The 70,353-nt window shown below is 49.3% G+C and overlaps 2 protein-coding genes across 2 annotated transcripts; one reads left to right on the forward strand and one right to left on the reverse strand.

Annotated features, from left to right (window-relative positions):
• Positions 1-18,663: 18,663 nt before the first annotated feature.
• On the forward strand, positions 18,664-43,424 carry LOC141970801 (AF4/FMR2 family member 1-like). The gene is made up of 17 exons (XM_074927685.1): positions 18,664-18,807; positions 23,350-23,517; positions 23,698-23,753; positions 23,852-23,906; positions 24,018-24,061; positions 25,477-25,627; positions 28,254-28,760; positions 31,145-31,236; positions 34,445-34,691; positions 35,679-35,770; positions 36,806-36,869; positions 37,715-37,851; positions 39,055-39,126; positions 39,726-39,819; positions 39,922-39,965; positions 40,999-41,228; positions 43,303-43,424. The coding sequence occupies exons 1-17, from the start codon at positions 18,664-18,666 to the stop codon at positions 43,422-43,424; spliced, it is 2,319 nt and encodes a 772-aa protein (XP_074783786.1).
• Positions 43,425-47,320: 3,896 nt separating this feature from the next.
• LOC141970802 (electroneutral sodium bicarbonate exchanger 1-like) lies at positions 47,321-58,253 on the reverse strand. Its single transcript, XM_074927686.1, has 22 exons — positions 58,127-58,253; positions 57,548-57,683; positions 57,174-57,334; positions 56,615-56,800; positions 56,418-56,506; positions 56,143-56,297; positions 55,706-55,793; positions 55,094-55,240; positions 54,823-54,914; positions 54,180-54,354; positions 53,913-54,046; positions 52,971-53,216; positions 52,764-52,869; positions 52,208-52,366; positions 51,470-51,583; positions 50,950-51,111; positions 50,140-50,391; positions 49,325-49,393; positions 48,649-48,822; positions 48,415-48,546; positions 47,886-47,983; positions 47,321-47,375 (listed from the first exon to the last, which is right to left on the reverse strand). Exons 1-22 carry the CDS (start codon positions 58,236-58,238, stop codon positions 47,321-47,323), a joined length of 3,042 nt encoding a protein of 1,013 aa, XP_074783787.1. The 5' UTR covers positions 58,239-58,253.
• Between the last annotated feature and the right edge of the window lie 12,100 nt (positions 58,254-70,353).

Here is a 70,353-nt window from a genome sequence, read left to right on the forward strand (position 1 = left end):
ATCATTCTTTCTGTCTGTTTTCTAGCTTTTAACCCTTTGATATTATCCAGCTAGAGTTAAGTTCTTTAAGAGCCTTCAGTTTCTTCAAGGGGCATGTTTTTTCCGCCACTTCTAAAAGCATTCCTTACTCTGCTGTTCAACCACACTGCTGCTCTCTGCAAAGTATTTTAGCTGTGGCTTAGATAGGTGCTAAAACATTTACTCTGAACTGCTCACACGAGGTCTTTAAAGAGTCTCCAAGCCTCCCGCAAGCCTTGTACCCTCTGCTCCTCCTGCTCATTCCCTGTTAGCAAGCTTTCTCCACTTCAGAAAGAAAACCCCACCAACAGTGTAGTCTTAAAGGATTTGTTGGCTGTTTCATTACTGGAAAGCATTGAATTTGAGTACATTTGCTCTCTACACCTGAATGGCTGTTTCCTACTTACCTCTTGACCTAGGTCCTGTACACAGCTTCCAACCAGCAGAGTTACATGTCCCTCGGGGGCCCGGCCATCCAGCCAGTTTTTTACCCGGCGAAGCGCGTGCCCATCCCGGCCGCAACCAGTCAGATTCGCCAGGAGAATGCTGTGGGAAATGGTGTCAAAGGCTTTAATACCTCATTGCTTCCCTACCAGCCCACCCCCAGGACTCCCCTAATTCCCATTAGCCCCCACCAGGACCCACCCAGGATGCCAGTATCTCCCCCAAGATCCCCCCCAGGACCCCATTAGCCCACTCCAGACCCTTTGGCACACCATTAGTGCACCCCCAGACTCCAAGATCTCCCCTAGAAACACCCCCCGCCCCCAAGACCCCATCTGACCCTCCCACGGACCCTAAGAACACCCCAAATCCCCCATCCCCCGAGTACCAATACCCTCCCCCAGACCCCAACATCTCCCTCAAGATCCCCCCCGCAGACCACAATAACCTTCCCCAACCCCACCAGGACCTCAGCACACACCCACCCCACCCCCCTCCATCACCCCAATAACCCCTGCAACTCCCACAAAACACCAACTGCACCCCCCAATACCCACCCGCTCCCCAATCCCCCCCCTCACGGCACAGGCAGGAGTGTGGGCAGGTGCCAGGGGCAACGATGCACTGGAGCCCCCCCGGGGGTCCCTCTGCTAACGGGCCGCCTCGTGGGGACCCCACAGCTCCCGGCAGCGGGGGGGAGCCTGCGGGGGGGAGCCTGCGGGGACCGGTGGGTGAAATTCAGGCTGCAGTATCCCAATCCGACAGGCAGGACAGCACATCCAGGAGATGTACCAGAGCACCAGTCCCCACAAAGAGGGACTAAGGGGACCTGCTCATGAGGAAACAGATGTTAAATGGGAAGCAACCCAACACATTTTTATTCATGGTATCACAAAACTTCCATTAAAAGTCTGTAGTTTAGAGCAGGACTAAGAAGAAGAAGTCCCAGAAACTTTCACTGGAAATTATTCCCTTACGTTTTCTATTTAGAAGATTTAGGTAAAACATTCCTTGAGCTACAAGATTTTGCCAAATGGAAGCTCCCAGAGAGGGGAGTTACAGCTACAACTGTTTCAGATCATTTTCCTAACATGCTGGTATAGCTGAGGAGCCAGTCCTAGATCCTTCCGGAAAGGAAAACAAAGCGATAGGTTTCCAGTAACTAGAGAAATTCAGACAATGCATAGTGAAGATCAGTTCTCAGCATAAGATGGACAGGAAAAAAAAGGACTACTGCAGCCTAATAGCAAACACACAGCACAGTAGTGATGTGTTCCCCATGAGTGTGCCATCAGCTGAAGGACAAGAGGTCTAATCTCCTCTTCTCATGTGTGCACACATAATTCATACACTACTTGGTGCCTCCTGTCTCAGCACAGTCTCACTGTCCCCAGAGTACCAGCGTCCAGGCTGCAGCTCCCTCCCACTCACAGCACGTCCTTTATTCTGCGCAGAGCTCTGTTCGTCGCTATGCAAACCGAGTCCACGGCTAGGATGTGTCAGGTGATAGAATGCATTTGGATGGGGTTGTCTCTACATGACAATTCATAATTGAGTTTGGCCATTTGGGTTTATTTCAGCTCCACTCAGCAGTTTTGTTGCTCTTCTAAGTGTCCTCAGGTCCAATGGTCCAATGTAGATTTAAATGAAAAAGATTTACATTATCCAAGTCCTACAGATCAATCGAATTTTCTCCATGGTGATTTCTGGCTCTTCTGTAGCTATACCTGTCTGACAAAGATATTGTCAGACAGGTATAACTACTATATATATACTATATATGTAAAAATATACATATTTTTACAAGATTACATCCTTCTTTTGGTGGAGTGGCCTCGACCATCCTCTGGTTCAGAGCACAAATCATTCTTTTCAGCTTCTTTGTCAGTTTTTAGCTTAATGTATAAAGAGTTTTGACAGCCCCTGCACACTTGCCATTACAGTAGGCTGCCCATGAATCTATTCAATGACTCTGTGCATCTAGTGAATTTTGCTGACATTTTCCCCCTCTTGCTTTAGATGATTGGCACCACAGTGATTTTGGAAATGCACACAAGTGGAGCTGATTTTCACACTTGACTGGAAAATTTACATTCTTAACGTTGGGATTTTTTGTTTCATTTACTTTATCTTTTAATATTTCACAACTAACATGGAAAATTTCCTCTGAAGAGCTTTGATCTGGAAGACAGAGTAAATAAGAAGAGACACCTACAAAACACTGCAAGAATAGCCTCCAGAGATGAGCTGCTGAATGAAGAATAAGAAAAGGTCTGATTAATGCTGGGCTCTGCAATCAGGGAGACCGGTCCCTTGAAGACTAAATTATTAAGGGTCCTTTAGCATACAAGGATATTAAATTATTTTACAAAATCTTGTCCTACATTTGAATGCCTTGTATGGCCAGCCTTTTACAGAACTGTTGCAATGGAAAAAGAAATGTGACCTTTGTCTGAGATCTTCTGTGTCCAGCAGCTCAGCTGGAACACAAGCCCTAAGCAGGCTGCCTGATGCCCAGAAATCCCGTACAAAGCATCACTGTTCATACCCACATCAACTGCCTGCTGGATGCCTGGTGCATCCAGGACACATCTGATTCACTGAGCTCTGCCTGTGCTGATTGCCTTCAAGATTTTCCACATGAAATGTGGGAGCATTGCTTTGATCATTTAATATATGAGCACACAGACAAGCTACCAGGGGTGAGAGTGCACAGGTACTTTGAGAATAGTAGCTGTAAAGCAGAAATATCCCGTCTGCATTTGCTTCCAAAACAGGCATCTTCTTCCATTAATCCTGTTGCTTCAATTGTCCCACTTTTACCCCTTCTGTCCTGAGGGGTAAGCAAGTGTACATGGGCAGGAGGCCTCCAGCTCCCCTCGTGTTAGCTGTCGGAATGCTGGGATGCGTAGTTGAGATGGATTTTGTGGGATCCTTCTGTCATCAGCAGAGATCAGCATTTCCAGAAGGGTAAGTCATTCCCACCTAACATGTGCCTCACTCCCTCTTTCTATTAACTGTCACTACTCATCTGGACAACACACCCAACATTTAAAGAGGTAAAGTTTGGTAAGACATGTCCTACTCTGGCTCTGGACTAATGAATACTGTCATGCCATGACGCTGCTCACTGCATGTCATTTAGCACATATTATATTCCCACTTCCCCAGCAGTGAAACAGAAAATAATTCTTCTTCCCCCTCTATCTTTTTTCACAGCCTGTCAGTCTATTCTCAAGATTGCTGGAGCTGAGGTGGTCTAGTAGTCATCCTTGCCGCATACGAACCACATTTAGGACATCATACTATCGTCTGAGTTGAACTTCATAGGAAACAGTAATAGAAAAAAGGTTTACTATAATGACAAAATGATACATGGAAGAATAAAGCATGACATTGTTCTAAGTCTCCTGGCCAGGCAGATTTTATCTACAATGATTGGTTTTTGTGCAGTAATTAAATATGGAAGGAGATTGTTTCACTCCTCTCCTTCCTGTCTTAATTCCCTTCTTCACTCAGTATTAGGTCATCGATCCATTTCTCATAAGCAGGTATCTTCTCGTAAGAAAGAACAAGAAGGTGTAACACCCACCCCAAGACCTCTGCTATACCTTGTAGCCAGCACTGGCTATGGACCTCATGCTGACAGTACTGCCAGCCTGGATTGGGGCCAATATCTTCCATTTTGCTCCCAGGGAGAGTGGAATTGGGTAAGAGCAAACGGAATCTGACAAACTGTGTTCTTAATTAATTTACATCCAATTAGGATCGATTAATTAATTGCTGACTAAAGTGTTAAGCCATGTAACTACGTATCAAAATAAATAATCTGATGCACTAAATGAGGTGGCTGGCTACAAAGCGGTGACACACCACTATTCCACGTAGCCTTGCTCCCTGCAGAGCCTGGGCTGAGGTAAGTCAAAGCAGGGAAATTCCTCCAGTCGCAGACAGACTGGTTTTCACTTACCCAGCACACCCCTAGTACAGCTCACAGCAGGTATCCAACACCTCTCTGTCCATCCCACCGCCCCTTCCCCAAAGAGGGAACACTCTGAAGGGCAGGATCAAATCCTTCCCCTTGAGCCAGTGCGTCAAACGCCAGCTGGGGATCCCACTGCTCCGAGACGGGGCTGCCCTGATTAACCACAGTGCTCCTCCCAGCACCCACACCCTCCTCTCCTGAGAGACACAAGTTGTTCTGTAGAGGCTGGGGTTGACATGTAAGCACACTCAGGTCAAGGGGCACTGCCCTGATCCACCCCTTGACAGCAGAGTGGGACACAGACCCAAGTCTTTGAGACCCCCCATCCGATGCTCTACACACTACCCTTTGTTGCCACCACCAGCATTAAGTGAATACCTAATGTCTTGGAAGGGATCAGAGGATATTCAGGTGACCATCAGATCCTGTGACAACTACCTGACCCGAGCCAAACCTGATTCTGGTATTACTGACTTTACTCTTTGCTCTTTCGAGATGCACGGAGGCTTTTTCCCACTGGAGACAGAGGCAGTTTGTATGTATAACATTATTCACGCTGATAGACAGAAGAGCTTATCCTTTTTTCTTTTTTTTTTTTTTTTTGTGGTCACAAACACATAGCTAAATTTAACATGCTGGGGACATATGATGGACAGAAGGCCTGTCTCACACAGACAGCTGAGGTCAATGAGGTATCAGTCTGAGGCAGAGGTATAAGGATAATGCAACGCAATGTAGGCACGTACACAAACAGGACAACAGAAACAGAAATAACAGGAAAAAAGCCTCCTTCTAGGAGGAGGAAAGTAGGAAAGGAAGTATCATCTTAGGATGGCTTCCCCGTCTAGCTTTAGTGCTTTGCTCTTCAGTTCTCTGGTGGATACCCATTGTTTGACTGAGCAAATTTAGTGTGACACTCACAGAGAAGCCGTTCATAAAAATTGGGGAGATTTTTGTCAAATTGTATAAATAAATCAGCCAAAGTGACACTGCGTAGGAGACAGAACCATCTGAAGAAGAACATATTTCTTACAAGGTCTAGATTTCACCTGAAATTCAAATGCCAATTGGAAGTGGTATTGAGTGTAACGAACTTTGGAAGATGTTAAATGAAAAAGCACAGGCAGGATAAAGAGTCCGAAAGTGCCTGTGTTGTCAATAAGGCAACGGGAAAAGCCAAGAGCTGTGAGATGCACCAGGACAGGACTGGGTGCAGAGTGGTTAAAAGGTTCTTTTTAATATCCCAAAAATACAGGTTTGAGTCATACTTCAAGTGTCTGCTAAAAGATGACCCCAGCTAACTTATTTTACAGTGTTGGAAACTAAAACTGATCAGGTTTGACAGAGCCATAGTATTCCTCTGCGGCTAGTGGCTAAACAACCAAGTTGCCTTAACACTGCTAGGTGGGAGGGTGGTTTCTGATCTTGGGTGAAACTGTGAGGTTACAGGCACAGCTCCTGAGAGGAGGTGGCAAAAGAACAAGGTTGTGCTTTGTTCCCACAGAGACCATTTCTCGTGCCTGCCCTTTTTTTGCAAGGATGGATTCCAGTGAGCTGGACAAAGTGAGACCAAATGTCTCCAACCTCTGAGTCCCTTCAGCTCCGGGGCCCTACAGTGATGGCAACGTTAGATCCCCTTTGCAAACAGCAGATAGTTCACACCACACGTGATGATATCCTGGGAGTCAGGAGACCAGATTGTTTTAGTCTCTAAGCCACATCGACGGAGTCTTTCCACCCAGCCACACTAGTCCCAGTTTCCCCCAGAGGCGATGCAAATGATCTCATCTGTTGCCCGCTCTGAGATCTGGGGAAGGAACTCTTCACTTCACAGGCACAGGATGAGTGCGAGGCTGTGCTCTGCTCCTCCCAAACTCAACAAACAGCTCCAACCCTGCCCGTGCGTTTTACTCAGCAGGGAGTTTCACCATACAGGAATCTTGCCTAGCCTGAATGCCTAACCTGGTTCTTTCTGTGGATATCCAGTTCTATAAAAGGGGAAAAATATAGCTTGAAAATGTATTTATATCTAAGTGTTCTGAAGAGCTCTGTTGTAGCTGTGAGGAATTTGCGTAGGCCCAGCTCTCCTGACAGTACTCGGTGATCATCTAATATCCCTGTTATCATCTTAATACCTCCCTAATACTTGTTTAAACAGATCTAAGTACTCGTAGATCTCATAAAGAAGAGGATGTTGTCCCTGTTCCACCTGGGTAAATAAACACTTGACGCAGAGGAGAAAGGAGTGCAGTGAGATCCCCCGTAGCTCCGTCTGAATTAACTACAGGGAGTGTCTGAGTACATTTTTTTATTGTGCTTCAGGTGCTGCTCTACCTCTGTTTAACCTCATTTCCTTCTTTCATTGTCTGGGTGCCTTATGCTTTGTCTGCATTCACTCAGTCAGCATCCCGGCTTGGGCCGTGCAATTTAGCTTCAGAAAGTCTCCAGAGTGCCTGCTCTGAGGCGCTCCTTGTTAGTTCATTTTCTTCCTGATTCATAGTTGGAGTATCGCTGCTGAAAACTCCATCGTGTAGTCCATGTCTCTCCAGGCCAGATTTCCAAAGCTATTCAGGCACCCAGCAGGAGCAGAACAAGCACTGGGCTTCCCAGAAGTGCAGGCAAAGCTGAATGCTGCCACCCCAAGGCTGAAGACATTCCTGGTCCCAAAGGGACAAAACTGTAACAGGGAAGAAAAAAGGTGAAGGGATGCAAAAGTGTCTCTCAACCCTCACCTCCTTGATAGCACAAGGCTACAGAAACTTTCCTTCCAAATCCCAGGGGGCACAGCAGAGGCAAGTCCAGCCTGAGGCTTGGCTTACTGGCAGCAGGGCTGTGCCTCCTGCCACAGGCCTGAAGAGCTCACACCCCCTCAGCATGTTGGCCCTGCCAGAGAGGAGGTTTGAAGGAGTTATTCCCTCACTACTGGTTTTTTGACTTCCCTTCTTCATACGGCAGCCACGTGCCCAGCCTAAGGTGGGAATTAAGTGACCAGCATGCTTTCAGCTCTGGAAAATCTGGCCCTTCGCTTCCTGCCCTGGGCCCCCCATTTTCTGCCTCCATGAACCACAATTCTCAAATATCTTTTATTTTCTTTCTTTCTACAACAATACCGCTCCTTTTCCTCATTTCATTCTTTACCGTGGCTATAAGGGCCATGGTTATAAGGGCATCACATCTTGAGAATGCATCTGTCCTCATGATGGAGGCCTCCCCAGGCTCCAGAGAGACATTTTTCCTTGGCAACAAGGGGCTAGTAACACCATCCAGGCTGGCAGGTTGCAGAGAGTGGGCCACATCCCCCACAGGAGTAAACTGGTGGAGCTCTGTAACTTCAGCAGACCTGCAATCACCAATATCGGGCAGGGGATCTGACCCAGCACTTGCAAAGCTGAATGCAAAGGCAGACGCTGAATAGTGCTCTCTTGGCCTCAGCAGCACTCTTCACAGCTCCTGACAGCCAGAGCTCAGCAGTGTGAGTGGTCCCTCGAGCCAACAGGAAGGGTTAAATCCATCATCTCCTCTATTAAAGCCTCTACTGTAGAAATATTTGTCCCGTCAGGTATGAAATGAGAATATGCACAGTCTCTTTTTCTTGAGGTAAATTACCTACATCCTTCAATAAAAACAACTAGAAAGGACCATCTGAATCGGTCCCTGGCAATCACAGGAACAGGAATCTAAAAATTCCACTTCACTTTACCCCCACAACACATACTGCCCTGAATTAAGATTAAATTCTTTCACATGCCAAGGTCAAGAGCTCTTTAAACTATAGTGTGCCACAGGTGGACAGCAGGGAAGACTGCGTGTACTCTGTTTTGTTGAATAGCTACAGAAGAAAATTGACGTTACCCCTCAAAAGCATTGGGCTGTGTCTCTTTGCAGGTATGAATTTTACTGCTCCGTATGTAGGTTTGTATCCACTGAAATCATTCCTTGTTCAAGCGATGTGAAGGCTCAGTGCAAAGGCCACACTGTTTACATGCTGTCAGGCATTGATTCAGACAGGGAAGGAATTGGCTGTGAGTATGAAACTCATGAGTCTGGCTTCTAGAAAGACTAAGTCCTTGCTACAAGGGAACGGCCTAACTACACAAACAAGGTTGACCTCTTCCTCTGGCCAGGTATACGGGCTGCATGCTGTTCCCAGGAAGGGAGAGGTAACTTTTTCACTGCTGATCAAATCACTGCTACAAACCAGATCCTAGGATCAGCCCCAAGGTGAGTGGATATTAAGAGAAGGAAATTTATTTCCATTCTCAACCTAGAAATTCATCCATGTCCTAGGAAAGAAAGAGGAATCTCTGCCTGAAATGCATCAGAAATCCTTCTTGAGAACTCAACTGATGCTAGGCTATCTGTGCCAGGCCTGGGATTGAACAACAGCAACACTAAGTCACCTCAGTCAAAAACTTCCAAAACTTACCACAGACAGATGCTGCTGTTGATCTAAAGAAACAGTTCCTGACCTCCCAGTGTAGGCTACAAATCACTTTTCCAGAATGTCACAGTATTTACTAAGGCACCTTTGCTTCTGTTTTATAAAGAAAAATGTTTCTTGTCCTCTGGGCAGCACAGAAGGAAAACCTGTCAAATGTAAATACCCACAGCAGTTGTCCAAAGCATTCCTGATTCCTATTTTCAGCTTACTGTGGGCAAATCATGATGTCTCTGCACGGTACCAGTTTAGCAAATGTGCTGTGGAGCTTTAGTGCTTCACTGAATCAGAGCCAGCCTGCTCCAGTTTCCCTCTCACAGCATGAGGACAATGATGCCACCTCTCTGTATAAAGAGTCCTTAGGACTTACAGATTAACTTTTCCTTAAGGAGAAAACATTCACATCAGTCTGGCTCCAGTTGTGATGACTTCAAAGGTAAAGGTGTCCCTGTAGCCTAGTTGTGGTCCCAGTTCAGTGAAATACAAGACAAGACACCTTCAGAACTGACAGAGCAGTGACAGGCCCTAACACCAGGACTGATCCCATTAGTGCAAACCAGAACGACATCAGCAGAATACGCCACTCTTCTCACAGAGAGGAGCCTAACAACGATAGTAGTCCTAGAAGCCAAAGGGCACCACCAGGCTGCTTGAAACCCTGGCACACAGAGCTGCATTCCGGAGTGGGCTTCAAGCAGTCATGGCAGAGCACAGACCTCTGCCAGGAATAAACCCAGGTCTTGAGACGGTGTCATCAGGCAAAATCCAGCCATGCACTCTCTGGAAGCGTACACTCTTCTTCGCCCAGGATTTGAGCTAAAGTGTGGAATGGACGCCTTCCACGTTACCCTATTATCCAAACACCCCTGGCTGCCTCTTCTGATTTCTTCCCTTGTCTGCCAAAATAAACCTCCAAAACAAACGATAGAGTTTGTTTCCTCAACCCACACACAGCTACTTCAGCCTTGTTCTGCATTAAATCATGCAGCATATGGAGATACAATTCCAAGCCATCTGGATTATCATTAGCTCATTACACCCATTATAAAGAAAAAGGATCATTAAATGGCGGGGGGGGGGGGGGATGGGGGGACTCTATTCCACTCACAGCATTGCTGCCTTTTATCAATACCTTCCTGCCCCTTTTGGCTATATGACCAAAGCACTTTTTTGCAATATGCAAAATTACAACCATTTGCATAAGGCAGAAGTAAAGATGAGTGAACCTCCTTAGCCTGATCAGATGCTTTTCATTAGAAAAGAATTGTCAAAAGGTAGAAAGACTCATACTACTAATTTTCAGAACAGCTTCTTTCACTTTGGAGAGTAACTAGACTCAATTTAAATGCAAATGGGCTGCATGGTCCCCAGAATAAGGAAAGGAAACGCAACATGAACATGTGCTATTTTTTTAATCAAAATCTTTCCCAAAATAAAGGACTTGTGTCCTATTTCCCCTGGGACAATTGCTGATTCCTGATTTAACCTCACAGCTACTCGCTATCTGTCTTCTGAGATAAAGCAACATTTAAAGGTACCGGAGAGAAATGACAGGAAGAACTTTACTGCATCCATGTTGTAAGTCCGTGAGCTAAAAAGTGGCTGTTAATTCTAGAGAAGAGACAGTACCTTTTAAGAAGTGGAGACTACACTGGGCAGAGACAGAACAAGCTTCCACATGGAGAGAGAGAGATTCTGATCCTGCTTCTCATCTGCTGGGGGAGGTGGGACCAGGCTGGTCCTCTGCTTCAGTTCATCCTCTGGTGTAATCAGACTGTGAGTTGTTCAGAGGCCATCATGGTCTCTTCCAGGGAGCATCTGAGGCAGTAAGACACCATTCTCCATTAGGTTCTCTCAGCAATGGCAAAATGCAAGTATTAATAATTGATCCAGCACAATTAACATCTGGCAGACAGGAGCAAAACTAACATGAGAGAACCTGGAATCTAAAACTGTTTAAGAGCTGAGCCCTGTGGACAGAATTCTATTTACTTGTACCATGCAAACACTCACCTAACTTTGGTGACGTACGCCCCCTGCATTGAGAAATGTGGTACTGGCTTTCTGCAGGCACACAAAAATGTACAGGCACACGGCTGTTTCTCTGTGTGGGCCAACCTGTAAACCTGTATAAACACATTACACGTGTATGTGGCTCCTCTGTTCCCAAAGGAGTACGTAATCCTGCTCACGGTGTAAGCACCTGCTCTGTGCATTTGCTGAATCACAACAGTGCCGGGCCAGGGGCTGGTTTTTCTTTTCCTTCTGCAGCTACTTATAAATCAAATGCCAATGAAAAGAGGCAGCCCAAATAAACAAGCACTCCGAGCTGAAGTCAAGGAACTGGGTGTTGACAGAAAGGACTAAGATGACTGCTGGAGAGTCCCAGCCTGTCCTGCTTGTGCTCATGGAGGTTTCTTATTTCCTGAAGCCAAAGACTCTGTGGCCTGCACCTATAAAAAGCCATTAAAGAAAGAAAAAGTCCCCACCAATTCTTGGCTTCAGCTTTCAAGGCTCAGTGTGTAAACTTTAAACTGTAAGGGATGATTCTTCCTTCTTCATTCCTAAAATCATGAGACTTTACCTGCACTGAAGAATGAATTCTACTTGATAACACTGGGTTGCTTTTAATCCCCTCAGGGCCTCCCCTGGGAGAGAATAACAAGATTCTCACTGACTTCCAGGAGCCAGGATTTCCCTTCAGAACATTTTGAGGACATTCTTAAAATGCAAAACAAAGCACACCACTTGTACTGACAGACATGTGTAGTACACCACCTCTGGTATGGCTACAGTCCCATCTTGTGCATGTGCTTCATCAGGCCACAGCTATTCCCATGGAAAATGAGCATAATCCACCCTGCTATTAGGCAGTTCTACTGTGGGATGAGTTTGTTCGCCCTTAAGCTGGTCTAGTTCCAGCAGTACAGAAATAAAAGCACACTCTTAATATCTAGTCATTATTGCTCAGCTCAGAAAAAAGAAGCACTACCCCTATCATCATTCTGCAGATTAGGAAACTGAAGTATGTTGTCTGTGCCCCTGTTACAAGCAACTTTTCTTTCCCATAGGCTGCAACTTGGTGCTGCAACAGAACAGAGTATGTGTCACGCCTCCAAGTCATTTTGCATGGCTGCACTTTTAACCAACAACACTGCAAAGGTAACGAATAAAACCAGACTGTAATTTAAATGGCACTGGTTTGTTCAAAGACACGTGATTTCAGTAACAGTAAGTACATATATTTGGGAGATTTCTGCTGACCAAGGTAACCTGTAATTTTTGAAGACAAAAAACCACAAGACTTTCAGAGAATAATTCCAATTTTCAATGAAACTTTACATCAAAATGTATTGCACTGGTTGTTTATTGTTAAAGTTCTGTGTAACTTTTCTCTTTAATTTTCAAAGGCTTGATCTTACAGTTTCAGAGGTTTCTTTTTTCTTATGTTACTTTCTCAAGATAGAGATACAGTTCAGGACTGGGTATTTTCTCCACAGGCGCAGGTTCTATTTCAACAGTATTTTATTTGAAAATGATAATGTGAGAAGAGGTCTGAATTTTATGAAGCAAACAGGAAACAGATAATTATGGAAAACAGTGAAAAATAAAGCTTTATTCATCTGCTGAACCTCCCCAAATCTGTAATGATGCCCTGCAAGCCGGTGTTTGGCTCAGCTCTGCAGCAGCTCAGGCACTTCTGGAGCACAGTGATCTCAAACCCAAAACCAAACAAAACCCCAACAGTGTTAGGAGAGGAAAGGATGTTGAAATCCTGCAGAAAATGCTGTAATTTCATAAACTGACCCATGCTAGAAGTGGGCTGGATTCAGAACTTAGGAACGTTTCTGTGAAAAAGGAACATACTTGTCTGTGAGCTAAGGTGAGTGCATGGCAAAGAGGGAGGGGAACCGAAGAGGTAACCAGTACTGACACAGAAAATCCACAGGGACAGACTCGGTACTTGCTTAATCCAATTCCTGCCCAAAGGCTAAAATCACATTCTGACCCAACAGACAAGAAAGTAGTATTTAAGGTTCTGCTTTCCCAGGCTATAGTACAACAGGATAGTGCTTCGGAATAACAAGCTGCAGTAACAATTTATTAGACCATCTAGGCTCCAGACTTCTATTTGTACAGACTAGACCCAGACTCAAGAAATCCTTCCAGTGCAGCTTCTTCCAAAATTCACAGGGCCCTATGGAAAACACTGATTGTAATTGAATGCAATGCAAAACAGGGCAGTTTTCTCTGCCCAAGAAGAGAGAAAAGCCACCTGTGCCATTGCATTTTGGGGATGACATCTTCAAACACTGATGACTCCTCTCCAACTCCAAACCTTCCTAAGCTGCTTTTGCTTTAACTGTGAGGAGAAAGGGATTAGCCGTCATCTGGAGGAATGGACGCACCCAAGGTTTCGTGTAGTTGCAGCAGCAGGAGACAGCAAAGCTGGATTTAAAAATCTTGGCAATTTTTCTTTTAGCTTCTTTTAGACTGATAGATATAAATAAAAAGTAGCACCTCAACAAAAGAGAGCTGCTAAGACTGCTACAGACTGCCTAGTATGAATTGGCTCCCCAGACAATCGGTTCTAAGAGAGTTACACTACTGCAATCAGTATTACAATTAACGAGGCCAAGTCACCTAGAAGAACCTGACAGAAGATTTCTAATGATAGATCCCTGTTTCTAAAACCATTTCTATGCATATCGCTGGGAAAAGTGCAAAGGCAGTGTGTGCATGCAGGCGTACCGCCAGCTGTGTATGTTTGCGAAGGTTTTAATGTGCACCTCTGTCGTTGGGGTCAGTGAAAAACGGGAATGATTTGTGTTACCGAGTTAATCCTCTTGTCCCGGGACAGCATGAGCTCCGCACACCATTCCTGCCAGCTCTCTGTTTAACCTGCAGACTTCACTCCCTCCCTCCCTCCTCCTCCTTTTTCCAGAGCTTTTATCACCTCTTCCATAAAAGTTTGCTTTATGTTTCACTTGGATGTTCCTTCTTGCAGACTGCGCGTGAGTTCTTAGCAACTTTCTTCACAGAGGCGTCCTTCCCTTTCTTGCACCCACGTTCTGTGTGTTAAGGACATTATCATTTAGTTTTCTCTCCTCTAAGCTACACAACCCAAATATTTCTCTCTACCCTGTCAGCCACAGTTTTCCAGACCTCTTGATCATTTTATCAGTCACCACTGCAGTTTTCTCAGTTAGTTGGTCACCATCACTCTGGAAGTTCAGTGCCCTAAACTGGACACAATACCCAGCTGCAGTCTCCCAGCACAATGCAGAAGGCTGACTCCACATGGCTTGCAAGCTGTGCTCCGGTTTAGATTGCTCCTAGAAGTCTTCAAAGAGTGACAGTTGTGTTTGGCCTATATTAGTACCTACTGACCAGCTGCAAACCCAGCTCAGGTGAATTTGAAACATCCAGAAATTGCACCAGACCAGAATTCCTGGTAAGATTTTGAGGAGACTTCATAAGCTGCAGCTGCAGTGCACTGGACACTGTCAAACACATCTTAGGGAACTTCTTTCTTCCCAAAGTCTGAATCTGGCGCTCCAAACACTGTTTCTCTGCGGTAAGATGTGAATTCCTCCACTTTTGGAGTATTGCTCTATTGCAGTACCTCACCCAATCTCTACACATGCTGAGACAACCACTTCTCCAGGAAAAAAAACACAAATCTGGATAGAAGCATCTAAGAGACTTGGCGCACGGGATGACTGTTGGATCCATCAAGCAAGTATTTAATTAGAGGACAAACAAAGACACAAGCTTGCTTAAGGTCACTCAAAAGACAAACAGCACTGCAGCCCAGGTCTCCGTGTCACTGCATTGCCCATACAAGCACAGTTGGTTTATCATCTGAAAAAGGACAGGAGCTGTTTCAGTGACTTCAAACTCAGTCACTAAAATGTAGAACTATTTCCAAAGGAAATGCCCTTAAAGTGTTTTGATCACTTCAGAGAAGTAGTGGAAAGGCTATGGGAGTGGATGAGCTGAGTGAATGAACAGGTTTTTCCCATCTTCACTTGTCTAACCCCTAGCTGATGAAAACAGAGAACATTTAAACACTAAAACTTACAGCCCTACTTTGTTCAAATAATGACTCTGCTTAGCATTCAAGCCCTTGCTAAGGGATAGTGTTTGTTTTATTCTAGAGTTTAACTGAATCCCCAGAAGGCTGTCCCTAGGCAAATTCATCTGAGAGCAAGACTCTAAAAACAGTAAGTGCTGGGTCACATTTGGGATGAGCAGCTTTTCAGAGCTATAAACCTCACACCCATTCCGAGCATAAAGTTCTGCCAGCTCTCCATGAGCCAGAGCTCCTGTAAGGTCAGGACTCCTTGCTTGCCTCTGCTCACACTTTCAGTGGAGAAGCACAAACTGATTTTGACTCAGCTTCCATTAGTTTCACATGGTTAATACTACCAAACTTGGGAGAATCAGTTCTGATTTCTATCACCAGAAAAGCAGAATTCAGTCTCCCACAGTGCTGGTCATTATCATGATTATTCCAGCTGGGTTAATGGGGCCAGCAAGTGCTGGCTGGCTGGCTGGCTGGCGAAGCTGTGCTTTGGAGGAGATGGAAATACCAGAGCAGCTATGATTCGCCAAAAGCCCATGGGATTTTCTTCCCAAATTGGCTTTCAGTAGAAGATTCCTGGTCAAATTCTAAATGGGGTCATTAAATGTGGTCCCAGTGTAGGCTGAAATCTGTTCAGGCCCCTGTGTCAACGCTGTCATTCAAGACTGAAGCACTTCATTCTAACCATACCCCATTACTCAAGACTGAAAATCAGCATATCCATACTCTTCAATTTATAGAAGACAAATCAGGCTTTCACATATCTGGCTGACCTGCCATGACTGCCCTGGACATCATCCTACAGAGGGGACCCCCGAGCCATCAGTGCCTTCAGCTGGGAATGGTGACTTGATCAGGACTGTCTACTACATTAACCCCCAAGGACCCCACTCCACATCAGATGCATCAGGAGCTCCAGACCCCACCATGTCAGAGAGCTCAGCCAAGGGATTTCAGCCTCTTCCTGCAATGATCCCACAGAGTTAATTCTTGCCACGTCCTGGACCTGGCAAGGGCCGCCTGGGCTTTTTCTTGCCAAGTGCCAGTCACTGCTATTGTGACTAACTAGCTCACGGCCTGGCAGGATGCTGTGAGCAGACCTGGGGTTAATGAAGACTGCCATCAAACACCCTTTGCATGGCTGAAGGTGACAGGGACATTAAACACACTCTATTTCTTTGGAAGGGGCTGGCAATAATTAAAAATTAAATGGACTTTTTCCATTATGCGTTCTTGACACTTCTATATTAACTGGGGATTTCAATTTATAGTTCTTTGCTGGTCCAACTTCCCTAGCAGCTGAACTCATCACCAGAGCTAATTGCTAACGCCCCCTTTCTCCTCCACCTCCACGTACTTTTAACCTGTAGCAGAAATCCAGACATTTCAGGGATGCTCTTACCTAGAAACACTTTGCAGAAAAGCAGCAGCGTGCTTCAAAGAAAATGTTCTTGCCTCTGTCCCAGTCCAGCTTTCTGCTCCCTAACAGAACAGGACAAACAAATGTCAAGATTTTTTTTTCCTCTGCAGCCACAGGACAAAATGCTGACAGGACTCTCATGGAACCTCACGCACATGCTAACTCAGTTCCATTCATTCTTCTATTTGAGATCTTAACACTGATTTCAAGCTTTACTGATCAACTTACTATTGCTGTTAACATTATCTATAGCTGCAGCCTTATCCTCGGCCAGATGAAGCACCTGGTGACCGTGGTGTATTTCACAAAGGCTTACAAGGTGGTTTATTCAGGAAGAAAACACAAAACTATTCAAGGAAACCTTGGAAATAAACAATTCCCTGGTTTTACTGCATTTTTACTTGGATATTGCTATCACATTTACTTGAGAAAATTTTGAGATTTAAAAACACACAGTACTGACAGAAATGTTTCAATCTGCATTAAACAAACGTTTTGAGGAGTAAAAACATCTTCTTTCCTTTCACCCGAACTTACAGTACAGCCCAAATATCTATGTTTCATGCCACAAATGACTTTGTCCCTAAGGTCATTCTGCTTGGATTGTCTGTGAAGACAGCTCCTTTCCACTTACACACAGCTCCCTTGGGTGCCACGGGCCAGCAAAGACCCTCACAGCGAGACCCAAGCCCAGACCAGGGAGGGTGTCGATGCCATACCTGTTTGACACTGGATCACAGAGACCTTTCTTCTTTGAACACTACAACAGGCTAAGGGCGTCTGGCCAAGCGCACTTGGACAACAATTTTAAAACATCCCACCCTGCCCATCAAGAAATAGCAAATACATAAAACCTGTCTCCACTTCCCTATGCAAACCTGTTCTATCATCACTTTCTCCGCCACGCTTGGTAAATGCCGTGTTCCCCAGTGGCAGGTAACAGTCTTCTAACCACAGCACTCGTTCAGACCAAGAGTTCGTCTCACTGAGCACTCTCTCTCTAACTCTGTCCTTAAAAAGGAAAGAGCAAGAGGGAGGCAAGCAGCTATGATGCCTTCCTGACTAATCTCCCACCCTACAGACTTTTTCAGCTGAGAGTATTTTCTGAATGTTTTCCCAGTTTCTAAATACCTGCTACGAAATTTTGCATTTATTAGGCCTCAGTGCAGCTTTCCAGGCAGCCCCAGCACCATTCAAAACAATAAATAAATGAGAAAAGTGATGGCTGAATGCTGCTGCAATGAATTGACAGACTTGAGTAACTGTTTGCACTCCTCTTGATAAAGATGACGTTGCTGACGCAAGGGGAACCCAGGCACCCACCTGAACATTGGCATCTGCTTCCCGTTCAGGGAAGTCACAACTGCCAGTCACCTCCATCACTCCCCCAGCTGGAAATGGCAGCGTGCACTGGCACTGTCCTGGGACACCTGGGCTGTGCTCTGCGGTGAACAACATCCCAAACTCAACCACCAGCATCGTGGAGACCCAGCAAAGGCCCCACGCTCCGTGAAGCTACAGCTCTGGAGGGCAACATGCCCTCTTTGTTTTCCATGGCAGTGACTGGCAGCTCTCCAAAACCTCCCAGCCCGCGCTGCTCAGGTCTATCCCCCGCTCCATGCACGTCTAACTCCTGCTAAATTATTACAATAATACGAAACATTTGTCAAGTGTCCTTCATGAAATGGTCCCAAGGAGATTTCTTGTTCAGGAATAATTAAACAAGCAGTGAACACAAGCCTCTTCCATTGAGAGCAAAAGCAGACGAGGCTCTTCCCAGTACCAGTCATTATCAGATTGCACACTGACCTCTGTCAGGGTGTGGGGAAGCTGCACTGAGAACGGAAAAGCGGAACAGGAGGTGATGGGGACAAGTTTATGAAGTGCCTTGCTCTGCTGACCTGATTCTCCTGGAAAAAGGCTTTGGGGTCAGTCCTGTATCTGAGAAATATAATCCAAAACGGAGAAATGGGGAGGACAGAAGTCATGAGGGATAGCAAGGGGGAGAGGAGGATTGAAATAGAGCAGAGAAGGGATGGAGGAAAAGGCTATTGCAAGAAACTTCCTTTTTCCTAGAGGCAGCGTTAGCCTTGCTCTGTGGTCGCTGTGGCACAAGCATAGACAGACTCAAACTTTAATCTGCCTTTAGATTACCTTTACCTTCAATCTACTTTAATTCAAAAACCAACAGCAAGGGGCCTGATTTCCCATGGTTACTGATTTCAAGGCTGAAAGGAACAGAAGCCCAGTCACCTTGAGCTGTGGACAATATGACAGACCAGCTGCCTAGCGGGGACAGCATTTCTGCACTGAACACGGAGACTTTCGGATTTACCGCAACAAAAAGCCTCTCTCTGGAACGACAGCTCTGTGCAAACAATGCCTTATGGCCACAGACTCCAACAGAAACCAGGGTATTGGCTGGGCAGAGGAACCGGCTCTGCTCAGAGCCCCCACTTCACACAGAGGGTAGTGATGAGGCTGTTCCACACCCACTGCCCCAACCACCCACCACCACATGGCACACACCCTCCTCTGTGCTTCAGGTGCACCTCCACAGAGAGGACAGACCCTACCAGACCTTTACTCAGGGTCACCTCAGAAAAGACTTTTGGAGTTATTTCTCTTGCGCTCAAGCAGGACCCGCAGGGATGAATCGCACAACAGCTGAGGCTGGAAGGAAGCTCTGGAGATGGCTTAGCCCAACCATCCTGCTCAAAGCAGGGCCAGCCACCCCAGAGCCCTGCCCAGTCAGCTTCTGAAAACCCGCAGGGATGGCGACACGTACACCCGCACTACCTCCACAGCCAACCTGGGCAGCCTGCTCCAGCGCTTGCTATCCTCACAGGAAATAAAGTTCTTCTTATGGTTAAACAAAATTGGCTGCGTTTCAGTTTGTGCAGCAAGAGGAGAGCCTGTCTCCTTCATTACACCCTCCCATTAAACACCAGCACCAAGCCCAGCACAACAGCTACAGCAGGAGTGCACCGTGCCTGCTCCTCGAGTTCAGCACCACGTAAAGGGCAGTGGGGCTACCCCTGCATCTTCCCTCGGCAGAGTGGGGAACTAGGCACTGAGAAACTAAGTAACACTGCCAAGGTCAAACTGGACACTGATGGCGATGGCAGGAGTTCAAACCCAGAAGCCAGGTCTCAGCCCTCACCCACTGAGCAGCCGCCTCCGTCCGAATTAGGGGGGTGTGTTGCTGAGACGACTCCCCTGCGCACCCAGCACGGCTAATAAAGGAGTGTCGGATTATCTACATCCCGTCAGTGTCAATAAATTCTTTTATCCCATTTTGGTGACACAGGCTTGTATGAAAGACTGTACTAACGCTCACTGAGTGTACAGGCTAAGGAATTATACACCTTCTGAATAATCATACCCTGCCCTACAAGGAGCTTTATGATGCTGAGCTATAGGAGACTAATTGACCTGGCCAGAGGTTTAACAAACTCATGCTATGCCGCATGGGATAATCTAGAGACTTCACGCAAGATTAAAGTTAAAGGCCTGATTCTCATTGCCTTCAGAATGCCAACTGAAAGTCTGAGATCAATTGTACTGTCGTTACATAGAGAGAAATCAGCTACCTCATGCCCCGAGTGATGATGAGATTTCCATGGGGAGAAATCCTCTTACGGTGGCTCCTCTTCCTTTTTCCTTTATGTTTGTATTACAAAACACACAACTGCCTTGGGAATATCTAGCACAGTCTATTAGTAAAGCCACACACATATATAAAATTTGCTCGTCCCAAAAAGTATATGGACAATTAGCTGGCACTTTAGCTGATTAAAAATAACGCTGATAACAAACAAGTTCTGAAACACCAGACAGTTCCAGGCAGTCGTCACTTCCTACACCCTCCACACCTTCACAGCTGAAGTCACACGCTTCTCCTCGTATTCATAATCACAGACACCTTACACAAAGCAATGAATATTTAAATACGTGCAAAATCACACACAGAGTCAGCTCATGAGCCACCACAGTAGGGAGCAGCACTAGAACCAAGAGCCTCTCAGTTCTCACGGAGCCGTACAGTGCCGTGGCACAAGCACAAGTTCAGTGCCAAGATGCTGCTCAACAACACACTCTGCACTGCTGACATCTGGGATCTGACCAAGCATCACCTCACTTCACACACTGATCAGGATATCTCCTCACTAGAAGCACTACTATCTTACCCAAGAAAATAACTACCTGTAGCCAGTTGACAAGAAAATCTATTCAAACTCTCCATGAAACAGTGTGATTCCTCCAGCTCCTATCACAGAAAAAAAAATCAAGCAAACAAAAAAACATTAATGAGGAAAACCATCGAGTTTTACCTTTATAAGTAAATCCAGCACCATCAACTGAAAGCGTATTTCTGGAGCCCTGTCCCCTGTGTGCCCGCCTGGAGCTCCGCACAGCAGCAGGGCTCTTCTCAACCCCGGGCTCTGCCCAGGGACACGAGAAACCACAGCGCTGCCAACTCAGAGCAAAGGCTCCAGGCTCTCGCCTCTGAAGCAAACCCCTTCAAATCTGCACTTACGCATTTTATACAAAATCCACCAGCAATCCAAAAACCTCAGTCCACCATAAAAACAACCCCTGGCTGCTATTGGTACGTGTGTAGCTGGTCGGGGAATATAAAGAGCAGAAATCCAGGGTCTGGAGCATCGCTTCACCGTGGGTATATCCCAGACACACACGATCACAGAGATCCTGGCACCACTGCCCAGGGTTCCTCCTGCACCAAAAATAATTCTGACACTTCTATACATTCCCTTCCTATTTACACCCAGCAGCAGCCAGGGCATTAATTCTTGTTTCTCAGCCGTTACGCTCTTCCCTTGATTAAAGTGTTTCACAGCCATCCCAGGCCAGACTCTAACCCAGACCTCCGGGAACCTCGGCAGATGGGTCTGGAGGGGAACGCCCGGTACCGCCGGGAGTCTGACAGCGGCGTTCCCTAGAGACAGCTCCCCTCCAGCCTTCCAAAACCCCCGAAAACACCCACAGTCCCGGTTAGACCGAGAAGGAGCGGGAAAACGCATCCTTTGTTCAATCTCACTGTTGCCCAACGTGCAATTTCCACACGGACTTGGCGCCCAGACACACCCATTCTATTCTCATTTCCTCAACTGTCCTTTGAGCTTTCGATCGTCCCTCGCGCAGTTTCTCTCTCTCCCACGAACACGACCCTCAGCAGATCCCCCCCCCCCGCGTGTTCCCGCCCGCCCGTCCCGGGTCCCCGCACAGAGCCCGCGGGAATCCCCCGCCCGGAGCAACCGGCGTCCCGGGACCGAGCGGCCGCACCCGGCCCCGACGGCCCCTCCGGCAGCGCCGCCCCGACGGCCCCGCGGCGGCCCCGCGCAGCGCCGAGCGCCGCGGCACGGACACCGGGACGCGCCGAGCGGGGCGAGCGGCCGGCAGCGGCCTCGGGGCGACGGAGCCGCGGCCCGCGGCGGCGCTTCCCGCCGGCCCCGCCCGAGCGCGGCGGAGGCGGCGCGTCCCCAGCGCGGGGCCGCGGGCGGGCGCGGAGCCGCTCCCGCGGGCCCCCTCGGCGCGGAGCCCGGCGCCGGCTCCGGGGGCAGCGGCGGGGCCGCGCCGGCGCCGAGAGCCGCCGCCGCCCGGCGCCGGCCCCGCGCCGCGCTCCGCGCCCCCCCGCCGCACGGACCGGCCGCCCCCCTCCGGCCCCTCCCGCGCCCCCCCCCGAGCGCAGCCTGACCGCGGGAGCGGAGCCGCGGGAGCGGAGCCGCGGGGCGATCCGCGCCGTCCCCGTCTGCCGCCGGCGCGGGCGGGGCGGCCGCCGCTCCCCCGCCTCGGGGCCGCGGGCCGGGGCGCGGCGGGACGGGCTGCGCGGGCGGGGCCGGGTCCTCCCCCCGCGCCGGCGCCGGCCGCCCCCCCCGGGCGCGTGCCGCTGCGTGTCGGGGGGCGGGGGGGGGGGCAGCGCGCGCGGCGGGGCGCGGGGACTGCGGCGTGTGAGAGAGCGCGTGTGCGCCTGCGCGGGGTGCGGGCGCGCTGCCGCCGGGGTCTGGGTGTCGCCGCGCCCGCGGGAGCGCGCCCGGGGGCCGCGCCCTGTGCCCGCGGGTGCGTCCCGCGGCTGTCTCTGCCTCAACTGCTACTTCTTGCCACGTTTCTTGCTGCTTTAAATCGGGAGCAGCCCCGGTTTCTTGATGTCTTCCCTGGTGAGGACACGGTCGTGGTTTCATCATCAAACTGGGAGCTGTTGTATTGTTTCCTTAGGAAAAAAAATTATCAGCACTCAGATCAGATTTATAATTATCTTCTCTCAAAGTCTGCATTTTTAAATCACAGCTTGAAACTATACTTTCGAACAGCAAGCGTTTTGCCTGTGTCTTTCCCAGGTCCTTTTGGGATGCCTGCAGGATTGCCAAAGAGGCTGATAATCTGGGAGAACTTTGGGTCCCTCCCCACAAATCCTTCCCATCCGTCCTTTGAGGACGTCAATAATGCTTTGAAATTGCAAGCAGTAGTTACCACTTACAGACAGAGGAGTAAATTGTGCTTTTGGAAACTTGTGCAGGCAGCCTGCTCTCTTCTCTAGCAGTAGTAAAAGAGGGTTCGTGCCAGCCCACTCGTAAACTGCTTTCAGCATCTGAACTGCTCAATGCTACGGCTACTGCTCAGATGTGCAGGAGCATGAAGTTCATCGTGTAAAGAAGAGATAGGAGACAGGCTTCGCCCTGGCATTGACTTGTGTGTGTGTGATAGGAGACTTCAGCAGCAAAAAGAGAACCCCTGTGACAGAAGAAATATTCGGAGCTCCTGAGAGCAGAGAGCATGAGCACGCACAGCTTGTGGTGCAGAGACGGTGCTCTCTGCCCCTTGGGGAACCAGTGCAGGCTAACAGCGTGCTGGTCTCCTGCTCTACAAGGACCAGACTTCTGCCAGTCCGCCCTGAAGTGTTGGTGTGCCAGGTAACCCCTGTGCTGGTCTCCCAGGAGACCCCTGTGCTGGTCTCCCAGGTGACCCCTGTGCTGGTCTCCCAGGCGACCCCTGTGCTGGTCTCCCAGGTGACCCCTGTGCTGGTCTCCCAGGCGACCCCTGTGCTGGTCTCCCAGGTGACCCCTGTGCTGGTCTCCCAGGCGACCCCTGTGCTGGTCTCCCAGGTAACCTTGGTTGGCTGTGTTGTGAGTGCGGTAGGCAACCTGCGCTGAGGAGCAGTCCCCTCACCGGACTTTGTAGAAGGCAGCAAGCGATACTGACCTGCACTGCAAAACGTCCTGAGAGCATTTGGAGAACACAGTGACATGTCCAGGTTGTGTGTTAACTTTTTATCCCTCGTTTAGGTAATGACAGGGTTTAGTAGCTTGAGCATGCCGAATGTTCAAAAGGGATGTGGAAGGCTGGTTAGTTTTGGCAAGCACAAACCAAGTCTTTCTCAGTGTCTGCTGCTTGAAACTGTGTCTGCCTTGACTGATCTTTCTCTTCTGGCTTTTTCAGAATCCTCCAGGATGACCTGCAGCTCCGTAACAGCAAAGAGAGTGGTGATGACCAAGTCAGTTTTAGATGTTCTTATGCACCAGGCACACAGACATCCCATCATGACTTGTGCTGCTGAGTTCCTCAAGCTGACCTTTCCTCCTCCTCTCTGTTTTTGTGAACACAGGTTGCTGAAAAGCCACCACCATCTCTTGCTCCTCCAAAATACAGGTTTGTTCCCAAACTACTAGCTTGACCAAATAAGGGGGAAAATGCAAAACTACCTTTTATATATGGGGTAGATGGGTAAGGGTTCCTGGTTTCTTTTGTAGATACAGGCTTTGGTTTCTAACTGCCCGAAGCTGCTGTTGAAAATTGGCTTTGGTTGTGTGGGCTTTTACCGAAAGCTCCAATCAGAAATGGATAATCCAGGCATGCTGGATTTTGCCTATGAACCAGCATTCAATTTTCCCAACTGTTCCCTTCTTTTCTGCTCTTCCCCTCCATGAGTGTGTATGTAGATCACACTGGAGCTGATGGGATTTTCAGGTGTAGTAGTGATGGGTGAGCCCAGTTTTAGTTCTGAAGGAAGCCCAAAACAGCCAAGTGGGTGAAGAACAGCAGAGGGTCAGGTAGACTCCCTGAGGCTGTTTCAGCTCCTGCCGATAAGGCAGATGATTGTACACTGTTCCTGCCATGTATGGCTAATCAGAAGCAATATTCAAGGTAGACTGATCAGCCATGTGCCAGAATTAGAGGAAGAAAGGTGGAGAAGCCCATAATTTTTCCTGTAGGAGAGCACGGGCATACATTTTTGGCTTAATACCTCTATTCTTCAAGCACAGGGTAAAGGTCTACAAAGTCAGGCTTGCAGAAGGGCACGCCGGCTCTTGGCATGAACTGCATCCCTGCAAGCTCTTGAAATAGAGTGTTCTTATGATACCAGTCTGGATCAGCGAGGAGCTTGCCTCCAAATCATACAAATGTATTGATTCTGGAGTTGGAAACAGGTTTCAAAGTCAAAAAATGAACATTTTGATTTTGTAAGCCCGTTTCAAAATTAAAAGAAGCTGTGCATAAAAGTCATGGCTCCCCCTCAGATCCATTCACTCCATTGTCAGTGCTGGAGAAAACCACTTTTGTGTCAGGGAGGGTGTTGGAGCTGCTCCTTGACATGGCTGTTAAAGAAACAGTTATAGCACCTTGACCAACCAACACAAAGGAGTGAAAACTTAAGGGGACAATACAGAAGGAGAAACCACCCTGGAATGCATGTTTCTGTCTTGTTAGCCTTGATTGGAAATTTTTCTTTTGAGGGTTGCAGCTTTCAGAAAAGCACTTGACAGTTTCAGTTCTTTTCTAAACTTTGGCTGGCTAAATGCAGCTTGACCTTGCAGCAGTGATGTCCTGCTGAAGTATTTGGCTGGCTGGGTTGGAGTTGAAGGTTTTATTATTTCCAGAGGTTTTTTTATTCCAGTGCTTCACCTTTTGAGTATAACAATGTATTCCTTTGGCCTTCTCCCCTCTCCTCTCAGTGCCAAAACACAGGGTATCAGCTTTCACTTTGAATCCTGCCATGTCAATAGAATAAGTAAGTAACCTTCACCCATGCTGCCTTCTAATTCTAGCTCATGGTGGTCTTGGAGCACCCTACAGTCCCAGCCCAGGAGTGTGGCATCAGCATGTTCCATCAGGACAGAGTCAGGGAGCTCCAGTGACTCAGAGAGCTCTTCAGACTCGGACAGCACCTCGAGTGGCAGCGAAGCAAAAGACCCTCCAAGAGCATCAGCACCTGAGGTGAATGCAAATCATATGCAGAAGCTGCTTAATACAGCCTCTTGCCTCAGCCTCTCTGCTGTCCGAATGCATCACGACAGGAGACCAGAAACACTGTCATTGTCCAGGGGTCCCCTTGACATCTTTGCTGCATCATCAGACTTTGGTTGCCCTTTGTTGTCCTAGAGTTTGTCAATTAAGTAACAGCACGATTAGACTTTTACATGACTCACCTGGAAGTGTTGCCCCTCTCCTTCGGCATCATTGTCTAGCGCTCCTGGAGGAATTAGTGCCTTCCTTGGCGAGACACAAGCAAGGTGCAGATGAGATGCACAGCTTGTCTGGGGTGTTTGGGGCCCACCTCTACCTGTGCAGCTTTTCTAGGTGCCGAGGCTATGGGCTGCTTCAGGGTGAGACCAGTTTCCTGATACGTTAAGTGAGGCCGCTGCCTCCCTGAAGCTCCTGTGGGTGAGAGGCAGATTCAGCTTCTTCCATCTGGCAGCTGAAGTGATCAGACCTGCAGGAAGGGCTGCAACTTGCTTCTACTGAATTTGGAGAGCACTGCAGTGGCATTTCTGAGGCTTTTATTTGGAAAAGCAAACAAACAGACCTTGGTGCCTTAAACTTTCAAAATTGAGACCGTGCATTTTCTAAAACTCTGCTCCAGAAGTGCTCATGCCCTGTGGCTTCAGACAGTTCCTCCAGCTTGCAAAACATTCTCAGGCCACTGGGGAGTGTGTGGTTATATCCTATGGACCACAGCTGGTGTAAGCCAGTCTGCTGACAGTTCTGGTGTACTCCCTCACAAAGCCCAGAAACCTTGCGCTTTATTTCTGCCTGCCTCCCCCAGCCCTGGCTTTCCTTTCCTTTACCTTAGAAGCGCATCAACAGGGAGAATCTGATGTGCAGAAAACAAGCTTTGAGAAGGCATATCTTTTCTCTCACATCTAATACACTTCACCCTCTAGCAGTTCAGTTACAGACTTTGCCCTCTGCAGTGTGGGTGTCTTTGGAAGGAAACAGACGTTACACTTCTCCTCTTTCACCAAATCCTGCCCAGTTTGTACTGAAAATACTAGATTGTAAAATCATTCTCACTCAAGCGTAGTCCTGGCTGTTTGCCGTTGACCACTTTGTCCTTTGTTATTCGGCAAACCATCCATGGTGCTCAAGGAACAAGTTAGTGCACGTGGCCCATTTGTTTATCGTTAGTTTGTAACATGCAAAAGCACAGACTTTAAGACCTATAGGCAATTTTTAATGTATTTTTTTATAAAAAGAAGTCTCTTACTCTCCTATGTGTTTGGAAAACCTAATGAAAACCTGTACTATTGTGTAGATCACAAACAGGATAGCTGATGGAAGAAAGGCTGGAAAAGGATCAGACTATGCCACTGTCTGATAGATGCCTACATTAAAAAACAAAATTCACTAAGTCTTTTGGCCATGTTTTAAAGTGTTTGGCCAAAAAAAATGCCCTTCAGTGCTTCAGTGTCTCCTAAGTTAAAATTCTAAGGAAAATAAAGCAGATCTGTGTTATCTGAAAAGTCAAATGGAATTTGTAGTTGAATTTTACTTACAAACCCATGCTAAAACCAAACTATTTTTTAAACCAGGTCACTAAATTGACTCTCTCAAAGACAGCTGAAGACGTGTATGTCTTGTTTATGCACATGTGCTGTAGCGAGTTCAGTGTGGATAGAGAAGAAATCGTGGCAGAAGAAATTCATTGGTCTTGGAAAACCTTGCGTGGACTAGGTTTTTCTTTTAGGGGAAGAGTTGTGACTCTTCGCAGAAGCTAGAGTTGTGACTGGGGACAAACGTTGAGGGTAGGAGCGAAGCTGTGCTGGGCTGGTGCCCAAATAGTGAGCTACCCATTTGAGTGATGCTGACATATATGTGATCTTTTCAGAACGGACCCCAGAGAGTCATGCGCTTGATTTGCAGCTTCTGTTGTCTGTTTTAGGATTAGTTGGGTTGGCTTCTCTTGTAACTTGTCAGACTACTGTTAGATTAGGCAGGGCTTGTAGCAACCACATTATGTTATCTGAGCGTGACTCCAGAGGCCTTCAGATCTTGGCCATGGCTCATGCCTTGCTTGACCCAGAGGGAAGGGAGTGCTGGGTTGTGTAGGCTGGGCTTGATGTGCCAGCCACACAATTTCTTCTGCGTAAACACAGGAGCCTGATGGGCCACCTGTCACACTTCAGTGAGATGTGCCAGCTGTCACAGCTCCTTGTCCATTTCAAAAGCCGTGCTGTGTGCAGATAACTTTCCAAAAGCGTGGCGAGGACAGCACCTCATCCGTTTTTACAACTGCTGCTTTTTTTTGTATGTTGTCTGATTGTGGAATGATGTTGGTTAGTGGCAAACCAAGGTGAAGCTTCCATGTAGACTGGTCTCTTACTGAGTGACAGGTAGGGCTCGCAGAGATCCAGAAGGGCTGTGCAACACATTTGATTGACCCTGTGTTTCTGAAGTAAGTGATGATGTGCCCACACTTGCACAGCCCCACTGTCTCATGGTCTTTCACTTCCAAAACCTTTTAACAGTAAGGGGAAATTTTAGTGGGTTCTGGTAAGCTGTGCGAGGATGGATACAGCCCGTAAAGGCATCAGTCTTGCATCCTTTCTTTTTTTGTCTGCAGCCCAACCCACCAACTTCTAACAAATGGCACCTCAGCAACTGGCTGACCAAGCTGAAGCCACCAGCAGCGCCAACAGAGACTCCCAGCAAAACCGCCCCTGGGGATGTATGTGAGGAGAGCAAGGAGCAGGGGCAGGGCCTCAGCAGCAACTCCTCCCACCAGTGCACTGAGCCGAGGGAGCCTCAGCACAAGAGCTCGGACCAAGCAGCCATGGCTCCTCAGGACGCTCATGTCCTGGGCAAAGACAACTGCCAGAAGTCTCCTGTGCATGCCCAGGAGCCCTCGCCCAGGCCAATTGTGGGTGTCAAACGGCCCAGCAAGGCCCCGATGTATGAGGGGCCCAAGAAAGGCCTGAAGATGGAGAGTGACCCTGGAGCCCTTGAGGGCAGAGACCAGTCTGCCAGGGACAAGACAAAAGTCAACCCCAAAGGGAAGCCTGATGCAAGGAAGTGGGACCTGGAGAGGAAAACCAGAGACACTCCTGAGAAGTCCCTTCAAAAGTGGAAGGTGAGGGGTGGAGGTGGAGGTGGGTTTGTACAAGGACCAAGGTGGTGGTGGAAAACCACACGTGTAGAGTTCATTTCCACTTCACAGCTTGGGAGTGGATCCATTACGCTCCTTCTCTAAAGGTGTTATCAAACTTCTAAAGGGAATGTGTGTCTGTCCACAAATGTTTCCTATTGGTCACAAATCCCCTGCTAAGCAAATGAAAAGCCCTGCAAGCTAACAAATGCTTTGGTGTTTTAGCATGTTTTTGGATGTGTTTTCTTGCAATCCTAGTTTTCTCAGACAACAAAACCCCTCCTATGTTGGAGGAGCTTTTGGCATCAGGCTGTGTCAGCATGTGGCTGGGCAGCCTCCGGTAGCATCTGTGGGTTTCTCTGGCTTTCAAGCCAAGCAGAGCTTTGGAGGGCTGCGGTGCCCCTTCCCCTGCAACCCCTTTCAAAGCCACACGGTATCTGCAGCACCTCCCAGACTCTGCAGCCATCTGCGCTACCCACCTAATGTCTGTTGTGGGAGAGCACCTTGCCTGCAGTTTGTGGGGGTGTCCAAGGGAGAACCCACCCAGGCCACCCCTGTCTGTGGTTTTCGGTTTCGTCCACGTGGGCACCTTCTGCCACCTTTCGCCGTGCAACCTCAGTCTGAGCAGTGTGGTCTTTTCCTGGGCAAAGTCATCTCTTTCCATGAAACAGTTGGGACTGCTTGCTTACACAAAGACGAACGAATTCTGCAGGTGCCAACTGTGTATCACCAGGGGTGAGAGCAGCAGCCCCCTGCCTTTTCCTTTTCCGTAAATGCGGACTGTGAACTGAACCAGGTTCACTCAGAGTGGATCTGCTTTGGATCTCAGCACTTGGATAAATACGCAGCAAACGTCTCTGGTTGTCCCTGGAGCTGCTGCGGTTCCCACCGCAATGTTGATGCTTCAGAGATGCCCGTGTCCAGTGAGGGGCTTCCCAGAGACCCCTCTGCAGAGTCCTTCAGCTCTAAGAGCTGCTTTCCCCTGAATGACAAGACAGTCCTTTAGCTGAGGTGGCAGCTGCTCACGGGTGGTTTTTGGGAAGCTCCCTCCCGAAGGGGGTGTGAATGTCCTTCCAGCCAGCTGGTTCAGCTGCACAGAGCATTGGCTGCAGGCCTATGGTGAGTGGATGTTCCCCGGGGGTATTCCCAGGCCTGCAAACCTTGTTGGTTCTCCTCACAGAGCAGGTGGCTTAGCAGGTGGGGGTGAATACCCTTGGTTCCTGCACGGGTCTTGTAATTTTCTGAACTTCCCATAGCTGTGGGGGAGAATTGGGAAGAGCAGGCAAGTGGTGAAGAATCTTGAAAGACCCTGGCAGGTCCCCTTTTGCAGAGCAGTGGGAGAAAGGTAGAGAAGGCAGTAAATCTGTTGCTGTCCTGGTGCATCGGTGTCCTCGGAGGCTCAGGCTTCATGGAGGCCAGCTAGGCCAGGTCCAGCTGTCAGACATCTTCTGAGGCAATGTGGAGCTCAACCTGAGAAACGGTTCCAGGACATGATGGAGGTGCTGGAGCCTTGCCCTGAGCACACTGCCAGAGCGAGACTGTGCCCAGCACAACCCACTGAGCTCCATCACGGTGACATGAACCTGGGTGTACTCTTGGGAATGCTCCTGGCCACCACCAGGCACACTGTGGGTAACGCTGGCTGATCAGTGCAGTTGCTTTCACATTTGCTTGGCTTGTAGCAAATGATTCTGAAGTTTTTGATTCAGGTGAGCTGATGATTTGCATGCTTTATATTTTAAGATCTACGGAGTGCAATTAAAAATTATTATTTATTTATTAGCTCTCTGCCTTAAGGATTCTTGTTCTTCTAGAAGATAATGGCAACGATTTTATCTGACTGTTTAAAATTTCACCTATAGCAGATTCTTGTTAATAAAACCAAAAACCCCAGCACGTCTAGGCAAGCTGAGTGATCTAACTCTCTGAAGGCAGTTTTTCCCTTCCCTCTGACAAGGTGTATCACAAAACACAATTGCTTGCAGTTGATGACTTTCCCAGGGGGAATGTGAATACCTGTCTGTGTTCAGACTGAGTGAGGAGAAAAAAGTTCATCCAGAAAATGAAATGCTTATTTTCAGCAATGGAAGTGCCTTAATCCTGATTGATATTAGCAACAAGAGGTTTAGCAGTTGCATCCCCATCACTACAAAATAATTAATCTATCTAAGCAAAAGTAGATAAAATGTCATTTTCGGATACTTGTCAGTGAGCCTGAAATCCATACCGGCTGTGCTCTGCCTTCCCCCTTTGTAAATTCATATATTATGTCTTTTTTTGACCAGAATCAATCCAGCTTATTTGGTCTGTACTTTACATGAACTTTTAAAACCTGAGTAATTTTTATTTTTTTTTTTCCTTCTCATTAGAGGGCAGCAGAGATTGATGGGAAGAAAAAGAAATCAGAAAAAGAACCAAAATCATCTGAGTCTTCAACTGACAAAGACTCCAGTAAACTGAAGTGAGTATATGGTGGTGGGATGGCAGAAAGATGCATAAAGCTGAGTCTTACTTAAAAAGGTTAAGGCAAGGAACTGTACCTCCTGTCCTTATGAGTTTGCTTATAACATAATGTGCCTTCTGAAACTTCATCTGCTGCAGATTTGTCTTTACATCCTGGAACCAACCATGTGGCTGTGGGAATGTAATTTATTTGCCTTTTCCTTTGTGGCCGATGTGAAGTGATACTTGGGTGTCCCCTACCTTCCTTTCTCTCCTTACTGATGAGGATTATGGTTCTAATCATTCAAGCATAAGCCGATGTTTCAGTGGCTGGTCATCCTCCCATACTTGGTTTACACTGCTGCAAAAGCCTTGGATGTTGTGGCATTTGTCCTGATTTCTAACAGCTGAGATGGGAATGAAGACTTTGCCACCTGAAACACCAACTTGTCCATCCTGCAGCTCACATTGCTGCATGCTCTGACCCATGTATTACACACAGCTCAAAAAATATCTCTATGCTGCAAGAAATTTCATGGCCAGTTGTGCCCGTCCTACTTTTCCCTCTAAGCTGGTAGGCAAGGATTTGCAGCGCTGTCTTTCAGAGCAGATGCAGGAAACCAATCTGTGCAAAAAAAGGACATGTTGTTTGTTTGTGTTGCAAACAGTGGGGTAGAGTGCCTGCCTACGGGGATGCAGGAGTCATTTCCCCTTCTCCAAACTGCAGTGGTGGTAACCTGCCAGCAGATGATTGCCCGCAGTGATCTGGGAGGTGGCAGCAGCTCTGTGGGCAGTAGCACAGGTTTGTTCTGCACAGTAGTTTAGGGGCATCAGGGGATGGCAAGAGAAATTGCCCTCTAGCTGAAATTGTCCCTGCTCATTGCAGGGGGTTTGGACTAGATGACCTATAAAGGTCCCTTCCAACCCCAACTGCTCTATGATGCTCAGTGAGTAAGACTTGAGAGTTCAAGCATCCATTATTTCTGCTTTCAGGAGAAGTAGAACCAGCCTTGCAATGTTTTTTAAAAGGGAGTTGGACTAGATGATCTTTAAAGGTCCCTTCCATCCTAAACCATTCTATGAGTCGATGAACTTCTTTTTCTTTGCCCATGTCCTCCTCATTTGGGGTTCTGCTGTCATCTTTATCTGGGGGAAGTTTGTACTCTGTCTGCATGGGAAGCAGCAGAAAGCTTTGTCCGATTCATGACACTTCACATGTGTTTAAAGATCTTAGTCTTTGTAAAGTGAGAAGATGATGTGAACACCATTTCTGCAAGGAGAAACCAAGGTGCAGACAAATGAAGTTGCTCGCTCAGACTCCCGCTGCAAACAGGTGAAATAGCTGAAAGTGTGACCCAGGAGTCGTGACTCTTGTTTCTGTGACTGAGCAATCATGTCCACGGCAGAGCGAGTTCTGGCAGCCTCTTGGGAAAGGATATTGTCCTAAGTGGAACTGTATGCCCATCAATTTTGACAGGATGATCATTGCCATCTTCTTAACTGAACAGGTCATGATGAAAGCAAAAAGTCAGGTGTTAATGCTGATACTCTCTGCTCCCTCAGCTGCTTTTGCTGTCACCAGTTACGGGCTTTGGATAGCACTTGCCTAACAGGCACACAACCAGCGTGCCGTTTGAATTGTGACTCTCTGAAATTTCAAGTGGCCTTTATGGCCAGGGATTTCTCATTTCTTCCAGCATAGCATTTGCAGTCCTTCTGGTAGATCTGCTGAAACATATCCCATCATTTGCAGACCAGTGTACTGCCAGCATTTTGGCCGCGTCTTTGCTAGAGTGAATGCTTCCAAGAGCACGTCTTCACATGCGCAGTGTTCTCAAGAGGGGTGCCTCGTGCCCCAGTCATGGGCTACTGCATTCAATTCCCGCTTACCTGTGGCTTGAGTTGGAGGTATTGACTTGGATTGGTATGTAGTGTTGAGGTTTGTGTCCTGACAATATGAGTAAAGTGCTTTTCTGCAGAGGAAACACTGACGTACTCTTAAAGCACTGAGACAGAGGGGCTGACACTTTGTTGGGTGAAGGGCTATTTCAGCTGTGGCAATAATGGAAGGGCTTAATTCTGCGGCTCATTCTTCCCTTCTTCTCAGCGAAAACGAGCACCCCTTCCAGCCACGTTCTGGCTTGTGGAGTGGGAAGGATAGGATGCATTTCCGGGCAGAGAGGGCTCTGGCTCCGGTCAGGGGATGCTGCTGTGCTCTGTGCAATCCACTCTGGAGCCTCAGCTGTACCACGGTAGTGAAGCTGGGGAGCATGTGTGCAGTGAGTAGGGACTGTACCAGGGGAAAGGTGGGTTGTGGAAGAGGGGAGAGGACTGTCCCATGCACAGCAGGATGAAGCAAGATGTGCAGTATCTCGCATCAGTCTTCTCACGGGGTTTAACTTAATTTCCTCCTCTTCTGATGTTGCAGTCCATGAGCTGGGGTTCACTGCTCAGCGTTTTCTTGGAAACTTTGAGAAGCTGCATAAAAATGTTGTAACTGAGCAGTAGTGAAAGAAGGATTAGAGCTATGTAGTGCTGCTTAGAGCTGCTGGAGTTCCCTGGTAATCCTATCTTCAGATGATCAGAAATCTGATATGCTGCTGTATTAGTACATGGGATAGTCTCTGCCATTTAAAAGCACAACATTTTAAGTCTCTCTCACCTGAATCCTCTCAACTTTTGTAAGTGTTGGCTAGCGGAGCTGGCAGGTCTTAAAGGAACAACTCAGTCTAATTCTGTCAAAACAAGTGCAGGACTGAGAGTCAGGGTGAGTATCTCTGACCATAGAAGTCACCTTTTACCATCACGGAGAGAGAGAGGCAGTGCTGCAGTTCATTTAGCATGTGATTTGTCCCAGGGATTTTAGTGGCTGTAATTCCCTCTCTCCCTCTTTCAGTGAGAAGGGGCTGTGTTGGAGGGATGCCTGTTTTACAACATCCTGATATTCTGGTTGCAAGTCTTTACTCCAAGGACAAGTCCTGAGGCTTATTCCTACCAGAAAAGCAACTGGCAGTATGTTGTTGGAAGCTGAAGATGTGGTGTCTAATGCACAGCCAAGTCCCTGAAGTTTCACTTTGCTATTGCTGGACTTTTTTAACCAAGTCATTTCACACTCCCAGAGAAATTGAAACAGAATTGGTACCTGATGTAACTCAGTTGTTAAAAATTCCCTACATTGTATATACACCATATTCACCCTAATCGATGATTTTGCTTCCTATCTCCAGAGCATCAAAGGCTTCACCTGAAACCCAGAAGAAAGGTGTCCTGCTACCCCTGCCACTGTCATCCATGTCTCCTGCATCTCCTGCACCAAAGTCAACCAAGATGGCCAAAAAGAGACGCAGAAGTGAGAGCGGTGAGCTGCTGGCCGGGGATAACAGTGCCAGGAACAAGAGCAGCCACGAGGATCCTTTGTTGGCCAAGCACAGGAAAGAGGAGGGAAACCACGCTGACCTGTCAAAGGGCATTGAAGTAGGTATCCGTTATAACTGGCGGGGTGTTTCCTGCGGCACGTGGGTGCTGTGTGATTCTCTTTAGAAACATGTTCTGAGGATATTAACAAGGACAGATGATAAACCAGCCACCAGAGAAAGCTCTTTGAAGCATTTTTGCCCCTTTAATGGCTCTCTGTGACTGTCTGTTGCCAGCCCAAACGCCTGCGTTGTAACTTCTCTGCTGACTTTCCATCAACACTTTTCATCTGACCAGTGAAATGTAGTGAAAAGGGGTGACCAGGAAAAACCGAAAGTAAAGCTTTCTGACTGTAGGCAACTGCAAGTACAGTATTGATGTCAAAATAAGTGTGTTTACACAAAGAGTCAATTGCTTATAGATAAGAAACAAGCAACCTGTGGTTTTGACTGCAACCTGGGCATGAGCTTGCTTACAGAATTGTTTAACGATCCTTACAGCTGGATCGTTGTATTTTGGAGTTATAAAATTCAATTCTAATGCTCTTTATGGGTGGCAGGGTGTGCATGCTCTAGGATGATGTTGTGTGTTAAGCCAGACTCTGCACGCTGCATTAGCAGACTTCAAACTGCTTTTTGCTGACAGTGTAGTAGTTAGCAGTGGAGACTGAGCATCTTCTGTGTGGCTAAACTGGAAATAAGTGTGAAAGGGTATTACGTGTTCCTGCCTTGGCTGGTGGCCGTGAAAAGTGTGCTGCTTGCAGCTTTGCTGCTATCTTAGCCATTGTGCAAGGAAAGCTGCTACTTAATTTCTTGGAAAAGATTGAACGGTATTAAGCCTTACTAGCAGTCAGGTAAGAAGCCAAGTTTCCCTTTCCATTATTGGAGGGGGTGCTGGGGAAGAAGCTAAGAAGAGGGGAGAGCCTGGAGAATAGACTATGCCTGGGACAAATAAACATTTTCTCTTGAAATTCAGGAAAGCCAGGCTTTGGAATTGGTTTAGACGTATCTCTCTAACCAGCTTTATCTCCACTCTGTGGCTTTTCAGGGATCTGCAGGGGATGTCACAAATCCTTCCCAAGTGATGCCTTTTCCAGATGGTACCTCCAAGCCGAGGCAACCTCCAATCAAGTTTGAAAAGTAAGTTTCTGTTTTACAGCCCTCATCTCTATTTTCTGAAGATGCCAGGCAAGGCTGGTCCTACAGCCACCCTGGATCCTGCCTCATAATGAGCAGTTTTGTTAGGAGGAAAGAGAGAGGAGAGATGTCTGAGACCTGCCCTGTACTGCCTTCTCATGTCTGGGACTTTTCCCTGCCGCCCCCCCCCCCCCCAAACACAAACACAAAGCAAAGGTCTCATTACAACAGTTCTTGGTTTGAGGGAAGCTACTCTAGAAATTAGGAATTAGGTACTTTTGAAATTGGAGAGGAGGTATCTCTTGTGCCTGCCTACAGGTGATGGGGTTTGATTTGTCTGTTTCTCGACAAGTGGCCAACTCCTCTGTCACAAGGTAACTGTCACAGGCAACTGACTGTTTTGGGGAGAGCATGACTCTTTACTGGCTCGTTCTGTTAGGCTGTGTGCTATTGGCACAGTGAACAGATTATCCCAGTGCACACAAATGCACATGGTCGAACTTTGTCATTGTTGAGGTGTGCATTGAGACCAAGACCTGTAGAAACCTTGGTGAGCACATCTCTTGTAAGCAGATAACTTGAATCCAAGCTCTTGTGTGAGATGAGCGCCTGGTACTGCAAAGCTTACCATATGTTCCGATCAAAATGTGTTTGTGGTATCGCACGTGAGGAATGATGGGAGGTCACATAACTACCATCTTTCTATGGGAGCAAAGTAGTAAACCTTGCCTCACAGTAGCCTAACCTCGAATGGCTTTTTATTTCCAAATATAAGTTGCCAATGTTATTCTAACATACATTTCTTTAGGAAATCAATTAATTTTGTCTGTGCATGCAGCTGCTGTGTATTTCTGTACATGCAGACCACATTCATTTAGTGACTATCATAACTGTAACGTGTGTTTGATGGGGCTGTAACAGCCTTACTGAGACAGGATGTCTGGACTCCTGGCATCCTCTAGATATGAAGGTAAAATTGATAATTCTCCTGCCCTTTTTCTCTGTTTTCTGTTTTTCCTCTCCCTGTCCCCAATTCAGCCAGCACCCAGTGGAGTACTACATCGAAGAGGCCAGGAGACTGAAGCACAAAGCTGATGCAATGGTAAGTCTCGGCCCTGTGCTGGGAATGCTCACCAGCTCGCGCATTCAGAGCTGATCCCGGCCTGCATGGGATAATATTCACTGGCTGACAGTACTTCCGTCCTTGGAGTATGTTCGAGTCACCTGTGGGGAGGCTGTCTTTACCTGCCAGATGTTCAGACATTTCCCTTGGCTATAAACACATCTAGAGGATGCGCCTAGAGAACAGGATTCGTTCTGGCACTGCCTGAGGTCAGCAGGCCTGTTTGCTTTGCAGAGCTACCACAAAGTCCTTGGAAGAGAGGTGGCACTTTAGTTATAAGACAGTTAACTCTGAACATCAGAACCAGTTACCTATGAACTTTACGGTAATCGTGTTGCTGGTGAACAAGACTTGGAAGTGCCCGTTGCAGATGTCACTGGCTTTCTCTGCTATGGGCACTTTAACAGCGTGTGTGAAGGAACATCTTTTTTTGCTAATTATGGTTCAGTCAGATATCGTACATTTGCTACTTGCCATTTACCTGTGAAAATGAAGTGAGGCAATACTGCAGCGAGCAAGTACCCATCTGCCTCTCATGAGGCGGGCCTCAAAGACAGGACGATAATATCCAAAACATGTGAAGGTAATAAATTACTCAAGGAAGACTTAGAGGAAGAGATAGAAATAGCCGGAGCACACGAAGCTGATGACTGGGACGACATTAGGGGCTCTGCTGAGAAGCCTTTAATTATCACCCAGAGGCCTGACTTGCATCTTTTTCTTTCTTCAAATCCTGCCTAACTAGGCAGAAAAATGGAATTCAGGTACACTTGAGAGCAGTAGCTTTTGTCTTAGTCTAAACAGGAGAATTTTCTTCCCAATAGACCGACAAGACTGGAAGGGCCTTCCAGTACCTAGACGCTGCCCTTTCCTTCATTGAATATGGGATTGCCCTGGAATCAGATACAACAGCACCAAAATCAGCTTCCAGCGTGTTCAGCGGCACCATAGATCTCCTCAAGTAAGCAGTTTTCACAGCGTGATGGTCAGGCAGCGTGTTTGGAGCGGGAGGGGTAGTTGCATTGCTTGTTTGCAGCTGTGGCAGCTCTGGATTCCCCCCACGGAGCAGAGCTCGGGCTGCCGCACAAGCACGAGGCAGCCCATGGCCAGGCACCAGAGACAAATCCTCTGGCATGTGTCAGCAGTGCTGATCAGAAGGAGGCACCGTGTCCTACCCGGCATCTGAGCCACACGGCTGAGGCACACCAGAGGACACTGGTTACGACAGTCAAGGATATGAAGGAGTTTTCAGTTTATCCAGTTCTGAAGTTGCTTTTGCATGTGAGCTCAGTAGTATTTCAGTTAGAAAAAGCACAACAAGAAGACTCTGTGTGGAGGAACAGTTTGTGCCCCAAAAGTCTCACAGCTTGACTGAAGGCAGATTTTGCTGCTTTCTCCCATGTGTCTTTCTCCCAGTACACTTCATTGGGGTTTCTTTTATCCATCTCTCCCAGTTAGTTTCATGGCCATAGAAGATCCATGCAGGTAGTGTGACATATCCGGGCAGCACAACCCAAGGAACCGTGTATTGGATAGAAGAGACAGTATCAGTTTATTCCTCTTGTAATTACAGGTCATGTGAGTGTTTTCAAGAGCTGATTTGACTTCTCGCCTATAGAGCTGAACCAGCTGTCGGGATTAATTTTTTTATGTGTTAGATTTCCAACTTTTTCAATTACATTATCTGCTTTCTGGTCTTGATGGACTGCACTGCCAAGATGCTGTTGTTGCTTTGTTCCCAAAAAGGAGATTTGCTTGCTTGTTTTTTGCCAGAAGAAACACTTCCACTAAGATGTCTGTCTTGTCCAGAAACACTTGAATTAATATTTCAACTTCTCTGTGGGGGGCACCTCTTCTGGGCCCCAGGCCTAGAGGTGGCCCACGAGGGGCATCTACTTCTAGGGATGGTGCTCGTTAATCAGTGTAAGAGGAGAGTGAGTCATATAAGGGGCCACAGGTGTTCCCACTGCCTGGAAACCAAGGCATTTGGAGACACAGTCCTCTGCTCAAGACCATACAAACCACTCGGTGCCAGGACTAAGAATGCAGGGCAGGTTTCCTGACTTTTTGAACCAGTGTTTGAGATAATGGCATGCACTGACTTTTCATAAACAGTGGGGCTTCAGAGCACTGATATCTGACAAGATTCTTTTTGTTTCCTTAGGTTCATCATGAAACTGAAATCATTTACAGACTCCTCAGCATCTTCACATGACAACATCTTTGCTGTTTTATGGTGCGTAACTGTTTTTCTGTGCCTTCATATTCTGTTTTTAGACTTGATAGAGTGAAAGACCCATTACATTCAGGGCAAAGGAATGAGTTAAATGGCAATCAGAGTTCTGCAAGTGAAAAAAAAAAATCCCAATATAAAAACCAGACTGAACTGGAACATCACTAAAGGGAGCCAGAATATCACACGTGGAAGGCACAGGCTCTAAAATTTGATCTGCTGGTAACTTGAGAGCACGTAAGGGCTTTCTCCAAAAGTGAAAGAATGTGATTTGGCTGCCCGTGTTTGAGCCACGTAACTGAAGCTGTAGCTGAAGACACTTCTGGACAGGGGATTACTCAGCTTGTGACACCTATGAGAGGCTGGGCACCTCTTTATGTAAAAGACTAGACATGGCCCTTCCCCGGTTGCTTTTTTCCCTTCATTATGATTTTTTTTTAAGGAGTCTTTTTTCAAGATGAGCAGGAGGAGGAGAAATTGGGAGCTTTCTTGCCTTTGCAGTACAGCTGCTGTGTGCCTGCCTCTGTCCCACAAGGCTGAAGACTGCTGAGCAGGCAGCAGCCAGCGTCAACACTGATGCTTGTGTGTGTTTCTGTTCACAGCATGCGCTGCCAGTCCATTCTGCACATGGCAATGTGCCATTACAACAAAGACACTGCCATAAGGTATTCCAGGGTCCTGAATGACCACTTCAAGGTAGGGCACGCATATTACTGAGCTGCCAGCTGGACAGCTGTGGTAGTTACTGATGATGGCTGAATGGCCCAAACCTAACAAGAGTTCTGTTCCTTGCTGCAGAGTTCTTCCAGATTAACACAAGCACCTTCTCCTTGTGTTCCAAGGTGAGATTTAAAAATACGTATGTTGTCATGTTTCTACAAGGGTGTGAGTGAAAACAGGAGCCAGAGGGTTTGAGTTGCAAGCTGCATTTGAGAGTGCCTTGCCACTCACTCCTTCTTGCCACCTGAAGTTATACTGTTAGGGGCATGGGTATTTCTGCTCTCTCTTTCCTGTCTTGTTGGAAAGGTTGGGGTTTTTATGTTACGGGGTCCAGAGTTACCACGTATTAAGCAGAGTATTCTCCACCTGAGAAGCAGGTCAGAGGAGCAAGGAAGGTATTGTCACTCAGCTGTGTCAGAGGCCCTGTTGTTGTTGTCATCTGTTAGAGATCCCTTGAGACTTCACGGGACACCATCCCCACCTCCTGCTGCCCAGCTCCACGCCTCCTGTCCCTTTTAAACTCTGTGGTTGAGAGAGGCTTGTCTGGGGAAATTCCAGTCATTTTTCTGCCACCTTGCACAGTACAGTTTATTGGGAAGTGAATGGACTCCCCAGAACAGCAGTGGAACCCTGTCATACCAGTGTCTAAAGTCAGGCTGGGTGCAGAAGGGATGGGATGAAGCCAGCCTGTGTCGGGAGGCGGGCAGCTGGCCGCAGTTCCCTGCCCGAGGGCTGTACAGAACTGTGTGCAGGCTGACCTGGCTGCTGTGACTGCCTGTCAGAAAGCTCCAGCCTCCATCGGTGGGGAGCTTCAGCGTGCCTGAAACGGAACTCATTTTGAAAAAACATAACATTTAGATAATGTGGTGAAGGCTTCCACAAGTAGGTGTAGCTGTTGGGAGGTGGATGGGTGGCCCTTTCTGATGTCTGGTCCCACATTTTCTTTTGTCAAGAGGAGGCCTTTGAGTCACAAATCACTTCAAAATCCTTGGCCTTGAACTTGAAGGACAATAACTTGTTACGTAGCTGAACACATTTCAGTTTTCAACACTCATACTGCAGACCGAGATGATACCGAGTAGTTCCTGGCATAAGATAGTCTTGTGGCAAGACTTTGAAGATAAATATTTGTGATGGTGCTTCTTTCTCCTGCAGAAGCACAGGTGTGCCTTCTTATCCCTCTGCAATGCCCCGTCCTGCCAGTTCTGTGAGTTCTCAGCCAGGATTGAATGCCAGCAACTGCAGTGGGAACAGCTGTGGCTCTTCATTCTCTGTTCCCTATAATATCCCAAACATCATGTCTTCCTACATCGACACCACTTCCTATGTCATCTACGCCTATGATTTTTGGGAAAAGGCCGATGCACTGGCTGGGAAGAATACGGGTAAGTTTTTGCCCTCTGGCTTTTCAGTCGTATGTGTTGTGGTTACGTGTATGTACTTGCTTAAACCCTAACAGTCAGCTTAGCAAACACCATACCGAAAGATCAAAGCATTAAATATGTTAAAACAGCAGCTATGGCATATTAGCAGAGGTACCTGATGGTGATGTTGATGAGTGTTCCCATTAAAAGGTTGTCTTGGCATCCTTGGATGTCTTGAGAGCTGAGGGATGAGGGTATCAAGGATGTATTGCCGCCATCTGTTGGCAAAAGCAAAGAAGCACGATGTGCCTGGTGGACTTGTTGGAAGACTGTAAAAATCCTCACCACTGAGGCAGCTGCTGAAATTCAAAAGGCTGTGCAAGTCACCTTTGAATAGAGTAACTTCAGTTGTTGGGTGTCCTCTGAGCAAATCTGTGCTCGCAGAAGCAATTTGTGTGTAGTGAGTTGGGATATATCCTCCGAAGGCTGATAAAAGACTGTCACTGAAAAGGAGCGGTGGGTGCTGCTGGTAGGCCAGAGGAGTGAGTCATGGAGGAAAACCTGTGCGAGGCAGCCTGAGCAGTCTTGCATCAGTCAAGACTAAATTCAAAACCTGCTCCATGTTGCTGTTTTAATGTAGGGGAGTGATGACAGGGGTAGTAAATACTCCCAGGGGAGTGGATCTGTGCAGGAGAATAGTAAATACTCCTGTAGGCTTGGCAGTTGTTGTCGCTGTTCAGAACTGTGGAGGAGTTTAGTACTGCAGCTTGTTGATACTCAGTGTAAGGTACAGGTGCTAAGAGGTGCAGAGAGCAAGCACATAACACTGAAAGAAAAAAAAAAAAAAAGCCACATCCTTGATTCTTTTATGCAGTTAATTCATTGGGTATAAGAGGAGGAGAAAAGAGCAGTGGCCTTCAGCTATCGAGGGCCCTTAAACAGGGAAGTCACAAATTAGTGGGAAGTTGTACCTGGTGTTGGAGCCACCTGTAAAGAGCTGAAGCTCTTTCTGGCGAGTCCACAAGCAGGTGCTTCCAGCGCAGGACACAGCTCCTCGCCGTCACTCCGAGCAGTGCCGTGGCTCACGGGTCTGTGACAGGTTGTTTTCCAGCCTCTGAGCTCCCACAGCAAGGACAAGCTGAGGTTGCCCATGCGCATGTGAAGTCCCTCTCCTTTCACACGGTGCTGTGGTCACAGATCAGATTATTTTCTGCGTGCTCAGGCAGCTCCTGGGCTCCTTGTCTCTGCTTACAGCTCTTCTGCTTCCCACAGAGGGAATCGGTGCCCATTTTGCAAACCAAAGCAGGAAAATGAGGGGAAATGTGTTCTCTGTTTCTGAGCTGGGAAGTATTAGAATGAAAGTGTTGTGCTCTCTGCTTCTGAAGAGTTCCTTGCACAGCCAGGCAGAAATTTCCAGCCCCCAGGTTCAACCTCTGTGTGTCAAAAGGAGAGCTGAGGATGGCCAGTTCCTGACACGGTACCTGGCACTGCGGTCGAGGCGAGGAGGAGCATGGGGCCCGGAGCTGGCAGCGGGAGAGGAGGGCTCTCTCCATCCTGCCTGACGGCCCAGCTGGGCACAGCCCATATCAGAGCTGTATCGCCTGGACCGCTGGACTGATTTTTAAACCTGCTCAGCCGAGAAATCCCGATGTCTCCAAGGTCTGAGGGTGGGTGAAGCAAAGGGACCAGCCTGGCGACAGCTGTGTGTGCTGCCGGGCATCGCTCAGAAACACACCAAATCTGGCCGGTTAAAACCTGGGGGAGGCATGCGGTTGGGACTGGGGTGTGAACACCCAAACTTCTGCCCACCTACCCTGGCCTCTCGGTGTCCTTTCAAAGTCAGAGCCGGGGGAGGCGGTTCAGTGTGTGTGCACAGGTGTGAGCGCATTTCCCTCCCACGTTCCGGCCCCTCTGTGCTTGTGACGCTGCCCGGCCTGTGGCCATCGCCGAGCTCTCTGCGTTAACGATGTGTTTAACAGGACTTGCCGACTGACAGGGTGCTGCTGGTGTCGCTCCTCACTGCCCCCTAGCCTGTCAGATGCGCCTGTTGTGTGAAACCAAGCAAATGTTTTCACACTCCCTCCCCTCTTTGCAGAGTTTTTTGCTGAGCTCAGCGCTGTGACGGGCACTCTGGCACTGAACAGCAGCGTGAGGGAGCTGGTGCACTACGCCAGACAGGGCTTACAGTGCCTGAGACTGGTAACAGCTACACCTTAACTGGGGCTCAGCTGGGTAAGTACCTGGAACTTTTCTGCACTTACAAAGCCTCAGTAGTGATCTGACTTGCTGAATTATTCGTTATTACAAGGGAAAACAAATCAAGATGGAAGAAATCTGCTTATGCTGGAACAACTCTGAACTTTGACAACCGGCACCGACACTACCTCCAACACCGCCTCCGGCACCAGCACCAATTGTTACAGAAGCTCTCAAATAAACAACCACCCACCCAAAATAAAAAGTTTATTATTAACACAGTTGACTAGCTCTCCATAAATTACAGGTTTGAATGTCTGTGAGAGGAGAACAATTTTCTAGGGTTTAATGGCAACCCAAAACACAGAACAAAGCTCCACTCGCTCGGGTTTAAGGGCAGCCCCAAACGCTCTATCACTCACCCGACAAGTGAGGGCTCTCAACCTCGAGGACCTGCTCAGGGCAGCGTCCCCACCCAAGGCCCCTCGAGGAGTTTCCTTGGGCAGTGTCCTGACCCAAGGGGAGTGTCCTTGACCGCAGCTGCTGCTCCAGGGGACGAGTTCCAAACGTCTCCCCCAGGGGACTCCATTGATGCCCAGGCCCAATCTGACCTGTGCTCAATAGCAGCTCCCATTGGCCAAAGGCCCCAACTACCGCGAGGCCCTGAGAACAGGCAGCCAGGAGCTGCCACCCCTCAGCAGCCAAGAAGCTGCTTTCATTGGGCGGGGGCACCTGCCACACCAATACCTGCACCGATACAATATACACCCACTAGTCAAAAAGACCTCTGCCCGGGTTAAGACCCTTCCCCTGAGCGTTAGTAGTATTAGAAGTGTTAGGTAAGCCATATTATAATTGTATGGTAATCACTAACCAATCAGTACCTCGTAGGCGTGTTATGGAAAAGTACTAACTTCTGATTTTTGTGTATAAAAGGAGCATGAAAAAGTGCTGTTGGGGTGCTTCATTTGTGGAAATGTCCATGGAGCACGCGGGCCTAAATAGATACACCACCCTGCTGTGTGCTCAGATTGGGTTACTGCACGCCGGGCACGAAGCCATTTTTCAGGTAACAGTACCAGTGCCTGGGTTTGTTTTAGCCTTGCTGCAGAACATGACATATCTCCTTGTTGAGCTTCATGAACCAGATCCTGCCTCACCCCCCAGGTCACAGAAGTCTCTGTTAAGGTCCCGTGGTTTCTTGTACAAGCCAGTTTAACCAGTGCAGCATCACCTGTCAGTTTGCTCCAGCTGTGCTGGGTGTCACCAAGCCACCAACTCCTGAAAATGCTGAGCTGTGTGGGGCCCAGCACCTGTCCTCGGGGTGCTCCACATGTTATAGCCACTGGCCGGGTGTCATGCTGTCAGTCGCTTTTGAGCCTGGTGGTCCAACCCATGTAACAGTCTGTTTATCCTGCCTGTGAGTCCTTAACTTCTAGATAAGAAAGGTCCAAGAGGCTCTGTCAGGAGCTGTTCAGAGCCTTGGTCTCTGTCTGTCTGTCTGTTCTGGGCTTTCCTGCAACTCTCCCCTTTACCTTTTAGTTTCCCAGAAAACGGCAGGAGGGTCAGTGGCCTGCAGGCATTAAGTCTTTCTTATCTGTTCTGGGTTAATCATGAAGTGTTAATTGCCAGTGTCCTACCACTGGGGATTGAGATGGCAATCCCAGTCCTTTTCTCTTAGAGGCTTTGTGTTTTCAGATGGAGAAAGTGATGTTGCAGTTGCAATGAATTGAAACTGTAGGCTAGCAAACTGTTTCATCCATTGGAGTGGAACAGTAGCATTATGGATCTTTCCCTTTCAGAGGAAGGAGCCATCTCTTCTTGGAAACAGTCAAATTTATCAGAATGTCCAAAGAAATGTACTATGGGAATTTCCCCTTTAAGCATTGAGCCAACTTTTTTTATTAATAACTCTTTTTGAAAGCAGTTCTTTCTTACAGAACCTGTCAACAGTCCACTGTGCACTCAGAGATGTATGGCAGATAGTCGAGCATCAATCGAGCAGTATCGCTGCCCAGATTCTGTCTTGTTCTGAGCAAATTGTAACTGAGATGTGATCTGTTTTCCCTGTTTTTAAAGCAGTGGTGTTGAAGGTTAAACATTTAGAGCAGTGTAGCCATGCTTAGGTCAAGCAAGATGTCCTTTGTCTATGTTAAAGCCAAAGTCATCCCTCATCAGCAGAACAAGTTGACAGCTGCCTTTGAGCCAGGACATCCCAGAGCCGTTAGAGCTTGAAGAGGGTACACTGCCAACTTGCGAAGCAAACTCAAGGTCTGGATATCATTCACTGAACTGCCCTCACTAAAATACTAAAAATCCCACCTGTAGGTCAAGCAGACCCTTGGCCAGGTGAAGACCCTTCCCCTGAGCATGTGGAGTAGAAGTCCTGTGTCAGCAGGATTAGAAATGTATGTAAAGTACTAACCAATCCTCCTAGAGAGGATGGACTTGGAAAATTACTAACTCTGCAAGTTCTGTGTATAAATCTAGCAGGAAAAGCCCCGCTGGGGTGCTTGATTTGTGGGAAAGCGCTCAGCCCCCAGGCTTGTGCAAGTCTACAACAGTAAGTGTGGGATTATTGACCTGTTGCACAGTGGCCCCAGCCCTGACAAACCATCTCTCCCACCTCACGTTGTGCCCACCTGGAGAAACGTCAGGCGCTTAAAGCTATTCCCCAAGAGCTGCCCCTGTGAACCCCCTTTTGAGGTGAAAACGACCAGAATCCTGCAGGAGCATGAGCCTGAACCCACCTTTCTCTGTCCTTGCAAGTGTTTGGGTGCCCCCAGAGTGGGGCAGGGAGAGCCCTCCCCCCCCCCCCCCCCGCCGGGCTCCCCGCCAGCAGCCCAGCCCAGCCCGCAGCTCCCATGCGTGTCCTGTGCTGCTGCCGCGCACTGGCTGTGGGCATGGGCGCGGTGTGCGGGGGGTGCGCAGGGGATGAGCGGGGATGTGCGAGGGGGGTGCAAGGGGGGTGCACGCCCGGGTGGCCCTGTCCGGCTGGCGATCCGCAGCGGCGGAGTAGGCGGCAGTAGCCGCGGATGTGCCCACCGGGGCCGGCGCTGGCTGGGGGGGGGGGGGGGGCTCTGCCCAGGAGGCAGCTCTCCAGAGCTGGCAAGGGAGCACCAGGGCGGTGGGACCGGGGGTGCCCCAGGATGTGCTGGGGAAGGCCCAGAGAGCTGCCCCCAGGCCCCCCGGGGAGGGAGAGGGGCAGGCGGTGGGGTGGGGATCGGGGATGTCCCGAGGGTGTTGGGGTGGGGGCCGGGGGATGCACTGGGGACACGGGGGAGGGGGCCGGGGATGAGCCCAGCAGACGCTGGAGGAAGCAACGAGGATGCGCTGGGGGGGGGCACTGGGAGGGGCTGGGCGGTTCCTCCCCAGCGCACCCCAGCACGTCCCCTGGTCCCTGTCCCAGTGCGTCCCCGTGCTGTCATCGCTCCTGGGTGCTGGCCCCGCCTGGTCCCTGGCCCTGCGACGAGCTCCAGGCCACTGGCAGGGACCCTCCTGGTCACCCTCCCCCTGTGCCAGCTGCCACCAGAGAGAGGGACAGGGATAGCCCCCCCCACACACACACGGGTGTGCAGGGGCACAGGCCACCCCCCTCATGGGACATGCTGGGGATACGACCAGCTCTGGGGCTGTTTGGGGTCCCCTCTGCCCATGTGGGGCACAGGCAGCCCTTGGCGCTGTCCCCCATGGCCGTGGGTCGCTGCTGCCAACGCCTGGCCAGGGCCTGGGAGGCCACAGCTCCCACCAGTGGGGCCAGGGGGGGCCTGCCAGCCTGGGGATCCCCAGAAAGGAGAAGGGGGGGCTCACCCCCCCAGGGCCCATAGCACCCCAGAGATACTACAGCAAGGTGCAGCATCAACTGTTTTATTATCGGTGCCATGTCCATGGGTGCATCCCGCCTGCCCCTGGGGGCGTTACACGGTGGATTTGTACGTGTCATCCCAGATATCAAATGTCCAAGGAGCCGCCCTGCAAGAAATATTTCACACATCAACCTGTGAGGACAGGAACTGATGCCACCAAGTGCAGCAGCACAAGGCACAGGGAGGCCAGAGAACCAAAGCTCAGCGTAAGCACGGGAGGCTGTGCTGGCTGAGGAGTTAGGGGAGGCAAACCGTAGAGCTGCAGGGCAACAGCTCCAAGCAAAGGCTCTTGCTGGTGTTTGGCCCTGCAGTGGGCTCCTAAGCCACCGCTGGTACCGATCATGCCTGCAACTCCTCACTGTTAAGCATGAGGATCTCCAGCCACCGTCAAGTCACTGACGAGGCCAGTTTTGGGGTCAAACCTGACTTGAGCAGCCACTCTGCTTGGGGTCAGAGCCCTGCAATCATCTCCCGCAGCCCTGCCCCTAAACTGGCATTTCCCACCACGCTGACTGCTGCTTTCTATGGGATGCTCCATAAAGATGCAAGGGGAGAAATCTCTGCCAAACCCCGTACAACATCTTGCTGCGGGTCCTGGTGCCAGGTGAGGCTTTACCTGTCATTGCTCTGCTCTGGAGTAGCTGAGTCGCTGGTCTTCCCCGGTTTCAGCTGAACTGACTTTGCAGCAGCAGCTTCCATCATCTTCTGGGGCTCCTGGTGTAAGAGGGGCAAATCAAGTTCAAATCAAGTTCTCCATCTTTGATCCAAATGGAGGTAAACTAAACACCCAGCAAAAACAGTGCCTGCTGCCCTCTCCTTCTGACCCTTGGCAGCTTTAGCTGTGAGTGCAGCAGGGTAAAGTCCTTTCACTCCAAACACTGGAGGTTAAAAACACCATTATGGGCAAAGCTTTCCATAATAATCATCTTTGTTATAAAGAAATTAATCTTAAAGATTATACCTCCATTCAAGTGTTAAGCTCCCTCCTAATTTAGGAAGAAAGGTTGCAATGGGGGATCCGGGCTATTAGGATCTATTTCTGCTGAGTCCTGACCTTCCCTCACATTTCAAGACAAGCTGTGACAGAACCAGGAGATCTCACAGCCCAAGGGTAATGTCCAGCCCCAGCACCCAGCAAGCGTTACCTCTTCTCCTTTGGCTTCATTCTTGGCACAATCCAACAACTTGCTTTCCGGCGTAAGGTCATCCAGAAAGCTGAGCTCTTGCTTTGAGAAGCAGAAATCCATCATTTTCCGGACAAAAATGAGAGCAAAAGCCTTCACAAGTCAGAGGGAAGATGTGGTGAGGCCAGAGATGAGGAGGCTACATCTCCCTCCTGTGCTGCAAACATCCCACTGCCCAGCGGCACCAGCTCTTACCATCATGGGGAAGATGACAGCAGCACGGGACACCTGGATGGCCCAGAGCAGGACGAGGCAGATCAGCTGGATCACGGTGAAGAGACGCACCTTTCGCAAGGGGATGTGCCACAGGTCGAGGAAATCCAGCTGGTGTTTTGCTGGCCTCCAAAACAGCTTCAGGCGGTCAAAGAACTGCAAAATAAAAGTGGGAAGTGGCCACCTTGGGACTGTGAGAAGTTTCTGGCCCTGTTGAGATGTGGGGGGAGTTTTCAGGACCACACATGCAATGAGAAATCCTGGATCCCACTGTGTTCCTCCTGGGAGCAGCACACACTTTCCCTTCACTCCATCCATAAACCAGCTCGCCCATGAAGGCTGCCCACCAAATTGCCGTTATTCCATGCTGAATCCCCCAGCAAGGATTTCCACCAGTGGGAGACCTTCCCTTTGCACTGAATTCCCCCATTTTCATGGAACCAAACACCGACCTGCTCTAAACTGTGTCACAGAGAGCGCTGAACCCGCCTGCTCTTCCCAGCCCTCTATACCTGCCGTGCCTCCACCAATCTTCCCCTTACACAAAACACTCTCATTGCTCTCTTTCAGAGAGGTTTTTTTCCCACACAGCTGCTTTTTTCCTGTCTCTATGGAGGTGAAATACCAGGGAGCCAACACGCTGCACAAGAGTCTGTACCTGAATGCCTCTGAGTGATGACACGCCCATGTAGAGAAGGGCACCATAAAGCACCGGCACTGGTATAAACTGGAAACAGAGAATGGAGTCATTTGGGGGGTTAAATTGCATTTTCAGTATTACCCCTCTCTTCTACAGGCACTGCCTAAAATTGCCTAAAGCTTTCCACTTCCCACAGGGTTAGAGGTGTGTTGGATTCTCCCCATCAGAAATTCTGTGCGTGTGAGTGAGCTAATGCTCTGCTTTAGGCTGAACCTTGGAGTTCTGTCATGAGAATAATCCTCTTTTACAGAAAGGTTGGAGGAAAAGAGGTGACTTCATCCATGCTACCATATGAACCATATGCCATGTTCCGTTACTACATATTCTTGTGGCAACATGCAAAAGCGACGTGCCTGCTTTCAGCCTAGAGATAAGATCACTTTGTGTGAGGAAGCCCATGGGGACAATGTCAGTGTGTTCAGCAGTTCTGGGGCATTGGGAGGAGCAAACTGCAACCAGTGAAGTGCTGCCTGTTTGAGAGAGAGCAGATATCCTGCTCCGAATACCCTCAGTTGCAACCCATAAACATGGGTGGGCCTGAAAGATGCCTGAAATTTAAAGCCACTGCGTTGCTTGCTTGCCTCGAGCTCAGCAAACAGGGCTCTGAAGGGCTGGAAAGCGACCGAGGCTGGTTCCCACCGTGGGTCAAGCCCCAAGGTCTGGGATCACCTCCTCCTCCGCTCCACAACCACTCAGCCCTGCAGACAGGGGACTACTTGTGCATAACCCCCAAAAAGCTCACAGTGGTTGGGTGTTTTGCATTTTCCTCTCACCTTTAACAGAGAATGGAAGAAGATGGAGCAGCCCATGAGCACAAAGATCATCAAGCCAGTGACCCTCTGCTCTCGGATCCCCAGAAACTTGGGTTGTTCTCCTGGAGCTGAGCACTCGGACTCTACTTTGAGGCTATTCACGTGGGTGATGGACAGGATGGTCACAGCCACAAACCAGGGCAGCCCCATCACGGAGCAGACCCCGAGCATCACGGCCACAATGAAAAGGTCCAAGTGGTACCCACATCCTTTCTGCAGAGAGCAAAACAAGAGATCAGCATCCCGTGGCACAAGAGCAAGGACAACGTCACAAGTCAGGCTCAAACCCTACGTGAGCACAAGCAAACTCCTTGAAAATTTAAAACAAGAATTGGCAATGACTAAGGATGTAGCCAGCCTCTGCACAAGCACCTTGCAGCAAAATCTGACAGGAGTTCAGACAAAGTGGATTTGGAGAGACTGTTTGTTTCATTCATAAAGACATTTCCACCACCTGAAAGTAAGATGTGACTCTCAGTTATCCCTGGCAGCACATCAAAACAATTCATTCCCCCAGCCACTGCCGACATTTTAAAACAAAAACATGCTTCTATACTGCTCTAAGATTACTCTGAGGCTCCAAAAGATTGCTCATCTGAACTCCCCTGTCATTTGCTTCCTATGTCATCATGAATTCAGGAGAGCATCCTGCCCTGCAGCCTGATGTTGTCCCAAAGCAGGGCCTTCACAGAGCATTTGGAGTAGGAGCTTCTCCCCATCCCTGCAAGCCAGAGTGGGCTGGGGGTGGCATCAATGCTTGCAGCCCTTTACCTTCAGCCTGTGCTCCTTCCTGTTCACAATAACAGCAGTGATCTGCTGGTCCATGAAGATCAAGATGGTGCAGAGCAGAGCTGGGATGAGCGCAGCCATTAGCGTCCACCAAGGGTTGGATCCTATTGGGTTGATGAACCACCCACGGTCGTCTCTGGTAGGCTGCAACAAAGCTCATATCTCAGCATTATCTCCCACCCCAGCTCCTTCACTGGCTTTGATTTTCCCTCCATGCCTGTGTCAGAGTATCTCCCAGCCCTGGCTTCATGGCACCCTCTCCCGTGGGGTTCAGCAGCGCCAGTGTCCTCTGTGCAAGCACCTACAGATACTTCTCCTGTAGGTATCTAGTTTGGGGCTGCCTTCTCATTTCCAGAAGTAAATGGTGCGTTTGGAGGTGGAAGAAGAGATGGTCACACCACCAGCACCTCCTCCAAACTCAGCCCTGTCCTGCCCTGACATCCCCTTGGGGCATCCCCAAGAGCTGAAACCAGCCCCATGCCAACCCCCCCGCCCCCGTTACCTTGAATATATGTGGGACGTGGAGCTTTGGGGATGGGATCCCAACCATGAAGTCCATGAGCACCATGATGACAATGGTGAGGAAAATAGCAAAGTCACTTAGCGTGGACCGTACCTGGGGCAAGAAACCAGAGGTGAGATCATCGTAAACGGGGCCCTAATGCAAGGTGGAAGAGTAGGGGACATCAACAATGTGAGGGCTGGTTAACAAAATCCCCCCCCTCTGCAGATGTGCAGCCAATCTCTTGGTTAGGTGCTGCTGTTGTGTTTTTCCCTGGGAGATCTGGTGCTTAATTGGGTAGAAAAGGGTTGTTTGAATTCAGACCTTTAAAAAAATAAATTAAGAAATAAGGAAATAGATGTCTGCCACTACAGCCACGCTCACTGCTAAAATGGGAATAAGGCACCGAGGCACCATTTGTTCCTAATTTGAACCAACTTTCCCCTTGAGCACATGATGCACAGAAGGTGGGAAAGAAACCTAGACTTTGAAAGACCTGATTTCCCACTGCCTGAGCAAAAAATTGCTCTGGGGCAGGTCGAGAGACAGTTGAGAAATGCTACGATGGCTCTGAACTCATGGAATTGAGTGAGGGATATGGCAGCTAATGGAGAGCTCGGTCTCCAAGGTCAGTGTTTCCCAGTTGACCAAGTGGTGGCAAACACTGCTCAGTGCTCCAGGAAAGCCATTTTGGGAAATGAGCGTGGAGACTGCTGCAGGCCACCATCTTCTGCTTACTCTGGTTGGGACGTAATAGCTGGTTTTAAACTTCAATAAGCTCGACAGCACAAAGGTGGTGAAGAAGAGGATGCAGCACCAGAAGAGAACTTTGGGCACGTAGGGGCTGTTGCGTCCACACGCAGGTCCTTGAAACTCTCCATGCAAATACTGACATTCCTGAAGAAACAGAGCATCAGAAAACAAAGGCAGTGCACGTGCAGCAAAGAAACCTGGGATAACAAGCGGGATTTGAGGATCGTGGTCCAAGGTCCTATGACTGCTGCAGCTATTGCCGGAGATTTATAGTTAATGAGCTGCAGCAGCTGAACGAGTGACACAGGGAACTCCAGAGAGGAGAGCGGAGAGATGGGATGTGATGGGCCACCATAACACAGAGCCACGGCACATCCTCCCCCAGAATGACAGGCTGAAGAAGACACCAGAGGGGAAGGAAAGGCTGGAAACTCTTGGGGATAGAGAAAGAGGGAATGGGGAAGGAGGTCGAAGACAACCATGGCAGGAAAGGATAAGAGACAAATCGTCTCTTCCCCCAGCAGTGGCTCAGGGCACTTACAGTCACTGTGAGGTTTTCCCAGGCGATGCTAGACAGAGTGACGTTGTTGCTCTCCCAGAAGCGCAGGGTTTCGTTGCTGGGATTGGTCGGTGCCTCACACTTACAGCTGGGAGGAGACAGGCCAAGAGAGGAGTCAGGGGAAGGTGGTGAAGGTGCAGCCCTGAGCTCCAGCCAAGGCGCAGCCGTGTTTTAGGAGGAAAAACCCACTTGTTGGAGGTGAGCAAGTCGAGCTTGCTGTGCATGTGCACAGGGTAGATCTTCCACAGGTGACTCAGCTTCTCCAGAGCCTCGTAGATGAAGATGAGGCAGATGACAGACGTGAAGGCTTCTTTGGTGAAGCGGGTGATGTAGCACACCAGAGAGCTGGCGTCGGTGGCCACCAGCACTATGCAGAAGAAGGCGGTCCACAGCCCGATGCACGCCCGCAGAGATAGATAGGAGAGCGCATGTTCCCTGGGAAACCAAAATGACACAAGGGTGGGAAGGGCAGCATGAGGCTCCGAGCCAGGCCTTCCTGTGGAGGGGAAAGCAATTTAGGAGCCCGTCAAGGCTGCGGAGGGTAAATGCAGTTTCTATGTACTACCATAGACAGCCTCGGGGCTGCGGTGCAGGGTGGGGGGCTGCAGGAGGAGAGGCCAGTTATTTCATTATCATCATTTAGCAATTATCTAATTGAGGCTAATTGCAGCTGGTGTGCAAGGTGGTGTTCTCCCCCATCACCCTGATGGCCAAACACAGAAAAACTACTTGGATACTCGAGGAAAATGTCTTTTGTCTCCCAGCAAAATGCAGGCTAAAAAGTGCCTGCTTTTGTACTCAGAGAAACGCAAGTCTTCCCTCCTTCCCAAACCAGACTGATTTGTCTCATCTTCCCTGTGCAGCCCATCTTCGGCATCCACATCCTTGTGGCTTCTCCTCCTGCCGCTGCTGCACTTCAACCCTAGAAACCCCAAACCCCCCATCCATCCTTCAGAGGCTGAGGACTCTTGCGCCATCACATACTAAAGCAGCAGCAGTGGGCAATGTCTTTGGACACAGAAGACAAATCTAACAACTACCACCAAAAAAATAGAAGAAAAAAAATCTTTTCTCCATCACTGCTGCCTTCTGAAGGCTCTGGCAGCATCCAGCTGCGGCAGGCAGCCTTACCTGCAGAATTTGTAGAGGATCTTCTCAAAGACAAGGATGGGTCCAGTGCTGCCGAGGATGATGAGAGGTTGACCGGCAAAGAGGGAATACACCATGCCAGTCACGGATGCGCCCAGCAGCGACTCCATGGCACTCTGTATGGGGAAGAGAGGCAGGTCAGGGAATAAATCATGAGGGGAAAAAACAAAACCTGAGCAAATTCACTGCAGCAAGGATTTTGCATGAGTGTTACCCTCCCCCTGCCACCCAACAGAGAGAGGTGCTCACGATGTGGCCGTCGGTCACCTCCCCCAGCAGCCCCCCGAAGGTGATGACATGGAACATGCAGGCACAGTAGAGGAAGAGGAAGGACGCCAGACACTGCAGCCTCAGCCCATCCCAAAAGTCGCTCCAGAACCATGGGGCTTTTCGCTTCACATCCCGGATCAAACCTCCAAAGAGCCTGGAGGAACGGACAATAAAAACAGACTGTTCTCATGGAAGAACACACAGTTTGCTCTGCTGCAGAAGGGCCCTCACAAGCGCTGCTCCACAGAAGCACTTGCCTCCTCCCATTTCATACCCAGGAGAAACAGGCCCTCAAACACACCCCTCCAACCAGAAGAAAAAGGACCCAACCTGAGAGCCTCTCCCCTCTCACTGCAACAGTCCCTTGCTTTGGGAAGCAGCAGAGCTCTACCTGGAGGCACTTACACATCTGCTTCCACCCCAAATCAGGAAAACCTGTGCATAGTGATGCTGTGGCTGAGCCCAGCTGCCCAGATCCACCTGCCCAACCCAGGGGACCAAGCTGGTAATGTGGAGCCCCTTCGTTCAGCTAACTAACCCCAGGAACCTGCTAGAAGGGAAGGTACCTGCTCAGATTTGAGAGTCAAACAGAAAAAAAAAAACAAACTGTTAAAGCTCACACCTTCCTGTTCGCTCCAGTTCAGGACCATTGGGTTTCTCCGGCTCACTGTGAGAAGCACCGTCATTGGGAGCTCCTGGCAACGTCTTTTTTTGCTGTTGAAATGGAAGTAGGATAAAGTGATGGATTTGCAAGCCCTGGCTTGCCTTGCTTCTGCTCTGGGAATGTGACTGTGTTAAACTGGACCCTGGGAATTCAGGCCCCTGAGCAGCATCCCCAGCCGGGCTGCCGTCCTGCCCAGCCCCCTCGTGCCTCCCTGCACTGCAGCACCCACCTGCAAAGGGACATTTTGCGGGGGCTCGATTTGGATCGATGGATCCCACTCTCCTGGCAGCAAGACCGTGACCTGATCCAGGAACTCAGTGACGCTGGCCATGAGGTCATACCGTTTCTGTGCTTTACAGGCCACGTTGTGGAAAACCTGCCGACAGGCGACAACCTAGTGAGAGGACAACCATCTCGGTCAGCCTGAGCAGTGCAATAAGCTCTTGGCTAAACACAAGATCATTTTCCCCTGCAAATGGCAGGAAATATTTCCCCAAAAGGAAAAATCTCTGCATTCAGGTATCTGCACTCATCTGCATGAGGCCCCATCCCCCATGGCACACCACAGCCTTTTCCTTCAAGAGCAAGGCAAGTTTTCCTGGCCTTTGCGATGCCAGCACTGGGGACAGCATGCTGGGGACCCCAGGGAGAAATCCCAACCCCAGGTGGGATTTCAGCCTCCAGCAAATGTGTGTGTTTGCTTTGGGCTGAGAACAAGGGGTGGGCTGTTTGGAGAGCTGCGGGCAGCTGCGACAGCAAATCCTCTTCCTCACTACTACAGAGACACGGAGAGGGGAAGAAAGCCAAAAGTGACCCAGAGATCTCTCTTATCTCACCGCACCTCATCTGTCATGAGAGCAGCCATGGACCTGCTGTTCTCATGGTACTGATGACCGTTTCCTTCTGGTCCAAGTAAACCAAACAGGAACCTGGGCAAGAAAACCAACATGAGACAAATGTGCCCTTGTTCAAAGGGCACCCAAGAAAATCCCCAGGAGTTCCCAGTCCAGAGCACAGTTTGAGAGGGGACTCAGGCTCACCAACTCTGTGGTGAATTTGAAATTCACCAAAATCACTCCCAAATCTAACTCTTGGGCCAACTTTAATGGAAGTTGGCCAGTGGATTTAAAAGATACAGCAGGGAAGGCAGAAACAATGGTGAGGAGATGTGCAGGGGAGAAACGGCCTTGTTCCCTTGGGACACCAAACTGATGCATGCAGTCTGATGTTGTTTTGCTGGGGTTTTTTAAATAAAAATTCTGTGCTTCTCATTCAGACCTTGTTGGGATGGGAACTTCCATCACGCTGGAGAGGACAGCCGGGGTCAGGTGGACAAATGCCATGATGGGCTGCTGAAGAAAATTCAGCTCTCCTATGAGCACGGTGGACACTTCAGTGCCAGCGGGAATTTTCTTCAGGAACTGCAACTCCACCTGGGCACAACAAGCAATTTTCAAGCAATTACCCCCAACACAAAGCCCACAGAACTCTGCAGCCAACTTTGCAAGAGCAAATCTGGCCCTAAAAGCATAAGAAAGCTACAAGTGTCTCACCTTGCTTAAACCCATGGTGCCAGTCTCTTGATTCACCCCACTTTTAGCTTCTGGCGCTGTGGCAGAAGGAAGAGGGATGAGTGTTTGGGCTGGTAGGGAAAAGAAAAACAGTCAGAAAGACAGACACAGCGCAACTGGGATGCTTCCCCTTCGCCAAGAACAGTCTAATAGGGCCGAAGCCCTGCAGGAACCCTCACCTGGCTTGTCAAGGACATGCAGGTCTGGCGGCTTCTTGCTCTCATCAGCAAAGAAGTGGACAATGTCAAAAAGCTTGTTTCCTTTGTTCTTGTCCTGATGGTGATGCTTCTCGACAAGAACTCGAACCTTCACCCACATGTGTTCGTCAAACTCCGTGGACTGTTCTCGCTGGCACAAGATCATGTCTGGGGATGGCAAAGGGAAATGAGGCCATCAGAGCAGAAACCCCCTAAAGTCCTGACCCCTGAAGCCCCTGGGGAGGGCTGTACCACACAGGATACCCTAACGTGGGCTCAGCCTTGCTTAGCAAGGCGTTTTAACACAGTTCAGCCTTTGTAGCCACAGCAAGAATTTTCTTTTGCTAAAAAACGTCATCAAAGTGCTTATTCATCACTCCGCTAAGGTAATTATTTCCCATTCTAAATAATGCAATTCTTTTGCCCCGTCTGGCCATTCTGTTTGGCTCTGCACAGTTAACCAACTTATAAGCAATCTATAGCACAGACTTTGCCAGAGTTTCCTTGGCTGGTCAACTGCAACTCAGCGCGCCCACAGTACCTATGATCTCTTTGATGTTGTTGGCACAAATGTCCAGCAGCACTGTGCCATTGAGGGTGCAGCTCCTCAGGTCAAAGAGGCTCTGCAAGGACACTGTGCCCACGCAGGGCTTGCTCCAGCGCTCGCCGCCATCATCCACGTCCTCCTCAAACTTCAGCCACCTGCGGACATTGGGCACCGTCAGCCCCATTGCAAGAAAACAGCCCCAGCCCTGCAGCCCCCGGGATCGAGCTGTGGGGTGCCGAGAGCAGAAGGCTCCTCACAGCAGCACCTGCAGCTGCCAAGCCTCGCCTCCCGCAGAGCAGAAAGCAGAGCCCGCGGGCGCTGTCAGCACGGGGACTCCTCTCCCACCGCAGCTGGCAGCAGAGACTTACCTTGCTGTTTCCTTCCACTCGGCACCTTCACACTCTTCCACGCAGATCTCATCCAGCTCAGTGAACAAGTCATGGGGGACGTGCTGCTCGTCCTCCTTCGTCCCCAGGATGAACTGCACCTGCTGGGATGGGGTGCCTGGGGGCAGAAGACAAAGCCCCATCCCATTACCACGCTGGAATACGGCATGCCATGCTCACATGCAAAGTGGGCATTGGATCAGCACCAGTTCAGCCACAAATATTGGACTAGGCCCTCTCCCCTGGCTCTGGCCAGGCTGGCACAGAGCCTCAGAAAAGGAGAAGCATCTCTCATTCCACCTCTGCATAGGGATGGGCAGCTTTTCTTCCCCACATTTCCATTCTTAAAGCCAGGATCCCTCTAAGGAAGGTGAGCCTAATTCCATTATGCATTTAACTGCCATAAAGAGAAAAAAATCTGAGAAAAGCTTGGAAAAAAGGGGGTCTTGCTAAATAATGCCCCTTTCCCTCGGAAGAACAGCAAGTCACTCCAGCTAGCCACATGGACCCCAGTGACCATGTAGCCCTGAGGAGTTTAGTGAAGGCCACGACGGGATTTACAGTGGTAGCCCAGCTCTATCGGGGCAGAGTCCTTCTCCCACTCCTGTTCCCAATGCTTCTGGCTGTGGGGTGGGTGATGCCAGTGGCTCTGCCTCAGCAGTGGCATCCACATGCCCACAGGCAGGGTCTGGTAGCCTGAGAAAAAGCAGCATTTGCAGAGCTCTCATTATTGTGGGATGGTTGACACAGACACCATGACTTAGTCAGTGCAGCTATCCCTGGATGAAACACAAATTTCTCTTAATTTTGTGATTTTCACTGGATCCCTGAACGTCACAGACCTGCCCTTTTATAGAGGTTTATTTTACCTGAGCTTTGCAAGAACTGAGCAACAAGCAATGGCTCTGGGTCATTTAACACTCACACCATGGCCTCCACGGGGGCTTTTTTCCCTTTGTTAAAAAAGCCATAATAGTAAACTCTGTGAAAAGAACTGTGCTGCCTTATTCAGAAGCATGGCACTTGCAGAGACTCACCTTCCAAATCCTCCCTTTCATAGTGAATACTGACAAGGTTGCTCACTCTTCCCTGGTCAATCAAAGCCTCCTCGTCGTGTCTCTGGACAGCAATGAGAAAAAGGTATGAGTTGGGGCTGGGTGTGTAGAGCTCCCTTACATCTTTCCACCCATCATCCACCCCTGCCTCCATGTGAGTCCACGAGGCCTCTGCATGCCTCCTCCTCCAGGCACAGCCCTAAAAACATGGACTTGTAGGAGCTTTTTCTTCCCATACCCAAATAAAAGAGCTCATAGCATCACCTACATTGTACACAATGTGAGTTGGAAAGTATTCACTACAGGGGGAGAGAGCTGAGGGTTTCAGACCAGAAAAACAAACCTCCCGCTTCCTTCTTGTCATTCCTTTCTAAAAACAAAGAGGGATTTCAAACTGGGGAAAAAAACCCCAAACCCTGCACTTTTTATCACAGCAAGTTTCAGTCTCCAAACACAATACCTGCAGGACTCACTAGCTAGCCCTTGGCCACAGGACATGGCCACCAACAACCTCCAAAGGCCCACAAGAGCCTGCAAGGGCAAACCTTCATCTTCAGCCCTACGAGGCTCCAGCTTCCCTTGGTGCAAGGGCGCTTCCTACCAAACACACCGTTTTTCTCCTTGCAAAAAAGCCAAGGGCTGAGAGCTGACACGTTCCTCTCCTGAAGTACCACTGCTGGTGCTGCATGAAGCGCAGTTGTGCCTTAAAGCCAAAGGCAAATTACAGGGGCAAACAGAATAAGTCCTTTGGCTTCTCTTTTCCCCTTGCCACCAAGGCTGGGGAAGGGCATTGCCAGGATTATCGTGTTCAAAGCAAGAAAATCCCAGCCACCGGGTCTCACGCTCAGGTCACAACTGCGACTTTGAAAGGGCCTCCTGGAAGCACTTGGTAGTACCGGTTAACCTGATGGGCAACAGGAACAAATGCTCCTGTCTGAACATGAGTTTGCTGGTCCCCAAGTACTAATTTCAGAGCCAACTTGTTGCTACCTCCCTGCCAGCTCCCAGGACTTGCCCATGTTACCCGGCACCTGGATTATCGTGTGCCTGTGGCTTTCCTGGCCTCTCTCCAGTGACAGCCTCCACCACCCTCCATCCTTTCCGAGCAACGCGTCCTGCTCCCGTCTGAATTTGTCAAGAAAACCCCAACCCCTCACCTTGGAAAAATCACAGGATGAAAGAGCTTAATCAAATTGCTTTAAATCGCAATTTAAATAAAATGGCAATTTAACTAAAATCACAACCTCAACTGTGTTACGTGGGTGTCGGAGTGGGCAGAAACGGAGTAATTTGGGAGTTGCTGCTTTCAAACGCCCCACGGGCAACACCGGGAAAGTCTCCTTCTCTCTTAGAAACCACTTCTCCTCCATGCTCCAACCAGCAACACTAAACCTGCCCCAGCAGCCCTCTCCAGTGCAAAGCTTCTCCCCTTGCCCGTCCTCCTGCATGCCGGGGTGTGATGGTTTGACTCTGGCTAAATGCCAGGTATCCACCAAGTCGCTCTATCACTTCCTCCCCCCTCCTTTCCCTTTGTTTTCTCAACAGGGTAAAGAGGGGAAAGAAGATAAACTAACCCTTGTGGGTGAAACAAAAGCAGTTTTAGTATAAGCAAAGCGAAGCAAAGGTCCGCGCGCGGAAGCAAAAGCAAACAGATTTATTCTCTACCTCCCATGGACAGGCGATGTGGGGCCTTCTCAGGAGCAGGGCTCCCATATGGGTAGTGGTTGCCTCGGAGGACCATGGGTGGCCCACCCCCTTCCTCCTTTCTCCCAGCTTTATACTGAGAAGACGTCACATGGTCTGGAATATCCCTTTGGTCTGTTCGGGTCAGCTGTCCTGGCTGTGTCCCCTCCCAAGATCTTGCCCACCCCGTCCCACTGGGGGAAATGTCAGAAAGAGCCTTGGTGCTGTGTAAGCACTGCTCAGCAGCAGCCACAACACCAGGGTGCTGCCAACACCCTGCAGCTCCCAGCATAAAACACAGCACCGTGAGGGCTGCTACAGGGGAAAACCAATTCCAGCTCAGCCAGACCCAGCACACGGGGAAATGCCAGTGGTATTTCGGGGAGTTTTCCCCCTGGCTGGGGGATGCTCAGACCCTCAGCAGAGCCCCAGCTGTGGTACCTGTAACTTGTCCAGAAGGGTCATGTTGTAGTTCCCACTCGGGTTCATTCTCACATCGGTCACTGGTTTTGGGGACAATCGACCCTCCAGAGCAATCAGGGGTCAGACTCCACCAGTGCAGCCCTCAGCGAGTGGAGCTCAAGTGGCCCCCAGCGCGCCCCAGCTCCACAGATACCACTGTGGCCATTGTGACCTCATCAGCTGTAATGCGGAGCCAGGCAGGGCTTTAAAGCCACACCCCCCAAAATGCTTCCTGCGGGGAAATCTTAGCGGGTGGGAGCAGCCAGCTCTGGTTTGAGCAAAAACTATCCAGAATAGAGAAACAGGGTGTCAACGCCCTGGCCCCCCAGGCCAAAAGGCATAAGCAGCATTTGGGTGTATTTCAAAGCACAAGCTGCCAACATAAATGTTGCAAAAGGAACAAGCTCTAGAAAACTCTTTTCTCTTAGGATATTATTAACACCAGGAATAATTAATAAATAGATATTCGTTTACAGGTTTAATTAATAGAGCACAGATGCTCTAGGAACAATATTGACAGTTTAAGCAACTTAGAAAAGCTAGGTAATGGAAAGCAGAGGCTGGCACTGGGCTAAGGGGAGGTCAGGCCTTGCTGAGCTTTGCTCAAATCCTTCATGTTCATATCAAGGCCAGAGATGCTTCTGAAAATAGGAAAACAGGACTGGTTGGCTGGCTGCCAAGAGCACAGTGGAAAACTGAATTTGTGTAAAATGGCAAACAAGAGCACTTCCAAATCAGGTGTCTGGAGATTAATTCCTGCTTCATTGTAAGCATCACTGATGTTTCAGTAAGAATTGTCCACGACACCTCCAACCCTGAGCCTTGGACAAATGCCACAGGCCTGAAAATGTGAAATAAATTATCTGAAAAGGACATGTCATCTATTCATCTTCCTCACACTTTCTCTCAAACAAAAAGGTTTCTGCCTGAATAACTAGACCTGTGAAGGTCATTAATGCACCTCACCCAGGCACGTGTGCACTGTCTCACTGGGTTACGGCAGCCTTCAGGCAAGGCTCACTCTGAGCCACAGGAAAGAGCCACAGGGATATGCCTGATTCTCAGCATACAGTCTCTTCCAAGGGCTGAGCAACAAAATACAAATGCATGCAATAAAGTCACCCCTGATATGCAGCACATCACCCTCTGGTGCCTTCAGCATGAGCATGACCTCGGCTCATCCTCCTCCCATTGTACTGGGACCTGAGAGTTACATGCTACCTGTGGGCCAATTCATTTCTCCTCGTGTTCCCCACACTGCTCCAGAGATGAGCCAGGCATTAACTGACAGAGGGAAATGCAGGGCTCTGAGCTCAGGTCAGCAGGGCAAGATGGGACCTGCAGCTCTTCCCAGCCCCTGCTTTCCTTCACCAGCCTCAGGTCAGCAAAGCTCAGCTTACTCGCCATCGTTACACCAGATGGACACTGTGAGATGGTTATTTCACTCTACGTTCTCATCTCGATTAAGACGCATCAAGATCTTCTAGATGTGGCATAGATTTTAAGCAGGTTTGATTTTTTTCCTGGACAGGTTCACTCCAAAGTAAAGCAGAGTTCACAGTACAGGAGAACCTGCGATAGGACAGCTCAAACATACTGGACAGGCAGAAACATACGCTGGGATTTTTTTATGGACATGCCTTGACTTCAAAGCCTTTTCCTTGTCGACTCCTCTTCCCACATCCCCAGACCCATACGTAACTCCCTTATTTCAACTCCAGGCAAATCTCCACCTGCCATTGCCAGACCCTGAGCTGGACATATCCAGGAGAGCAACTACACCAGCACACGCAGCAACACGGTTTATCCCTGTGGAAATTCCAAATCACAGCACTGAAGAGGTCACCACATGGTAAGAACACCCCAGGACGGTCTGCAGGCGCTAACTTCAGCCACCCAGGCCACAGCAGCCCAGCACCCGCAGGACCCCAGCTCTGTCCCTGCCTCAGACAGGCTCCTCACCCTCCCTGCAGCACCAGTCACTAGAGGCAGAGCCTGGGCAACCCCTGCAAAACCTGCTTCCAGCCTGGAGGGAGGCAAAGCCCCTTGGCCAGGGCCTGAAACACCCAGGCAAAACCCTCCCCAGCATCAGGGAAGAGCTGACACAGTCCTGCGAAAGGGGATCTGCAGACACCCTGCAGATCAAGCAGAAGGATACCAGTGTTTCCAGCAAAAAGCAGCTGCACTGGATTCTCTTGGCTTTTGCACCAAAGCCCTTGGGGGGCTCCAGTGTTTTGCAAACACACACGTTCTGCAAAACTGCTTAATTTCTGATGGCAGGGAAGGTGAACACCATAGATGATTACTTTTTCTAGCTAACAGGGACTCTGAGGATCGGAATACACAGCATCACCAGACAGCCTGTGGGGAGATGCCACTGCAGGTGGGCGCTACTGGCCAGACTGCTGGCAGCTGAGCAGATGGAGGCCACAGCCAGCCCGTCCTGTAGCTTCTTCACCATAACCACGGCTCTCAATGGCTACAGGCACCAGGCAGCCCTGCCAAGCTGCCAGCTTAGAACAGCCATGGACCTGAAATTAAAATCAGTATGGGTGATGATATATGGTGACTTTGCAAGCTGACACACAGGGTTCAGGGTGCCCTGCAGGATGGAGGAGACTGCAGCCACTGCTTTCTGACCCAGTCCTGGGCCTCACCATGCCTGGAGATGGAAAAGTCCTCAGACAGACACCCCCTCGCACCGAGCTCCCTGCCCAGTACATGGGTGCAGCTGAGACAGGGAAGTGGAGGGAGGACCAAGTCTCTTCCAGGCTTCTTCCCAAGGACAGGGCTTATCAGGTCAAAGAAGGCTTGCAAGCCAGCCACAAGATGAAGCATCACCCATCTTCTCCAGGGAGACCCACACTTTCAAAAAGAGAGCCCAGAAGCTGAAATTCACACCGCTCAGAGGTGGTATGGGGTTTATATCGCTGCCCCTTCTCCATTCCTGGGGTTGGACATACGCACCTCTGCTCCCTCAGGGACCCACAAGCCCCTCTTCCTTTGCCAACACTCTCTGCCCCATGAGCTCCCCTCTGTTTTCCTGCACAATATCCAGCTGTCACCACTAAGCTCAGCCTGGAGCCATCATTCCCAGCTCACACTTGGCTCCCAGCTGGCTGCCTGCATTTCTGACTCCAAGAGGACACATGTGGAGCAGCCCAGGGTGTGGAGGGGATCAGAGTGGCACACAGCCCAGCACACAAGCAAGAAGCCACCTCAGCGCTTCAGACAAGCCACCCTCCTCCATCCTAGCAGGGTCTGACTGAAGGAGGCTGCTCTCTTCACAGGCACAGGGAACGTTGGTTCGTGCAGGGAGCCGCTCTACAGGGCGGGGAATCCTGACACAGCTCTCATCCTCCTGCAGAAACACACGAGCGTGTAGCCAAGGGCAGCAGCAGGCATGTGGCATTATTAACCTCTCTCTTGCTGCAGTGCCAGAAGGACACAGGTGGCACCATCAGCCTGCATCCCCCAACAGCCCTGCTGCAGGCTCCGAGACAAAGCCCCAGCACAGGCACTGCCCAGCTTCTGGACACCAGGACCAGAGCCCTGGGGGGTGATACAGGCACATCAGAAACATCTGTGCTGGCATCAGTGCTGCACTCACCTGATCAAACCCACAGAGTAACTGGGCACAGCTGGTGTCTTGCAGAGGACACGGAGCTGCAGCAAAGGCAAAGACAAGGGCTGCAATGATGCCCCAGGGAGAGGAGGGCAGTGCTGGCACAGACACCTCACACCATCCATGGCAGCATTCCCTTCTCCCGTTTTAACCCATGAAGGAAGAACTCCAGCACTCAACGAAGGGACTGACTGCGACACTCAAACTGTTTTAGATGCTATCAAAAGGTTTTCTACCAAATAACTGCAGTAAAATCTCTCACCCAGCTGCATCGTCATGAAGTCCCAATCATGAATTCCCAAATGGGAAGCCCATAATCCTCTCTAATCCAAGCAGGCTTTGTACTTGTTTTCTTCTAAAAAAGAAGGGAAATAAAGTTGGCTCCTGCCTTTCTCTGAGCAATGCAATGCCACATTGCATTATTCTGGTAGCACACACCTCAACACACAGCCCTGGGTTTGCTTTCTCCCTTTTTATTCCCAGGTTCAAAATCAATTTTTTTCCTCACTTTCTGTTTATTTTACATCTCACTTCCAAATCCTGAGCTGGTTCTCCTTTTCTAAATCAAGACAGTATCTCAAATGCCTACATTTTGGACACCCTGACATTAGCGGTGCAGCCATGAAATCTCAAGAGTAAACTGTATTTTCCCCACTGGTTTTTGAAACAAAGCAAAGTCCTTGGCCCCAACAAATGTAATGCCTCCTAGGTTTTCTTTTCCTGTAATACTATGAAACCATTAAATCCAGCCAGCTGTCTTTGTGTAAATGTAGAAGAAAATTTACGAGCCTCAAGAAGTTAATCACAGCTCAAGGGGAATCTCTGACATGGAGGTTAGCAAGGCAGTAACTGTGAGGCTGTGATGGCCAGGAGACAGTGCCACAGGAAGATGGGTCCATTCTGGATGGAGTCTCAGGCCTGACTCTGCAGGGGACTGCCTTTAGGCATCTCACCCTAAACAAGAAAGTGGACAGTTTTCAAGGGCACTGATCACCTACACAGTTACAGGATGCTTCGACAGTTGTTCCTGGAGCTCACTCTACCTTAATCCCAACTCTCCTGGCCTTGTGTTTCCTCTGGCAGCTAAAAACTACCTAAGTCTCCACCATATTGAGGGCAGAAACACGCTGCAGTACCAGCGCACTGTAGGAGCAGGGCTTAGTGGCCTTCCACAGTCATAAAGGCAGAGCAGGGCTCAGCCTCTCCTCCTCCACACCCAGCTCTTCTCCTCAGCTGGCAAGGTCCTGCCAGGGCATTCTCCATCCCACCCAGTGCCATGGGGCACCACAGGCTGGGGAGCACCAGGCCCTCCTCTCCTCCACCCAAGGAGGGCACAGAGCCTCGTTCCGAGCCCAAGCACATGGCAGCTCTCTACTACTGGGCATCTCACGCATTTAAAACCATGGCAATATTTGAGCACCCACAGCCCAGCAAGATCCTCCCATGCTCAGCTCCAAGGACCACACTAAATACCACAAGTGGTCCTTCCCTCCAACTTCTTCAGGCCAAGAAAAAGAAACTTCATGTGCTTTACCTGGTCCAACACAGCTTGGTTGGCATTTGCAGCTTCTGGCATCACTTAGCATCTCCATTTGTAGTGGGACAGGTCTCCTTGGCTCCTGGCTTCACAGCAGATTGGTCATGCAAAGCCCCAGCAGGTCCAGTACCTCTCCTTCAGGGCACTTGCAAACGCCAACATCTGGGTCTGTGATTTGAAGCAAAGGGGAGGAATCTTAAAAAAACAACCGCTGTAAGTGGGACACAGGGAAGGGACAAACCCAGACGTTACATGCATTTCAGCCTCAGCCTAGAGGAGCCCCAGGCACAGTCACGGCAGCTACAAAGCACCACAGCTTGTTCAGAAGCAGTGCTGGGAAAGGAGCAGCTGGCTTTATTTATGCCTTGTGAGTGGCATAAAGAGGCAAAGTGGAATGTGGTTTTATCTGCTCGGGGCAGTTGGCTTCACAGGCTTAATACAACCATGCAACAGCCACAACTGCTGAGTTTGAACTCAAGCAAAATCTCGAAGCAATTGCTGGATTAGTCAAACATTTGGCTGCATTTGTATCCAAAAGTCTTTTGCCAAAAACCTGGGTGTTTTGTTATAAAACAGCCACGTAGAGGCCATCCTGGGCGGGAGCCTGATATGATTTTTAAACAGTGCACCTAGTGCACCCCTTAAAAGAGCCTCTGCTCTCTGCTGTGGAAGTAGTCAGACTCCACAGCTTTGATGTGATTGAGGTCTCCACACTGACTCCCAGCACATCATATTTTGGCAGTGGGAGCAGAAGGGCAGGTTTTCATTTTCCACACAGAGATCATCCAAGCTGAACTTCTGAAACAAGCTCCTTGGGTTCTTCCTTTGAACCTCTTCCCACCCTTCACACATCCCAAGAACTACCATGGATCAAAGAGCCAGCCACAAAACCAGCCCCAAACATCTCCTGAAGATTCACCTTGAGAGAAACCTTCGCACTCATGAAAAAACAGTTTTGTAATAAGCATATGGCCCCAAAAGCAGAGGATAAAACCCTTCAAAACACAAAGCAGGAGTGAAACCACTCAGGAAATCAGATGGGTTGATCAGAAACGCTGATCGGTCTGTGCAGGGAGCACCAAAGGCCTGAAAGAACGAATCTGCCAAGCCACTGGTATAATTTAAAACAGCTAGGATTTTAGAAGACAAGCCAGTAGCCACATTAAAATAAAACTAAATTGAGGATAAAAAATAAAAGATAGGCACCCCAGTGGGTCCAGAACCAGCCAGGTTTACCTCTCAGTGACCACCAGCACAAGCATCTCTGAGCTTCTAGGCTCAGCATTGCAGGACAGACCCACCCAAGCCAGAGCTGTCAGCCTCACAGCAGAGCTTTTGTTTCCCATTACCAGGTCTGTTATAGGAGCAGCTGAAGAGGGTGCAGGTTTGGTTTGAGCAGCCTGTCTCTGCCGAGGATGGAAACAGGGACCTGAGTACCCCACTTGTGACTTCCTCTCACACTGAAAAGTCTTCCTGGTGCAACCTGGCACCTGATACCATTAAAAGGGAAGAGTGGGAGCATATGGAAACCAAAAGCAGCTGTCAGCTGCCAACCACTGACCCCATCCAACTCCATCCCTCTCCCCACTGCAGCAGAGTCACAACTGGCTGCTCCTGGAAGGACAAGGCCAGCAGGAGACAAGGAGGATTTCAGGTGGGCAATAAACAGCAGGAGCAGATGAAATCTTGATAAATAAGAGATCCTTTGTCAGGAATAAATTCATCTGCAATCAGGAAAGACAACACGTGAGGACTGTGCCATGTCCGGGACCATCCTGTCCCTGCCAACAGTGAGGAGCGGTGTGCTGGCTGAAACAGCCACCATGTCTCAAGCCTCTCCAGCACATCTCAGGCACCAGCAATCCCAGCAGCAAAGTCCCGGTACATGAGCTGGGATCCCCAGCAGGGCCTGCGAGAATCACACTCGTATCTCACAGCCTCTAGTTCAGGTATTCAAGCACTCCAGGAAGCCTCAGCAGACCCAGGTGATGTCCTGTAAGTAAGAGCATAAGAGAAGGTACATACATGCACCACCCTTCCTTGCAAGGTGTTTGCTTCATTCCTATCCCCAGAGCAACCCCTGTGAGCTCCACCACAGAGACAGCCCTGACACTTTCCCTTACAAAACTGCACAGGGACTCCCAGGGCAACCAGGACAGAGAAGAAACCTTCCCCACTCCCTGAACCAACCCAGAACTTTTTCCTCTTTCCTACAGATAGAAAAAAAAATCCCCCCCATGCCAGAGACACCACCTAAGACAGACCAAGGGTGACACTAAAGGTCACAGATTTGCACTCATTTAATCACAGCTCTGCCAGGGACCAGGCAAGGTGTTTGATCCCACAGGAACTCAATCTTCCTACTGCAAGGACAGTCCAGCAATACAGATTTGGGAAAAGGCAAAGTCACAAGAGCAAGAAAATAGCTCACATTCAACACAGTCCTGTGAATGCTATGGAGAGGCTTAACTATCATCCTCTCTGAGCAGCCTAGTGTTTTTCACAACATACAAAATAAACTTTCTTAGTAGAAAATGGTATCTTTTACCACACTAACTTGATGGGAATAAAAAGTTTTACTGACAAACTTTACCTTCTCCATACCCTTACAGCATGTTGGCTAGATCAGCAATCCTTAAAATATGTGCCTACAGCAGTCCTGAAAGGCGGGGAAAGAAGCATCTCAACTTGGTGGATAGAACTGTGATGCAGATGATATTGCACAGGGGAATTAAGGTGTAAGTCTATTATGCACCAGCTTTTCTCCAGCAACTGCCTACAAGCAGGGTCCTGTCCCACAGAAGACACGAGGTGTCACACTCCCGGTTTGCTGTGGCCTTCGATGCCCGCCACATCTGCAGCCAGGTTACAGCTGCCTGCCTCCGGCTTTGGCCACCCACCCAAAAACCTTGAACAGGGAAATGGAAGGGCACCGAGAATCCAGCTGGTGCCTTCAGCCCTCATATCCTCCATCTCTAAAGAAAAACAGAGCAGGGCAAGTAAAATCATGCCCAGGCACCAGGACCTTCTAGAGGCATCCATCAGCTGAACTTCTGACTGAGAAACAAATATCTAGGGTTTCTCTTCAGAACAGCCTCAAGGCACCTTCTTTTAACCCTCAGTGGCTGCTGCTCACACCCTTTTAATCAGGAACTGGATGCCGATTTCTCCCAGACAGGTTCACAATACCTCACTGGGCTTAACACAGAAAGATGGCTTCTGTTTAATTTTGCTATGACTAGAAGACAAGGTTTCCAAACTTCTTTTTTCCCTGTCTGGTCTCACCAGCACTGGGAACTTCTTTTACAAATGATATCTTATTAAAAATATATCTGGGAATAACCAAGCCAGCTACATCAAACCTTCCCAAGGAATAGTTTGGCTGCAGGGGAGCTGATGAACCTCCTTATGGAGCACATCTGGGTTACTAGCCCAGCAAGAAGATAGGTCAGGCAGCCAGCTTGTGAGAAACACTTCTTCTCCATGAGCAAGAGCAGTGACAGCTTTGCAGGCTGACTCTGGGAGGCTCCAGCTACTGGCAGAACACAGCTCCCTCCTCCACCAGTTTGCAAGCCCTCCCTCCCCAGGCAGAGGCAGCAGATGAGGTAGCCAACCTTCCTCCAGACAGGACATCTGAGTCTATGACAGCTTCGATCCCTGGGCTTAGCTTCCTTCCTCTCCACAGCTCAGAGAGCTTTTCTGCCTCATTGGACACGCCGGTCCCTGCCTGCCCTGAACCCAAGAGAGGGCCCTGGGGAGGTCAGAATGGCCCCTCCATGCTTTCAAGCTTTCTGGGCTGTATCTCTGTGCAATACAGTCCCTGCACATAAGGGCAGCCCTTTTTCAGTCTCTCTGGCAAAGTGAGCTGAAAAGCACCTGTGAAGAAGTATTCACTTGGGAGAGCAGGATTTCTCCTTCCCAGCGAGCAGCATTTGCAGGGCAGCAGACAAACTGGCTGACATTTGCCAAGAGCTCTGAAGGCACACAACCCTCTAGAAATGCCCATCAACAATCCTGCTGTTCTTGGCCCACAGAGCCTGTCTGTCTCCCACAAAAGCTACCACACAAAAGCAAAACTCTTGCACACATCCTGTCTTCCTACACTCATCCTTTTAACTGTTCCCTTGAGCCCACAGAAAAATTTCAAGGCCTAGAAACACCTGGTATGAAATGAAAACAAAGGTCAGATATCAAGTGCAACCTCTCCTGGGGATGTACTCCCAACAAGAGTCCCTCTCTCATTATGGTCACAATCCAGGCAAGGCTGAAACAGCTGCTCTTGAGGAAAGAAGCAATACAAGGAGCTTCTCCCCAGCACATCGCTCCCAGAGCCCTGCTTGGTCCCCAGGCAGGGCAGGGCCACTGCCAGCATGGGCTCTCTGCCTTCCCAAATTCCCCCCTCGACATTCTCACTTGCCCCAGGTCT

The sequence above is a fragment of the Athene noctua genome, chromosome 27, assembly GCF_965140245.1.
Source record: "Athene noctua chromosome 27, bAthNoc1.hap1.1, whole genome shotgun sequence".
Classification (NCBI taxonomy): Eukaryota; Metazoa; Chordata; class Aves; order Strigiformes; family Strigidae; genus Athene; species Athene noctua.

What these genes read in the sequence shown, in the direction of transcription:
- LOC141970801 (XM_074927685.1), top strand. Translation starts at nt 18,664, where the DNA reads ATGACAGACCAGCTGCCTAGCGGGGACAGCATTTCTGCACTGAACACG. An exon ending in CCCCTGTGCTGGTCTCCCAG is followed by an intron (nt 23,518 to 23,697) that starts GTAACCTTGGTT and finishes TCCCTCGTTTAG; the next exon opens with GTAATGACAGGGTTTAGTAG. An exon ending in AGCACAAAGCTGATGCAATG is followed by an intron (nt 36,870 to 37,714) that starts GTAAGTCTCGGC and finishes TCTTCCCAATAG; the next exon opens with ACCGACAAGACTGGAAGGGC.
- LOC141970802 (XM_074927686.1), bottom strand. Translation starts at nt 58,238, where the DNA reads ATGTGGATGCCACTGCTGAGGCAGAGCCACTGGCATCACCCACCCCAC. An exon ending in CGCAAAATGTCCCTTTGCAG is followed by an intron (nt 54,915 to 55,093) that starts GTGGGTGCTGCA and finishes CCATTTCAACAG; the next exon opens with CAAAAAAAGACGTTGCCAGG. An exon ending in GCTATTACGTCCCAACCAGA is followed by an intron (nt 51,584 to 52,207) that starts GTAAGCAGAAGA and finishes TTCTTGCCCCAG; the next exon opens with GTACGGTCCACGCTAAGTGA.